Genomic DNA, 55036 nt, shown 5'->3' with positions numbered 1-55036 from the left:
ATGCACGACATGATCCAGGACATGGGTAGAGAAATTGAGCGGCAGAGATCACCAGAAGAGCCAGGGAAGTGCAAGAGATTATTGTTACCAAAAGATATCATTCAAGTTTTAAAAGACAACACGGTGAGTGAGCTCATGAATAGTTGAAATTTTTTTTGCCTATCTCATATTTACATCATAGTTAACTTTTTCTTGATAATTTGTAAATTTCTCTAAGTGAGTCAATTGATATTTCATACAAGTTGTATTGTGGTTGATTCGTGCCTTTTTGCATTAACAGGGGACTAGTAAAATTGAAATCATATGTCTGGATTTCTCCATATCTGACAAAGAAGAAACAGTGGAATGGAATGAAAACGCCTTCATGAAGATGAAAAACCTTAAAATACTTATTATTAGAAATTGCAAATTTTCCAAAGGTCCCAATTATTTTCCAGAAGGTTTAAGAGTACTGGAATGGCACAGATATCCTTCAAATTGTTTACCATCTAACTTTGATCCTATCAACCTTGTTATATGCAAGTTACCTGACAGCTCCATTACGTCATTTGAGTTCCATGGCTCATCCAAGGCAAGTTTAAAGAGTATATTTTCCTTATCCCGTGAATTCATAAATTCACTTTAAATTTATTCATATGGTTCTTCTTTCTTTCTTTTTTTTTTTGTCTTTGCAGAAGCTCGGGCATCTAACAGTTTTAAATTTTGACCGGTGCGAATTTTTAACAAAGATACCTGATGTATCTGATCTCCCAAATTTGAAGGAACTTTCATTTAATTGGTGTGAGAGTTTAGTTGCAGTTGATGACTCAATTGGTTTTCTGAATAAACTTAAAACATTGAGTGCTTATGGTTGCAGGAAGCTTACGAGTTTTCCGCCTCTCAACTTGACCTCTCTTGAAACACTTAACCTTGGTGGGTGTTCGAGTCTTGAGTATTTTCCAGAAATATTAGGAGAGATGAAAAACATAACGGTACTTGCTTTGCATGACCTTCCCATAAAAGAATTGCCATTTTCATTTCAAAATCTTATTGGACTCCTGTTTTTATGGCTGGATAGTTGTGGAATTGTTCAGTTACGATGTAGCTTAGCCACGATGCCCAAACTGTGTGAATTCTGTATAACGGATAGTTGCAACAGGTGGCAATGGGTAGAATCGGAAGAAGGTGAAGAAAAAGTAGTGGGCTCAATACTATCTTTTGAGGCCACGGACTGCAATCTATGTGATGATTTTTTTTTTATAGGTTCCAAGAGGTTTGCTCATGTAGGATATTTAAATCTACCGGGGAATAATTTCACAATCCTTCCTGAATTCTTCAAAGAACTGCAATTTTTAACAACTCTTGTGGTGCATGATTGCAAGCATCTTCAGGAAATTAGAGGGCTTCCACCAAACTTAAAGCATTTCGATGCAAGAAACTGTGCATCCTTGACTTCCTCGAGTAAAAGCATGCTTTTAAATCAGGTATTGTCTTTTTTATAATGTATATGATTTGATGATGTATAGTGCACTTATTGTTGTTAAACTTATGAATTCTGTATGAATTATATGACTAACAGGAACTGCATGAGGCTGGAGGAATCGAGTTTGTATTTCCAGGAACAAGTATACCAGAGTGGTTCGATCAGCAAAGCAGTGGACATTCAATTTCTTTCTGGTTTCGTAATAAATTTCCAGCCAAACTTCTTTGTCTTCATATTGCACCGTCTACTGGGTCTTTTATCCGGTATCCAGAGGTGTTCATCAATGGAAAATTTCAAGAATTTGAGTCCCATGAGACGGACGATACAGAAAGTATGTTGGGATTGGATCATACACATATCTTTGATCTCCAAGCGTATGCTTTCAAAAATAATAATCAGTTTGAAGAAGTGGCTTGGGAAAAGGAATGGAACCATGTGGAGGTTACATATCAAAGTGTGTTAGACGATGAAGAAGAAGAGAGTGAAGAAGGTGTGTTAGACGATGAAGAAGAAGAGAGTGAAGAAGGTGTGTTAGACGATGAAGAAGAAGAGAGAGAAGAAGGTGTGTTAGAGTTAGAGAGCTCAGTCATTAAAGCAATTGGAATCCATATAGTCAGAGAAGAAGGCAGTATGGAGGAAGATATTCGATTTGATGATCCTTATCTCAGCAGCTCTGCATCAGACTACAAACCATAGCTTTGGGGACACGCAAGTTTTCCATAGCTTTTTTCTTTTTTTTTTTATTTTATTATTTTGGTTTCCGTTGTCAAAAATTCACTTAACCCAACTTCTGTTCACCCTATCTTCATCATGTACTTTTGACGCATTTTTATATATTCATCTTTTACGACTTTATGAACTTTCTATATATAACCTTTCAAGTTTTATCTTTCTATATATTTTTATTTCAAAATTACATAAACCAACACATATCAAAATTGTATTTAGTTTTAATAAGTAAAAAATATATCTATATATATATATAAGCTTATGCATACATTATAATTAAAAGAAAGTAAAAAAATTATTTAATATACTTTTTGTTTAGTTTTAGATTTTCCCTTACAAGTTCTACTACTAAAATTGTGAGACGCGGCCAACTAAACCCCGAAAAGTAATAAAATGATAAAAAGTTATTTTTTTGGTTAGATAAAAATGTTCTTTGAAAATCCAAGTTGTTATTTATTTGAGTTCAAAATTCTAAATGTTGTGTGACTTAAATAAAAATATTAGCATATCTTGAGGGACTAAATGACAATAAGTATTAAGTTTAGGAATTAAACTGATACAGTAAGGAATTTCATTATTTACTTTTAGGGATTAAATTAACACTATCTCACACTTTTAGGAAAGAATTTGATTATTTATTTATTTTAAATATTTAAATTAATACAAATTTACATCTTTAACTTTTTTGCTTTTGCAAGTTTGGCTTTTTCCCTTTTAATTATTAGGATTACCAAGACTTAAATTATTTGATCAGGACAGAGAAAAACTTAAATTAGTTAAATTTTGAAAGTATACTTCTTAGGGTTTAGCTAGCATACTACTATATGATCTATGTCAAACAATTAAGTATATATATATTGGTTTTTGTAAGCAGAATGCCTACTTAGATTCTTATTGAGTTTGAGTTGGGCATATAAATAGATCTGTAATATATATATATATATATATATATATATATATATATATATATATATATATATATATATATATATATCCTGTGATTTTCTGAAATTGTGCAGGTCTTTCTTATTTTTTTAACATTTACAATAATCTTTTTTATAAGTGAATACCGTGTAATGTTTTTCAAACAATTAAGGAGGATATTTGATGATCATAATAACAAATCCAGCGGCTGATTAGAGGTAGACCATACATGCACATAAGTGAAATATCAGAAATTCATTCACTAAAATTTAATAAACACAATGTCATTGATAAGAAGAAGCTGTTAATTAGAAGGGATTATTTGATGATCATAATAACTTTGGAGAATTGGATTGTAGAGGTGAGACAATAAATGAGAAGCAAAGTCAGAAAACTCTTCTGTTGTCCTTCCTTTGTAAGCCATTTGCCGTAAAGTTCAAAATCCCCATACAAACTATTGCTAGTAGCTCCATTAGATCACGTCTATTGTGCTGGGAATGTGGCCATATTCATTTTTTTCCTACACAAGCAATGTAATCATTGTATGATAATCAGATACTCTGAATTTGGATTATTCAAATAATTTTTAGTTTCTAAGGTTTGAATTCAATATTTTTATTTATTTAATAAGATTTTAAGGACTAAAAACTACATTTTTCAATGTTAATGAAAAAAGTTGAAAAAATTTAATCAATCAAGCAAAAGTTTAGAGATTAAAAATCTTAATTAAAAAAGGTTGAAAAAACTTCACCCGTCAAACAAAAATTTAAAAATTAAAAATTGCATTAAAAAAAAAGTAGGAACTAAAAACTTAGTTAATGATTTGATTTTAATTCTTCTTAGAATTTTGATCTGTATAATTGGAGCGAAAGGAAAGGAGTGCTAGGACTGGAGTGTTTAATTGGGGTTGCATGATTAGTATTTTTTTCATGAAGAATGTATAAAGGAATTCAATTTGTTTATCATTGGTGACAAAAAATAACTTTGCTTGTGGCAAAATTGTGAGTTAGTAGTAAGAAAATAGTATTATAAATTTTGAATTATATTGTATGTTAGTAAAAATTATTTTGACATCATAATTGGAAATACTGTATCCAATAGGCTGTGAAATTGTTTATAGTGAAGATGATGATGTCTAGTCTAAGTCCGCGCTTAGTGTCAACTCCCGAATTTAGCGCGTGACTTCATCCTCCATTTACCCACTCAGACTGATATTTACAATTTTGCCCCCAGTCCATCTTCCTTCTCTCTGTTCCGTTTAGTTACAATCCCTTCCTTCCTTCTTTCATTCCTTTCCCTCATTTTCCTCTTTTCTCTCTCCTTTTTCCCCTTCACATGTCTTCTGCCGGCGGCGACAGGGGCGGCGGCGCTACCTCCGGCGACCCTCGCCAATACTTCTGCCACCAGTGCAACCGCACCGTCTCAATTTCCCCTTCCCCCTCCTCCGATCTCCTCTGCCCCACTTGCAACGGCGGCTTCCTCGAAGAACTCGAATTCCCAATCCCCAACCCTAACCCTAACCCTCCCAATCCCTTCTTCCCCGACTTCCCCCTCGCCGGCGCCGCCACCATTCCCCTCGTCCTCCCCGGCGCCGCCGCCTCCCCTCCCTTCGAGGATCTCTCCGCCCTCTTCGGAAACCGACCCGACGCCGCCGCCGATGCCTTCAACCCCCTCGTCTTCCTCCAGAACTACTTCCAAACCCTAAGAGCCGGCGGCAACCTCCAATTGGTGATAGAGTCCGGCGACCCTGGCGGAGCGTTCCGCTTCCCCGGCGTCACCCACGGCGACTACTTCTTTGGGCCGGGCCTCGAGGAGCTGATCCAGCATCTCGCTGAGAACGATCCCAACCGTTACGGCACCCCGCCGGCCTCCAAGTCGGTCGTCGAGGGCCTGCCGGACGTCTCCGTCACCGAGGAGCTGCTGGCGTCGGATTCCTCGCAGTGCGCCGTGTGCAAAGACACCTTCGAGCTCGGCGAGACCGCGAAGCAGATCCCCTGTAAGCATATATATCACGCGGATTGCATTTTGCCGTGGTTAGAATTGCACAATTCTTGCCCCGTTTGTCGGTATGAGTTGCCCACAGATGATCCTGATTACGAGCAGAGGGCTCGTCGTGGTGGTAGTGGTGGTGGTGGTGCTGCCGGCAGTGGGGCAGCTCCACAGGTGAATTGGAACATGGCATTGGGGTCCGGTGGTTCTGCGGATTCATCTGGTAGCGGTGGCGGTGATAATTCACAGAGGAGAAGGTTTAGGGTGTCTTTGCCATGGCCGTTTAGGCAATTTGCTGAGACAAGTAATGTTGGGAGTGGCAACAATGATAGCAACAATAACAACAACAGCAATAGCAATAGTGACAGTAGTGGAAATAATGGTGGGCAATCGAACTCTGGAAACCGGGGGAATCAGAATTTTGACTCGGAGACCAGACAGGAAGATCTCGATTGAGAGCCACTCGTGTTTTATATGTAAGTTTGGATGTTACCACTTGCTTTTGAGTGTTGAATTCTGGTTGCATTGGATGGCTGTGCTTTTGCAAATTATGGTTTAGGTTTTTCATTGTGCTGTTGTTTTTCTGATGGCATAATTAAGATGATGAAGTTACTGTGGCATTTCCTTTGAGCTTGCAGCTATGGAATATCTGTGAAGGAAAAATTCTCTCTTCATCTTTAATAATATCGTGGTTTCTAAACTTACAAATTCAGCTAAATTATTGTGCAGCCGCTACTTTATCTTCTTTATGTTCCTTGGGTGGTGTGCTGGTGTATGATTTGGGGGGAGAGGGGGTATGAAGTGCTTTGGTGTTGTTTGTTCTGTTTTGATGGGCACAATCACCTTATTGATCAATGTCCGCAATTATGGAAGTTAGCATGTGCCATCAAAGGATGTGAATTTGGTTTCTCTTTTTTCTGACTTGAAAAGCAAGTCTTGACCAAGATTTATGGCAGACTTAGTCCTTACCTCCAAGAAGATAAGTATAAAAAGTCATTGTCACAACAGTTTTTTTTTTAATCTCTTGTGTTGCTTAAATTTGAGAAGTTAGCTACTAGTACAGCAAACTTGAGCCACCATGATTAGAACTTTGCTTTCATAATATATAATATATTTATGTAATAGTAGAACATATACTTACAGTGGTTCGCTATGTTTCTGTGAACCATTTGTTGCTTGGAAAAAGATCTAACATATTGCTAATATGAAATTAAATGCATCCCATGAAGTGGGTATATTTATAAAAATGATTTAACTTATTGGTGGTCATTGACTCCATACTGAATTATTGTAATTTAGGAAGTGGTAGATTTTGTTAGAATACTATGAATTGTCTGTTTGGATTGCGTATAGAAGCGCTTATTGTTAAGCAGGCTGCTATAGGCCCATGACTAAGAAATCTACGAGCCTTTTTGGTTTTTGGGAAATGTTTTATGTTTCTATTTTTTGTTTCCACCAGCAATTACAAAAAGAAAAAAACAAAGGTCACTGCATTTTCCTCTTTTTTCTTTCTAAAATTGCAATGCATATAATCTTACACATATTCAAGTAAATATCCTTTTAATTTCGATGTCTATCTCCAAAACCCAAGTTTAAAGTTAGCCTCTTCCCTTGATTCTTCAGTCAAAGCTATATAATCTACAGAAAGCATGCCTGTAGGGATAATAATCTTTTGTATGTCTTTGATAAGCATAGCTAAGACTAGATTAAACAAGGACTCAAGATTGAGCCCTGATGTAAACCTACCCTTGTAGGAAAGTACTTAGTTTCACCTACATCATACTTGTCTTGACTCTTGAATAACTATAGGATGAATATAAGCTACTTGAACAATTTTCTTTTCCAAAGTCTTCCACAACACTTCTCTTGGCACTCAGTCATATACATTTTCCAGTAAATCTCTTTCTTTGGTTTGGTGCCTTTCCATTAACTGTTGTAGAAGACAAATTGCTTCTTTTATCCACCTTCTGGCACACATCTAATTGATTCTCTAGAATCCTAGTCCCTTCTCTTAAATCTATGTTCAATCACTTTTTCCCATAATTTCATGGTAGCTCACAAGTTTTATCTCATGTAGTTTATAATACACCACTACACTACTTAAAATTATGGCTTTCCATAAATTCAAATTCAAGGTTTAAGAGGGAACTGCTTTGTTTCTCGTGTTCTTGATCAGTACTCTTATGCTTTGTTTGGATGGGGAATGAAATAGAGAAGAAAGAAATAAGAGGAAAAAGAAATAGGAAGGATAGAAATAGAAAGGAATTTGAATTGGATTTGACCATGCCTTCTACTCTGGCAAGTAGCTATATTTGATTATGGATGTACAGGGTGCTTTAAAACTTCTCTTATTTACATGCTAAGGGCCATGGCTTCATATGCTTCTGTTTTTCTATTTTCAAATCTGAAGGACCATATAGATATCAATTATCAACAACAAAAAAGTAAGGTTCATATATTCATTGAATGATCATTATTGAAGTAATGTTATTTTTATTTTTCCTGGACTTTTCTCTTATTCTTGAAAGATTTCAACTCTCGAATTTGTTTTAGTTATTGATGGACTTTCTATGTTCATTGTTGAACCTCATAGAAGTCATGCTTGCTTTCTTTAGGGCCTTCTTGGTTCTTTGGAAATTGTTTGTATGAATTATCTTTCTACTATCTTCGGCTTTTGATGCTTTCTGTGTTTCTCATCTGCTGTCTCACAAACAAAAGTCACCAAATTTCTAATGTAACTGTGATGCTAGATGAAACATCGGCCATCTCTGCCACAAAATGTGGCATGCAATTTATCCATGTGAAAATTCTATCTTCACAAGTGAAATAAAACTTCTATCTTCTTGCCAGTAACATTCATTGTAAAATGTAAAACAAGTAAAATCTTGTGGTGTATTACAATTTGATTAGATATTTATCCCTGATTATTTGAAATTTCAAAGAGCAAGGCTTATTGTATTGTTTGTGGAATGTAATGCGTGTTCCACAGTTTCTGTACTTGATAGCATGTTCTTAAGTTGGAGTTTAAATTTAGAAATCTTTGTCCAAGTATGAGGCATTCTTTTTCTTTTTGTTCTTTTTTAAAAAGAAATATATTACCACTTCCAAATGTCCTGTAAGCTACTCTTCTATTTTCTTTTCTTGACCTTTTGCTGGAGCTACAATATAGTTAGCATCTGCTTTAATGATATTACTTATCAGATGCCATACACTTGAGCAGGTTTTCATTTGTCTTTTTAATTTTCTTGCAGGTATCAAGAGTTTTTCCAAAATTGCAGCATTTTGTTGAATAGAAATGATGCTAAATATCAATTAGTGGTTAGTGACAGTTGAAAATTTTATATTTGATTATAATGAACTTACACAACTGTCCATCACCATTTTTTAGAGTTCTTTATATAATTATATGTACATTATTGATTCAATATTTCCTAAATATCAATTATATGTTCTTTATATTCCCTTCGTCTCCTCTACACCGTCTTTTACTCCTTTGTGTTACCCTATATCCTTCTGCTGCATTGGTAGCAAAGCTACAATGCACTTGGTCTTAACCCCTAGTTGTAGAAACACTAATATACTTTTTGAACACTATCCTATAAGTTAAAATTTATTGAAAATTAAAATTTTACATATCTCGCATTTTGATTTAATCAACTCTTCATGATTTTGTACGTAAAGAGTGTATTAGAGGGTGTATTGTTAGTATTCCTTCTACAATCTGGAAAATTGGAACAGAAGACGCCTTGATCACCCCACCATTACTTTCGTAGATAGGACTCATTCCATTCTTTTCTTTTTCTCCTTAGAAATTCGTTAGTTTTCCTTGTTCCAAACTTCCAATGGAGGCGTGGGATGTAGTCCACAATCCTGTGCTGAATCAGTAGGTTCAAGACACGTTAGCTTCCTGTTTTGAAACGTTTACTCTTTAAATTGAGATGTGGCGAGTACCGTAATGCCATTTGTTAACTTCACAAAGCAGTTGCCAAAATGGTTAGTTTGGCGAGAAATGTCAACTTGTTCACCCCTAAAATGGTGGCATTAACTTTGCCATCACTATAGGGGCTTAGGTTCTGAATGAATATAGGTCATAGGTGGTGTCCAATCCTTTGTTGAAAAGTTTCAGTGTTTCCTGAAGTTGTGGCACGCACTTTGCCATCAATACGGGAGCCATAGATTAGAGGATACTCATCCTGTGGAGAGAAATCTTTGTGGAGTTATTTGGCCAATACCAATATATTGTAGACTGAGTTTATTCAAAGATGATGTCATGTCTTGGAAGTGATAGATATTTATGAAGGAGCTTATAACATACACTAGTTAATAAGTTCCTCGTCGAGTACCAGTTAAATATAAAACGTTGGATATATTTATAAATAAAAAAAATTCAATGATCGGATATATGACACCTGCTACTTGATAGAGATGGAAAGATGTTGATGTTCTGAATTTTGTGGATTAGTCCCCATATAAAATTCTTCAGGGGTTAGAAGGAACCTAATACTAACTAGGGGCTCTATATATTATAAATAAAATAAAAAATAAGAAAAAAAGTTTTAGAAGTTAAAAGAATGATAAGTACGAAAAGAAAGTAACTAATTAAAAAGTAATGGGACAGAAAAAGTATATCAGAATTGGAAGTTTAAAATATAATGTAAGATAAAATTGTCTTAAAAATATGGACATTAAAATGAGATATTTTCTTTATTATTAGTTATTAGTATATATAATATTTAAAGAAAAGAAATGTCTAATTCTCGGATCATGTTAAAAGTTTTTAACTAATCATTTAACTAAATACTTTAAACTTAAATATATGAATATTAATTAAGTATTAATAACAGTAAATTATAATTTAATAATAAATAAAGGTGTTAATAAGTTGACGTGTTATCTAATAATCTCTTTTTTTATATGTATCAAATTCATGGAAATCTACTGCCACGAACTCTTAACAAATTGTTTTCTTTATTACAAACTCTAACAAATTTGGACATAAAACAGTAAAGAGGGGATGTCCGTAAAGCAATTTTTTAATATGAAAACTACGATAGTTTTTCCATTACCATGAGAAGGCTAAATGTTTTTATTATTTTAATCTCTTGATGTAGACAAACCACTTCTTTTCCCTCATCCACACACAAAGGGTGAGTGTGGCTGGCAGCTTTTGGCTGAAAAAATAAATTGAAGAAAAGGACTGCATCATTTTATTTGACAAAATATCATATGTTGAAATGAAAGGATTGGGAGGAACAGCATTTTCATAGGGAAAATTGAAATTAATTATTTGTCATTTCGCGAATATAATTTTATTAGGTTGACTGTTTTTGAGTAAGCTTACAGTTTTGGAAGGAACAAATAATTACTTTTAAGGTGAATTTATTATGATTTTATCTATTTGAAATAAATATATTTGATTAGCTCCTAGAATCAATTTTGACCCTCAAAAATCATGGTAAAAAATTGAAACAACTATTTATTGTTTTGGCTTCAACTTAATTTTAGAATTGAAAATTAATTCAAAGGCACACTACACAACTTACAAAGTAGATCGATCTCTTTTCTGTACATAACAAATTCGTAGAGATCAATTTTTCACGATCTCTTATCAAAGTCTTTTTGGCATAGGATCTCTTAACAAAGTTGAACATAAAACAATAAACAGAGGATGTCCATAAAACAGATTTTTCCATTAATGTCATGATGTCGACATCGGTTTTTTGTCTCCGTATGACCGTTTTCACAACCACTTATTTTTCCTCGTCCACACACAGAGCTTGTGTCGAAAATAATAAAGTGAAGAAAAGGATTTTGGGTGGAACAATATTTTCATAGTATATTATTTTTTATTTTTAAGTGCAAGAAAAGGAAAAACTATATTTTGTAAACTAATAGTAATATATATAAACGTGCATTTTATTCACGATAAAAGAAAACGACATTTGAGATTTGACATTTAGTTAGTTGTATGCATTCCCCCTTCCAACTCTTTCATTCTCACTTGGAATAATTAAAAAATTTGGTTTTGACTGTTGTTGTAGATTTTTCTTAATATAATTTTCATTATATTATTAATTAAATAAAATATTTAATTTTTTAAAATAATACAAACTGATGCACAATTTTTTTTACAACAATAAAACACCATGATAAACTCCATAAACCAATCTCTAACGGATGCTTCCCTACACCATTCTGAAGATTAACTTTTTTTAGATGATTCTGAAGATTAACTATGAAGTAGTATAAAAAAAAAATACTTTTAATGATCAGTTTGCACATGTCATTTCGCTAATGTAGTTGCTATCACGTTGACTGTTTTGAGTAAGCTTCCAGATTATAATAAACTATTAATATTAATCATTTATACATTTTAGAACCCTAAGAAGGAATCTTGAGAATGTGAAAGAGTCCATTGACTTGCCTTCTCGCAGCACTATTTGACTTTATTAATTTGTTAGGCGTTAGTTTATGGCAGCTATAACTCTCTTTTACTTTTGAGTAATGAGAAATTGCCCTTTTAACTAATGAAAGAAGGTCACGAAACAATACGAATAGAAGTGTAATTTACACAAATTCACTTTGGTTGATCAGTTATCTTATCACCTCAATAATAATAATAAAAGTTAACTTATCACCTCAATAATTACATATTTCTTTTCAAAAGAATTATCTAAGAGGGTGGCATACACTTCGTCACTGGTTAGGTAGGTGAGTGAAAAAACGGAACGAAACAATATGCGTTTAAATAGTGATAAAAGTTATCATTTTTTTACAGCATAAAAGTTATGAATTAAAAAGAAAAAAAAATTGTATCATGATTTACTTTCATTTTTTCCTTTATAATTTTACCCAACAGAATAATAACACTTAATCATTAAAAAATTTGCCAAACTGTGACGCGTGTAATCTTAAATATAAAAGTTTTGCTCATTATTATACTAAAAATGGTTAATAAATTAATAAATAAATTTTATTTGCTTATCAAGGTAAAAAATAACTCATAATAATAATGTTATACATTGAAAAATAGTTTTAATTTTTAACAACTCTTTTTAAGATAATAGTCAACACTCAACACAACTTGACTTTTAAAAAAAAAAAAGCACTCAACACAACTATTAAAAAAAACATAAGAGGTGTATAAAAAATTAAAAATCACGCGACCATAAATGTGTTCAGACTTCATATCAACGAAATAAGGAACAATTAATGTCTCAGACATTTTTTTGACTAAAATGTTAGGGCAAGCGCACATGATTTGGTTCTAGCCATTCGATCTCATTAGAATTTCTTGATAGTTAGATAGAACTCATATAAGTATTTAAGACAATTTTTTTTTAATCTGTAGTGATTAAGACAATTAAATAAATTGCTAAAAAAGATGAATTAAATTGAATGAAAATATGTTAAAATCATGTTTACTTAGGCTAAACGACACTAACATTACATTATGTAAAACGAGACCAAATCCTTGGAGGAAAAACAAATGAATGAAAATTGGAAGAATGAGAGCTACCACCAAACAATAATCCATAAAAGAAGAAAGAAAAAAAATGGGATAAAAATGAAATGAAAACAGTTCAAAAGTGTTACAATCATAAGGGGGACCACATTCTTCAGTGCTTTTGGCTCTGTTATACTATGTGTCGGTGCACATATCTCTCACCGCGTTAACCAATTATATAAAATTAGGGACATAAATACAACTCGTGCCACTTTATTAGACTTTACAACGCCAGAAATAATATTCTTTTTAATAAATAAATACAGAAAATTACCAAATGAATAAATTATTGATAAACTCAATTTAAGAAATTGATAAAAAAAAAAAGGGTGGAGTTCATCATCGTGATTCCAAATCCAAAAGTTGTAGAAGGAGTGGAAGAGCTATGTTTCCCTCACCAATGTGTTTGCACAATCATTTGACTTTGTTTGCTTCTTCTTCTTCTTTTTCTTTTTAATATTAGTACTAAATTAATATAACGCCACGTTAAAATTGCTTGGAAACAAGTTAACCCACAAAAAGAAAGACATTGTCTATTTAAAACCATGAGTCGTGTTTTCATCAATTTGCTTACACTTTAATTTATCTTTATTATCCACATAAACTATTATTTCCACCGAGAAATAAACATTACTATAAATTTATGAAAAGTAGAAAATACAAAGAGTTGAATATCATAGAATAATTTTTTAAAACAAGCGTTAAAAAATAAATTAAATTTGAGTTTAATAAGCATTTACTTTAGTGTAAAAAAAATTATCACTGCCAATCAATGAAAAAAATATCTAAAAGAAAGTATACTTACATTACATATAAATTAAAATTTATTATGAAATTCAAAAAATTTATTATTTTCAAATTTTCTTTTTAACTTTTTTAAACATCATTTATTTATTTCTTATTTTGTTCACAGTTAACATGGACTAAAATTTGGTTAAAAATCTCTCACCTACTTGAGGAATTACAGGGTTCACATTAACACTCACTTCAACCAAAAAGGAAAAAAAAAAAAAAAGAAGAAGGAAGTAACAAGAAATAGGAAAATTCCCATATTTTGCATTGCAGAAGCAGGAGTGGTGTGTGTGGAATAAAGTCAAATTCTTGTAGAAAGAAAGAAACCCCATTTTTTTTCATTTTTAATTTTTCTTTCTGCCAAACCAAAATAAAAATCACAATCATAACCAACGTTCCTTGTATAGTTTTCTTCTTCTATCCATCTTCAACTTTCCTTTCTTTCCTTTCCTCTTCTTTTTCTCCCTCCAAGAACACATTTTTCTTTGACCCTTTTGTTCCCTCTCCACCCACTTCCCCTTTAAGACAATTTCATGCTTCTCTGTCTCGGATCCTAGATCTTGCTGTCGGTGGGTTGATCGGAGTAGATGTCGCCGTCAAACGGGTTGCATAACGGCGGCGGAGGCGGCAGCGGTGGTGGCGGAGGTAATGGGGTGAGTTATATAGAGCACCAGGTTTCAAAACTTGACACTCTTGCTGGTGTGGCAATCAAGTATGGTGTTGAGGTAAATTACTATTTGTTCTTTTATTATGTTTTCGTTTTTTTGGATGTTCATTTTATTATTTTTTTGGTTTCTGACCGTGAATTGGTTCAGGAATGGTGAAGTTGGTTGCTTTTTTTTTTATTTTTCTGTTTTGGGTTTTGTAGGTTTTTCATTTGTTCTTTTAGGGGACTAACTTGGTGTTTACTTTGTAAGGGTTTTAGATGTTTATGAACAAGAATACAAGATGCAGATTTCGTGTCATGTTGTAGTTTTCTAAATTCTCTATTTTTTTTTTGGAGTGGTGGAGGTTGTGTGTGTGTTTTGTTTTTCTTTTTGTTTCTGTTTTGTTTTTTATCCTTTAATAGGGGTATGCTGATCTGACACAACCGTTTGAGTTAAGTGCGTCTGTTTTTCCTCTAATGATTAATAATGCCAACGGGGGGTGAGTCTCTGAAAGGGGTTCAATTTTTAGTTTGGATGGTTCTTGGTTATTTGGAAGTATTTAATCCGTGATTTCTTCTTTGTGTTCCATTCTCCACTTTTAGGATGTTTTTGGTGATCAGTTGAAAGATTGTGAATAGGGAATGAGAATAGGAATGGATGGTTTTCAGTTTTGGCAGTTGTTTTTTGGGAGAAAATTTGGGAAGAAAGAATTCATCCCCTTTCGTCTGACTTTGGCCTCAAAGATGAGAGGAGCTGGTGTTTTGAAACTCATGCATGAAATCACTTCGGAAATTGTCATTTGTTCTTTGCATTGGTCAAATATTTACTTATATATGCTTTACCTATCACTTTATGGACACAATGTATTGTCTTGTAGAAATGCCTTTATAAGAGACAGATATGATTGTATAACATGTAAAATCACTTATGCTAATGGCAGTGTACATTTTTTGAGATACATACACCTCACCCTTGATTGTTTAAGAGTAGCAATAACTTGTGTAGGACCAACATGTTATAATACGTTGTAGCTGACGTGAAGTGCATGCATGCATTATTGCTGCTTTATGGTCTTTGATAACATGATACTGAAATCTTTCGTTAAAATTTCCTTTATGATTCAGGTAGCTGACATAAAAAGGATGAATGGGTTGGCCACAGATCTTCAAATGTTCGCACTGAAGACATTGAAAATTCCATTACCAGGACGTCATCCACCATCTCCTGCTCCTGGTCCACATGATGAACCTGCAAAGTCAGGGTACTACTATCTTTTACTCATTTCAGTTTTCTTCCCCTTGCCGTGCTGCAATAATTAAATTCTTTTTTCTGGAAAGCTTTCCAATGTCCTCTATGATATATCTTACAATTACAAGATATCTTCTTGCATTAATTTGTTAATGTAGTTTGTAGTGTATTATCCACCTATGATAACCTACTCCTTTCGGATGTTGACTACAGTTCTAGCTTCTAATTTGAAATTACAAGTGCTTAGTTATCAGCTATTTATGCTAAATATTTTCAATACAATGAATGTAATAGCTCAATAATAAAGTTTAAGATTGATGCTTAGAATTTTTTCAGATAGCATAGCTTCACCAACCAGTTACTTCGATTTAAGATTCTGTGCTGGATTATGAAAACTCATTTTTAACTGAAACTCATTGCAGAGAAGCTAGTATTGAGAGGAAACCCCTACGCATAGGTCAATCTGCCATGAAGGAACCTCTCCAGTCCTTAGGACTGAAACCACCTCAACCGAATATTTCTCCAGCTATGAGCATTTTACAGAAATTCTATGGCCTCAAATCTTCAAATTCAAGAGATACATTGAATGGAACAGAAATGGCAGTTTATTTGTCCTCAAATTCTGATCATTCTAGTGGGGAATGGCTTCCCAAAGCCTCACCCATTTTAGACCTACCATCAGCATCAAATGATTACCCCAGGTCAACAAATTTAGTGTATGATCTACTGACCGGGGATGATGAATATGTGCCTCTTGCGGAAATTGGGGACACAGGAGTTGAGAAGTCTGATGAGAAATCTGTCCGAAGACGTCAGAAAGCTGAAGTTGATAACGGAACCAGTACCCCAGAAAAGATTATGAAAGAAGGAAATGGTAATGGATCAAATGGTCTTTCTTCAAATGGAAAAACATTAGCCATGAGGCCGAAATCGGCTAGTCGAGCAGCGCTGTTCCCTGAGTCAGAATCAGGATGGTTAGATTCAATTCCAGTGGGGTTGGGAGAATCTATATTTACTGATGGCTTTTCCGGAGTGCGCAAATCGTCAAGTGCATCAAGCCTCAGAGAGCAGGAAAAAAACAATTCAGCAGCAGCCTGGCCGCCTGCAATATGGAGCTTGAAACCTGACTTGCAAGCAGCCATTTCGAAACCTATCTTTGATGGTCTACCTATCCCAATATCTGGCCGCAGAAGCAAAGCTGCCCTTGATTAGTGTAAAATTGTTCCCCATTTGAGCAAAATACTTTTTGACTTTACACAAATATAAATTGCAACAAGATGCAATTATTTGGGTTAGTAAGCCTTGCAAAGAAGGAAAAGAAAAAAGAAGAGAGAAAAATACAAAATTAGGATATTTGTTCCAGGCCTAGCAAGGGGTAGATGACCTCCTAAGAGGAAAAGCTTCAGCAGTTGCAACTGAGGAAAAGGTGCATGAAAATGGTAAGCAGCTGGTTTTTCAATTGTACCAATAATGTAATGGTGTTCGACCCCACCTGGATGATAAAGAGTTATTTACATATTGATTATTTCCTTTGTTAAATGAACGAGTGAAGTGAAAGTCATTCTGTTCAGTGGTTAATCATGTGATTATTATTATTATTGAATACATTGTGTAAGTATTTATCATTTTTTTTTCTTCTTGAGACCCATTATACTGCAATTCCATTTAATTTGTGTAAACCATGTTTACATGGGTACTCTTCTAGCTTCGTGGCTTGTACTATTCAATTGGATTAGTTCTTTTACCCTCATTGATACATGTGGGTGTATTCTGTCATCCCTCCATGTAACAAATAAATCAAAGCTATCAAGCACTCCCATCTTATTTTGATTTTGTGGTTTTGCTAATACGTCCTATTTCTAATAATTGTGTTGATTTTTGCAAGTCTTGTATTCGAAATATATATTGAATATATAAGAGCTCAATGAAGTGGTCCATCCAATCATGCCTACATTGTACAAGATCTTTTATCGTGTCCATACGCAAAGTAAGGTGAGGTGCTTTTTGATATAAATGTGCTTTCAAAAACGAGTAAAGCAAGGACCATTTTATGGAGACTGGTATGAAAAATTGTCTTGTGGTGGAGAAGCAATGCTAAACAATGATTTTAAAGTAAATTACTTCCAATGCAGGGATTATCTCACATGCATGTTCCCCCTTTCTATTACACCTGATAATGACAAAGGCACATGGCTGAAACATATTATCGACGAGCTCAAAAATATAATCATTGTTGAAATTCAAGATCTGTGTGACTCTTATTATTAGGTAGCGATTCGCTGTCTGAAATCTAAGACGCGTACATGTTTTAATAAAAGAATAACAGTATTTGCTTTCAATAATTTTAGGAAGATTCTTTTGGTGTCAAACAAGCTATCAGATTCTAGTTATTGTGCTCTGCAACGCACGTCACTTGTGTTTTTAATAGATTGATATTTTCTGTTTTGGTATAGACCAATTATTAAGATTTAAAAGTAAGGTGAAAAACATTCGCCCCCAAAAGCAATATTTTTTTATTAATTCTCTTGTTCCCTTCATACAACGAGCCGAGTGATATCAAATAACCCAAAATTTATTTGAAGGAAATATCGGGCTATTTGCACAGTTCTATTCTGGCTATCTTGTATAATTTGGGCCAGACAAGTGGTGCCAAGCCGATAGGTTAAGTTGGGCAGTTGACTAAAAGTCATAAAAACTGTAACATTTCAAAAATCCACAAAATTACCTCAACTAATTCTAGATCAAAAATAATCCACAATCTGTAATATTGCTAACAAGATTTTCAGCGCTCAAGTTCACTAGAATGCTATCATTTCCCGCAGAGAAAACAGTCTTTGTTTTTTTGGAGTTACCACCTGTTTTTAGGGGGTTTCACTTTATAAATACGAACTATCCAATTCTGTGTAGTGAACGCCTCTTCCAAGTACTCAAGCTTTATGTCCTTATTTCCAATTTCAACACCTCTAGCACGATCATACCTGCCATTGCAAGATACACATTATAAATAAATAAATAAATAATATACATTACTCGAAACAGAACATGTTAACAAGCATACACAATATTCCCAAATTATTATCTTGCCTGTTTGAAATCCTCATCCTGACTTGTCACTGGACGTGGTTAATGAAAGAAAAATGTACAATACTTCAAACATATTAACAGGCATACACGCAATATTCACACATTATCTTGGCAATTTGAAATCCTCATTCAGGTTTGTCATTGGACAAACACTAGGGATATAGCCACTGATATACGAAATCATATTCAATGCCTTTGAAACATCTGGTTGTGAAACTTTAACAGGTTTTGATATAAGGCTGAAATTTGAATTCCAGAAGTAGAGATTAAACATATCTCAATTTTTTCTTCTCCCAAAAGAACTGCCCATAACACTGAGTATTACGCGGGATAACATAAATTTATCCATAACATAGGCTACCTATCTTATCCTTATATGAAAAAAAAATTATATCAAATACAAAATAATCAGAAACTTATCCAAGTCCAAAAAAACGAAAAAACATATTTGATATCAACAGAAAGTGTGATTTCAATATAGCTAATCAAGAGGCATAAATTCTTCATATTCCCTTTGTAAATAACACTAATGCAAAGACCCCTATTTTGTTTTTTGGAATTTTATTGTTAAACTGTAGCAACAATAAGAACTATGAAACTTACCCAGGTGGTTTGCCATATTCTGTTGTCAGCTCCCCAAACCGATAATAGGACAGCTTGTACCTAAATCATAAATGAAGAAAAATATAATTAAATTCATTATGTATCCATTTATCCATGCCTTTACATATAATATAAATATCGGCAAATATGGTATCCTGAGGTCCAGAACAGTTTCCTTTTTCTATTCCATTTTTCAGTGCTTGAAAAAAAATAGCACCTGATTCACACTGGGGAAACACTAGAGTAGCATTTGGCTCATTTTTAGGATCTTAAAAAAAATTACTATAAAGTAAAAACTAAAAGCTTTAAAATTAAAATTAAAACAGATTGGCAATTATATAATTATTTTAGCTTCAAAGTTACTTTTTAAATTGAAAACAGTGTGACAGTGTGTTCTTGGGATTTGACAGTCACTATTTCTATATTGTGATACCAAAACCAACAGACTTGTGTGCATACAGATTTGCTAGAACTTCCAAGATAATTCAAATGCCAAGCCCAACTAGTTGTGTTAAAAAACTTACATAAGACAGTTCAACATCTTTGGAGCTGCTCCTTTATCTACACGATACTCTCCATTGACAAGGTAATCAGGCTCCTTTATCACAGGAAAAACTCCACCACCAATTCTCACCATCCAGAGAAATCTACACAAAAATTGGGAATATCTTACAAAAGCACTGGAAGCATTGTAGCAGAGAAATACTTGTAAAAATCAAAATAATGAACAAAAAAAAATCAGAGGAAAAACTGAAATGTTTATATGCAGGACATGATCAATGAACATTAAATGTATACTTGTGTCTTTATAAACGAATAAAATTTTGCAGCAGAAAAATCTAACAACATATTATCCAAATCAATCCAAAAAGTCAGTCATTAGAAACCTAGAAATATTTTTTCATGCCAAAACAGTAAATCTACATACAAAGCCATGAGAAATAAATATATGAACCAAGTTTTCATAGTTCATGTTTTCATCGAAATGGCCTGTCAATCTGCACCAACTCGCTGATGGAATGTCTAAATTTTTTTATTTTTTCAAAAATATGAAGGCTAGTAATAGTATACACACTATACACTACAGGTAAGAAACAAAATAAAGAATGAGGGGGCACACTTGAAAATAATACACCAACTACTGAAGATGAGAATGATTGGCCTCAAAAATAGAGAAAGAGTGATGCTACCTACAAAATATAAGTGGCTTGAGCTTTGGGTGACAACACTTAAAACATCTATATGCTCAACAATTCTAATGAAACCATATTTACAAGTTTTGTGCAAAGCTCCGAATGCAAGGATTGTCTATTTAACATTTTTCAAAAAGAAATGTGCACATGCATTGGGCAAATGTGGATGTGTAAAAGTAAAACATTACTTCATATGGCCTTACTTGTTAATATCATCAGAAGAATAACCAGTAACACCACCAAACACGACTAATACATAGTCAACATCAAGTGATCTCATTATCTCATAAGCCTCATCCTCATAGGATGACATTGCTCGCCCAACAGTGGCTATGTGTGTGTTATTCCAGGTGTTATTGTCAACAATAACTGTTCTGTTTCCCATGGCAGTGATTTGATAACCATAATCCCACCATGACATCACCTTCGCATCTGGTGGAGTGTTCTGGCGAAGCCAAAAGTAAGCTTCACGATAATCATCAAAGATGACCCTGTTGCCATGGGCACCCCTCGCAGCCAAGACAATTGAGGGAGATGAGTAAGCCTCTGATGTGACCCAAGTGCAGTGAATGACATATCTACTGAGCAAATAGAAAGCACCAAGGAGTAACACAATAGCACCATTCTTTTGGAAAGGCTGGGAGTTGTCAACTACACCCTGCATCAGATCAGTAATCATACACCTATTATTAAATTGTCACATCAACATTCACCACAATAACATTTAAGACACAAAAACACCATTCTAATACAATATTTAAGATTCTAGCTGGAAAAAAGATGAACTGATGAAGTTAAAAACTATGACATATAAATGTTGTGAAAGAACACAGCAATTATCATACCTGCTGTTAGGTGCACATTACACATTTGAGTAATTATTTTGTTTAAAAATACCAAGCAACAACTGATTCATCTTTCTTATAATTAATGAAATGGATCAAGTTGACAAAACTGAAGGATAGGCACACCATTTACTAGATTAGCATGTGATTAAAAAAAAGGAGAGAAAAATTGAACACAATAGAACGCAAATCATCTGAAGAAGCCTTTTGCTCAACAAGCTACTTAAAAGAATCTAACCTTGGAAGAGCTTTTTGCAGAGTTAGTTCCTTTAGTAGATCCACTTTGAACAGCTGGGCTTTTGGCCCTCACTACCCGAGCCAAATTCTTCACAGTGGCAGAAACCGCTATAGCACTAATGAGGCACACAGCAGGGGTAGCCACAAGAATCAACCGAACCATAACCCCAGCAAAATACATGCTTGTAAGACCATACATTACTAAAAAGATTGTGGCATCAGACAAACGCTTGAAGCAAAAATAGAGGCCAGCAGGGAAAAGGAACAGCAAGATGTGGAAATCAAACATGAAGGACGACCAAGCAGTTGGCTGATGCTCAGAGACAGATGCAATAATTGGAATGTGATCCTTAGCATATGTTGGATCAAGCAAGGAGTAAAACCTCCCAGTCCATGGAGATATATAACCAGACGCTGTGCCCACTCCCAAAGCAACAGCACCAACAGCAACCGCACTAGTCACAGTGATCCTCAGAAATGCCTGAAACAACTTGGTGTCACTAAGCAAATGCCTCACCCAATCCAAGAAGAAAAACACCTGTGGAAACAACCCAAGTTAGACCCTAATCAGAAAAACACCTCCCATAAAAGGACAAAATTTAACTGCAGTTCCTCGTGTTTTCACTCTTGTTGTCCAATCAGAATTGAAGTTTCACCTTAGTAATATTATTGACCTTCAATGCAAATATTTATTATGTGAATTACCAAAGTGAAATACTAGTTTTGATTGAAGAAAAAAAGTTTTAAATTACAGACGAGATTCCCTCGTAATCATATTGCAGGCAAATGTAACCATAATTGTGATTGTGATTCTGTCGTAATCCTCGATATTGCATACAAATGTGGTTGCAGAGATCCCCAAAACCTTGATATTGTTTACCAAAATAGGAGACAGACTGTCAACTGTGGCACACTAATCCCAAATACCCTGAAGTTGCATCTGAACTCAAATGTGTCAACAATTGTGGTCGTGGAGATCCCAAAAGCCTTGACATTGTAGCTGCAATGGACAGTTAATTGCAGCACACAATTGCCAAAAAAGTTGCAGCCAAAACCGCAGCAGCAAGCTGTCAATTACAGTGCAGAAACCCCCAAAAGCCTTGATGTCGCAACCGAAATCAGTTACAAACAGTTTTCTAAAACTTCATCAAAACTACATAAAAAACTGCAACTAACTTTTGCCCCAGATAAAATCCAACACACATTTGTCCGAAATTTCATGCAACATCGAGAATCACGATGAAACTGTGACTGCAACTACAAGTGCAATTTAAAACCTTGGCAGTGCATAAATCCCAAAAACCTTGATGTTGGGACAAATAGTAGGCTGCAGCTGCAGACTGTGAATTGCAGCACAGAAATCCCAAAACCCTTGACGCTGCGACCAAATTTGCGGCCACAAACCATTCCTTAAAACCTCGTCAAAACTACCTAAAGAACTGCATCTAAGTTTCATCCTCACTAAAATCCTACACACATAAAATGAAACCAAAATCAACCTGAAGCAAGAAAAAAACGCCCATAGCCGCCATGTGCTCCCCGGACTGTACATGCTGGAACCCCACAAACCTAATCTGCATGGCGAGCAGCATCCCCAACACATACATGCAGTTATACGCCACATACAGCCTCAGCGAGTACCTTCCCGTCACAAGCAGCACCAGCACATAAAGCGGCACCAAGTTGATTATAAACACATAACCCCCCCACGCCGACACCATGTAGAAGTACCCGAACGCCGAGCCCAGGGCCCACGCCAATGACCCAGTGTTCACCGCCTTCACAAAGAGGTAAAAAGTCAGCAGCAGCGCGAAGATCGCGACGCCCTCGTTGTCGTAGGATCCGGCGACGGAGCGGGAGATGTAGCCGGGGCAGATCGCGATGAGCGCGGCGGCGACGATGCCGGCGCCGGAGTCCCAGACCTCTTTCGCGAAGAAGTAAGCGACGAGGGTGGTGTTGGAGGCGAAGAAGGGCGCGGTGAGGACGCAGACCTCGCGGATGTGGACGAAGAGGCGGAGGAAGCGGAGGAGGGAGTGGATGGCGGCGGCGGTGAGCATGAGGCCGGGGTAGAGGGTGCCGCCGATAATGCGGCCGAGCGGGTACCATGACTCCGAGTCGAACCAGTTCCAGAACTCGGCGAAGCCGTTGCGTGTGAGGAAGAGCGTGGTGCGGTAGTTGAAGTAGGGGTCGAACTCGTGGATCATGGACTCGTAGCGGAGAACGCTGAAGAGGCGCGTGATGAAGGCGAGGACGTAGATGAGGGAGAGCGTGGCGACGCGGATCAGAAGCTCTTGTTGCTTCGTTTTGAGCTTTAGGGTTTTGGGGAGAGTGAAGGAGCTCATGGAGGTTTTGAGATCTTGCGCCATTGGAGAGGATTTGGTGGTGGTGACGACCATTGTTGGGATTAGGGTTTCATGGAGAAATTGGGAATGGGAGTGAGTGAGTGAGTGCAGTGGAGTGGATCTGAATCTGAATTTGGTGGAGATGGAAGGGAAGAGAGTCAAGAGTCAACGGTTTGCTAATTCCAGGATAGGGATTTGGATAGTGGAGATTCCAAACACTGGAGATATACTGTAGGACCCAACCTGGTACAACAACACTGAGGTATCAATCTCAACTACTCAACACATTTCACGTGCTTTTTTTGTTTTTCAGAACCAACGGTAGAGTTTTTTTTTTTTTTTCTCTTTTTCTTTTTTTTGGTGTCAAATGTTGTTTGTTTACTTGGGAGTTTTGAATAGAATGTGTGGGTTTAAGTAACACTTGAAAAATATTGCTGTATTTTGAATTGAAGTGGATTAATTAATTGACTTGGTTAATTGATTTGATCAATTAATTTAATTGGGCTAATTAACTGACTTGGCATTGTCATTTTTTTAGCAAACAAATTATTGGATGAAATTATGGGTTTTTAAATCAATTCTAAATTGTAACAAAAAAAATAACAAATCTATATTACACAAATCGATCTCTCCCCTCTCTCCCCACACAAAACAAAAAACAAAAAAACACTAGAATTTTTTAAAAAATTCAGAAATTTTAACTTTAAAAGAGAATTAAATACATTTTGAAACATTAATTTATCTATAAGAATCAATTCCAAATGTGACTTTAAAACAATATTTCAAAATTTTATTTATTTGTACATTACCTCAGGTACTACATGTACATTAATATGGACGATTAAAAACAATTCAGATGATCTGAAATGAATTTATCCTAAACTTTGGAGGAAATGGCTCTTTTCAAAGTAATTTCTTGGTCATCTTAACAAGAGTTAATATGCAACATCAAGGTGACTGCTCGTGATGTTTACATGTTCGTGTATACCTATTTCTTCGCACGTGTCTCCATAAAAATTATCTCCATCACAATTAAGACTACCACAGACATTCTCAAACATTTAAAGTTTACGTTAATTTGAAGTTGCTGGAAATTCATTGGCAAAGGGTATATCGTGTTCACAAATCAACGCCAGAAAATCCGGAGTTCAAAGACTATCAAACTTTCCGCAAATATAAAGCATCTTGAATTTTATTTTAATGCACCTCTCGTAACTCCAAAAAGAAAATGGAAAAATAGCCCATCATTACCAATGGGAATCAAGAAATTTTGAGCATGTAAACAATCGAAACCAAAATGATTTGAAGTTAAATGAACCCAAACTATTGAACCAAGCCCCTCTGCTTGAAAACATCTAGCATGGCAGCTCCAATTTTGGCAGGGGACTCCACAACTGTGACCCCAGCTTCCCTGAGGGTTTTAATTTTGTCTTGTGCAGTGCCCTTGCCACCCGACACAATAGCTGCACAAGCAAGAAGGATTAATATCACATAAAAATGAAAATCTAACTAAATTAGAAACTGATATTGCTTTATTGTTGTGTCACTAAAATTACAATTGAGGGTAAATGATATTTTACACAAGAGGAACACAAAGATAATTAATTACTCAAGTAATCCATCCTAGATGATTAATCCTACTGCCAAATTTTTCCCCAAATCTAATTGAGGGTGGATGAGTGCCTGAATGGATTTAGTCTAATCATGACACACGTTAAGCTTAAAATATTTTGCAAAAGCCCAAGATGCATTCAATCATATCAAACACAGTTCGATGAATAAGTGGTACAACCCAATTCATGATGAATTAAGCAACAACGCTGGAATGATATTTTCTATCAAAAGCCATCAGTTCCAGAAATTTGGAAATAATCTTACCTCCAGCATGACCCATACGACGACCAGGGGGAGCAGTTAAACCAGCAATAAAAGCAACAACAGGCTTCTCAGTTCCACTCTCCTGTATAGTCATTCATAAAATCAATTTAAGAACTTGTGCAAATAACATTTTAAAAAGACAAAAAAGATAACTGAGCATGTGTTTGTTCTTTCTCTATAAAATGAGATATTTGGCATAAATATCAACAAGTAACATCTAATAAAGATTTAACTTGTCCACCAAAATAAGGAGATTCACATCCACCAAGACAAGAATTTGACCAATTAAAAAGAACATTCAAAATTTTCTCTATAAAGAAATGCCAAATGCAATTTATATGCTTTAATAACCTCTGCCTATAGTCTAGCTTTAGCCATCCAAGTACACAATTAAAGATGTCTAAAGCACAACCTCCATCATTTTGAATTTAACATAGACCACATCATATGATCATATAAATGAATTTATACCTAACGGCATGCCATAGAGTTGAAGAATACACCACAGTTGAGATAATGGTACAAAATGCTACTAATGTGTAGAGTGACAGAAACAAAACAACAAAAAACCATGCCTAAATAAGTTAGACTAAAAGAAGAGATATTTACAATTGATGACTAATCCATCAATGCATTATATCGAGAATAGACATACGAAAATAATATCATAAATGATTTAATTAAAAAAGATAATAGAATTTGGAACATAATAATTACTCAGCAGGTTATGCACTAAGCAGTTTGCAAATCTCATAGGACCTTTATGACTTTACCCATGTTTATAACAGGAGGACAGGAATGATTGATGTTGAGTAGAATAAAGATGGGCCTTGAGGGAAGTTGCATCAGGTGTCTACAAAAGAAGGCAATGAGACATAGAGGGTAAGGAGGAAAATGCACTCAATGGAGAGAATGGAACCGAGGTGGAATTGCTTACAGGAAGGAGAAAGAGAGGCTTAACAGAAGCAGTAGCTGGAAAATGGGGAGCAGGATTCTAGTAGGCAGGGAGGTAGAGAAAGAGAATAAGGAGGGAGAATTTCAGGGTGAATTGGGTGAGGCTGGATACTGCTTCTTGAAGTATTATTTTACCTTATTTCCTATACCATTTTTTTCTACTTTTTCTATTTTTATGAGAGCTTCCTCCGTTATAAGGAGCTAGACCCATTAATTAATACGTTGAGTTTGAATCCAAGCTCTATCAAAATCCCTTCCCCAGAATTATTACTGTAGAAGTTAAGAAGCATATCTTAGACTGATTTACTGGTGTCCCTTCCCCACAAGACAGACAAAGTCATTTTCATTTTTAGGATACTAATAACTAAGTAAAAGACAAAAGATTATGCACAGGTAATAATTAAAAAAGGAACCTTAATTAGTGCAGCAGCATCCTCTTCGGCAGTTCCTCCTATCTCTCCTATAAGAATGATACCTGGCTTACACAAACAAACAATAATAATAAATGACCTTTTGTCCTTGTCCCAATAATCCTACAAAATCACTTGTCAGGAAAAGAAACTATGCACAGAGGACATAACCCAGGTTCAGTGGATAAACAGAACACACAGAAATATACAAGACAAAAATAAAATCTGACAAAATACCTTCTGTTTGAGGATCAGTTAGGAACTTCTGAAGGCAGTCAACGAAGTTTGTTCCATTAAAGGGATCTCCTCCTATACCCACACAAGTGGATTGTCCAAGGCCAACAGCAGTCGTTTGGAAAACCTGAATAGTTAAAAACAAATACATGGTTTATCCATGGGTAACCATTATTATTGTATCATCAAAACTATTCAAAAGAACTTCAAATTTCAAATGGTAATAATTCCCAAGTATAAGCATGTTACTAGATAATAGATGTGTAATCATGTCAATAACTAATTCTGGAGAAAATAAGCAGGTTGATTATTATGCAAACACTGCTGTGGGAAAAACCAAGACATGATAATATCACAAGTGGCACAAAAGATTCACAGCAATGCTAAGTCAGGAGTGGGAAAGTAGTAAATGAAATTTCCACTTAAGAGAAATGGCATAACATAGACAAATAATTCTAGTACAACAGGTCAATATTTTGGACATTTCAACAACATATCATTACTCATCAGCAGGGGGGCCTCAATTTGAAGTTTCGGATATTATCACAAATACACATGACTCAATCTCATACACTACTGCAACAAAACAAATAGTCTTCCCCAAATCAAAACAAGCACTCACCGCTTCATATGTCAAGGTACCAGAACGAGAGACGATTCCTATGCGACCAGGCTTATGAATATAACCTGGCATGATTCCAATTTTGCATTCCCCCGGCTTGATAATGCCAGGGCAGTTTGGTCCTATCAAACGAGTCTTGGACTGCCTGTTAAGTGCTGCTTTAACCCTAACCTGACATAGAAAAGTTATCAACTTCAGCCACTACATTCAAATCAGCAGCACAGACTCCAAAGTAAACTACACACCAGACATTCCCAAGCTCAAACAAAAGGTTCCACTACACAAGACATTTGACATTAGCACATTGTTGGATCTGGCTTATCTAAAGTAAGCAACTCACTTTAAAGGGTAAAGTAATCTCGGCCCTATCAGGATAAACTTCTCCATAAGCAGCTTTTTTAAAGTAAGTGCTTACTTTAGAGAAGAAAAAATTTAAAAATGCTTCTTCTATAAGCTAAAATTAGCTTACACATAAGTCAAAATCAGCTTTTGAAGAAGCTAAAATGAAAGAACTTCTACAAATTGACATATGATGCATAAGCTAATTTTAACTTATGGGAGAAGTTTATTTAATCTTTCATTCTTATTTGCTTCTTCTTCTGTAAGTGTTTATAGAGAAGTTTATCCAAAGCAGGCAATCATTGATTTAAAATTCAACTGTCACTATTAGGCACACAAGTATTTCAAATTAAAAATGCGATAGAATATTAAGTATGATATGACTTACTTTATCCTTTCCTCCATTTAGAGGAGCTAAATTAAACAATATCAAAGGCATCCATTAGCCATCCTATAATCTAAGCATTACATAGATGATCAGACAGACTTCATAGCAAAACCAAAACGCAATTAAAACCACAAAAACGAAAAACCTTAAACAGCATTGCCCATTCCACACATTTCAAATTACGAATTCAGAATTCCATAACGACTTGCCATGTCGTGCTGGGGAATGCCCTCTGTGATGCAGACGACGAGATCCAGTTCAGCCTCCATGGCCTCCATGATGGCGGCCGCGGCGAACGGCGGAGGAACGTAGATGACGGAAGCGTTGGCCTTAGTCTCCGCCTTCGCCTCGGCAACGGTGTTGAAGACGGGAAGGCCCAAGTGTTCGGTTCCACCTTTCTTAGGAGTCACACCACCAACCTGTTACGTTAGAAGTTAGGGTTAGCAAAAGCGAAAGCGTGCATGCGATGATGGCGTAAACGAGAAAGGAATAAAAAAGACGAGTGGATCGTAAGAGAGCGGGAATAAGGAGCGAACCATGTTGGTGCCGTATTCGATGGCTTGTTCGGTGTGGAAGGTGCCGTTTTTGCCGGTGATGCCTTGGCAGATCACGCGCGTGCTCTTGTCGACGAAGACCGCCGGCGAGGCCGCCGAGAAGTGGCGGAGGCCATGGTGGCGGCGCGAGGCGATCGAGGACAGCAATTTGGTCAGAGCTTGTCTTGCCATCTCTCTAAGTCAGAGTCGTGGATGCGATTTCCGCGCTGCTATACTATGCCTGTCTATGTCTATTGCTGCTTCCCAAATCAAAACCCAAAGTCCCAAATACCTCCCTCCTTCTTGGACTTTTTACTTTTCAAAAAACAATAACAATATTTAAAATACATAATAATAATTGGTCACCTATTTTATTCAATTTTTAATTTTAAAAATTCTATAATTTTAATCCATTGCTCAGTGTTATCAACATTTTATCTCTCTTATTTAGGCTCAATCAAAACTTAACTAGTTAACATATTCATTTAAAATAACTTTGGCACAAGGAATTTTTGTGTTTTATGAGATTGGACAAAATTGGCTATCTGAGAATTGGATCAAAAATGGTAGATTTTTTAAAATGAGGAAATTAAATATTTTTTTTAAAATAATAAAAAAAAACAAAATTACAAATTTAATAAAATAGAAAGATGAAAATTATATATTTAAGCCATTCCATTTATATTATACAAAAAATATACAATTTAATATTTGAATTTTAATTCATTCACATATATACAATAATTTTTTAAACGATTTTGGTTGGACAACCATGTTGTTAATATGAATGGAATTGAATTTAGATTCTTCAAGTTCAAGTTAGAGTATTGTAATATATATATATATATATATATATATATATATATATATATATATATATATATATATATATATATATATAATTAGAAAACAAGACTCCGCTATATATAAGTCATCAAATAGGTTTTTCTTTAAAAAAAATAGTAGTCACCAAAAGCTAATGTATACTTTACACTTATATTATGATGAGAGAAAAAAAAATATTTGGTTATATGATGAAAGTTGACCCAAATTTACCAGTGGACTAAAGACAGTATGACCCCAGTGATTTAAGTATGGTAAACATCAGATTGGCTGATCTCTATTCTTAATAACAACTCCCTTTATATTTACAACTGTGGATTGGAAAAAAAAAAACAAAAAACAAAACAAAAAGATATTGCGCTGTCTATATCTTGCTAGAAAAAGGAAAGTGGGGAAAACCCAATTTCTTGTCCTTGCACTACATTCTTTATTTTCGTCCACATCAAACCAAAATCCAATGGAAAAACTCGAATAGCAAACAATATAATTGACATTCAAGATAGATAAATTCTTGACTTAAAAAATGAAAGAAAGAAATCTTTACACATTACTTCTGTTAGCAGAAAATTGAATAAGAAATTTCAACTTTTCTGATAAATACCAATGAATTCCAATCGATCAGTAATTCCTTACAGGGTCAATACCATCATCAGCCTAAATGAAGATCGTATTTTGAATTTTACGGCTCTCCAGAAAACAGTAGGGAAGGAACTAAGTTAGCTGCAACATCAGTTATCCTAGCGTGGCATGGTAATGAGCTCAAATGTCATGGTGTTTCCATTATATCATTTTCACAAAATTTCCATGATCCATCGTCTTGCCTCTTCATAACATACTTAACTTTGTAAGTGCTGCAATCAATCAATGAAAAAAAAATGTTAACAAACACAATATTAGCAAAGAAACCAGGATGCAGTGCTTGATTATAGTTAAGAAAGAAAAGAAAAATCATAAATGGATAGCCAGTGTCTTGACTACTATCCAGTTGTATATGCAAGTACATCTTACAGATAATAGTTTGGGTTCTTCTGCTGTGAACCGTCAACAAGTTCAGATGCTTCCTCTAAGAGAGCTTCAATTTCTGCCATGTCATCTCCATTTCCATCTGATAGAATGTCAGCTCGAATAATAGATAACTTGAGCAAAAGAAATCTCCAGTAACAAGATCTTTCTTTTGCAGCATTGGCCAAACCTTTCCACTGTACAGGATAACAGCACCAATTAATTCTTTTAATTAGTTGCGTGACTTTGTGTTCATTATCATTCCATTCAATCATTATATCCATAAACTAACAAATTTTTAGTATTTCACAGCATGAGCTCATTAGACTCCGCACTTGTCAAAAGCAAAGTATAAGGGTAGAGAATAACTTGATGATTTTACAGAGTAGTTCATTGAATGGCAAGATGAATTATTGAACAATACCAACTTGAAATGACATTTTATTACATAAAAAAAGGTTAAAATAAGCCACAGCATGAACTACCTGAGCAAGCATAGATTCGTCAAGAACTTGAGCTAGACAATTAACTTCATGGCTAGGGCCCAAAGCTTCAGCTTTTATTGTTTGCCATTGCCTGACCATGGTTTCTGCTTCTTCCACAGGCATCAGCCTTCTGGAAACATTAATAGGGTAGGATGATGAGGTAAGAGTAGTGTGTAAATCACTATGATTTCCAGTACCTGACTGGTGCAACAAGAGTATCTTAAACATTGAAAGGATCCTCTTCACTTTGTTGGCCATGGTACTTTGCCTAATATAAGCTGGGACTACAGGGTAATCAGCTGAATCTGCAGTCCAAGCAATGTTATCATTAGCTTTAGTAGAAGCCCAATGAGAACCAGTAAGAGTCTTGCTAAGACCAATTCCCGACAACTTAATGCTAGCAAATGCAATACAACCCAATACGGTTAAGTATGTTATTCTTTCAAATATGTGTCCTTGAGGGAAGTAACTATGCCAAATTCCTGAATTGCGATGACTACCAAGGTTCCTTTTCACCTGAACAGGAGACTCAACAGGATTGCTTCCTGTTTCATTTCTTCCAGATAGCAATGAACTCCTCAAATCAGTAGGTGTCAGCTGCTTGACAGCAAACCCTAGATTAGGAGAAGAGCTCATGTATGAGCGAGATTCCTCAACATCTCTACGTTCTAAGGAACCAGATGAGGATAGAGGTCTATGACATATAGTGGGCAACATTTGTTGAGCTCCTTTAGAATTCTTGCTTCCAGAAAATTTCTGCTGAGCATTAAAGAAATTGGCCTACAGAAATGGGCATCCATAAGCAATTTATGTTCAAATTCAAAATGATAAATTAATTATTGCCTACAATAACTGATCTTACTAGAGCTGGAGAACAATCTTTAGTATCTGGATATAATGCAAGCACAGAATCTTTCAGCCACATTTCCTGCTCAAGATCAGCAAGTAGTCTGATATAAGAAATAAAAACTCACAATTTTATCACAAAAACTTAAGATGAAAGATATAACATAATTCTTGAAGCATTCAAGATCAGCTGTAATCTCAAGTAAAAATATAAGTGTGTGCCATTTGAATATAAGTGTGTAAAAAAAAAACAATTGTATGTCAAAAGGAAATTATTTTTCTATGAAACAAAACAATAATTTTAAAAAAAAATGAATATAAGTGTGTGCCATTTGAATTTGAGGCTAAGCATAAATTATTCCAAAATACACTAATCTTTGAAATCCAAGTCATAGTTAATTGCTTATACTTAACATGTCAAATACATGTCCCAAACAGCAACAAAGGTAAGAATGATCATGATAACAAGAGAAATACCAGTGACGGGTTTACAGCAGAAGCATCCATTATTGCCTTCCCCAAGACTGAGATATTTTTGGAATTTGAGCTTAGCTCCAGTTGCTTAAGCTTTTCAACCACCTCAGCCTCCGTGCCCTAGAATTTAAGACAAATGTAATGTCGAATTATGCTGCAGATACTCGGGAGAATTGAAAAGGGTGTGAAAAATTTTTGCTGCTGGAACCAAGATTCAAAATGTACCTGTCCAAGTAGGAATAAGCAAAAAGCTTCCTCAAATTTCAAATCAATACCCTCTGAAGCTATCAAACATTCACATATGCCTTTTGCTTTGTTAATCTGCATAAAATTAGTACAAACAACTAGTATCAAGATGAAGTTCAGAAAGCCACTGTTTGGGAATGTATGGCAAGAAAACAGTATTTATGAAATATGTACTATAACAGGAGTATAAAAATATGTCTGCAAGACAGTACCCAAAAAAAAAATGCCTACAATCAGAGAAGGCTATTACCAACTCTTTTTGCTTGCTGGAAAACCCAATCGCAATATGAGCTTTAAAAACTCTATAGAAGCAATTAGAATCAATTACTGCCCTTAGATTCTGTGATTCAATGGTCTTCTTATTCTTTCGCATCACAGCTAAGTTATCCCAAGGAAGAAGATCAACTATCTCTTTAGCCAGCAAACTGTCAAATGCTTGGCTTAGAAAGGAAGGCCAGTCCTGTACTTGGCATGAAGCTTCAACATCAAGACCCTGCCTGAGCAATTCCCGCAAAGCTGAAATTGCACCTCGTCTTCGATCAACATTTTCAGGAGCATGTGGCATGCTCAGCAGTTCCAAGGTGCAAGCAGGAGCAAGCTCTTCAAGAGATTCTTCAATCTAGAAACCATGACAAGCATCCTCAGGGTTGTGTTCCATGCCTAATATACAGACGTAATGTGATAATTCAAACAGGAAAGAAGTTGATGTTTCATGTTTGGTTTTGATTATTTTTTAAAAGATAGTCACTTTTTTTTTTCTTTCAAAATCTCTCTTAGGAAGCAAAGCAGCCAAATACGGGACTTATTTTTACCAAAATAAGTTAAACCACCATTACTAAAGAACAGTAAATAGCCCAGTAAAAGAGTAGGAAAAGGGAGCAACACAAATGAGGAAGAATGACATTGAAATAGAATTGATAGAACAATAAAGTTGCTAAAAATAAATAAGTATGCAAAGATACTAATAAGTATACTGTATTCCCTGATTATGCCTAGATTACGAAGTTGACCTGAAGTATCTATTTTCAAAGCTTCATGAATTATTGTAGGCAATAACGACCTAATGTTACAATGTAAATAATCATTTTCACTAAATATGTGTACTGAATAATTCTCAGATGAACTCATTTCCAGAAACAAAAATTTAGAGTGCAACAATATTTCATTTGTTGACCTTAATGGTCTTTTTTCTTTTCTGTTGAATGGAGGGCTCAAGTTTATAACCCAATATCTCAATCATAAAATATGTATTTAGCAAATCAGCTATTAACTTGAGATCTTTAGTGAAAACACACTTCAAAAAAGTTTCTTACCTGAGATAGCAGTGTCATTTTTGCTAGAGACGGTTTACTTCTTAGAAGGCACTGGGCACGAGCAAGAGCTTCAAAACCTTGAGATACTTTTTTCTTCTCAAAGCCAATCTTTGCAACTGCACACTTCAAGAAAGCACCAATGGTAAGGAAAGGGTAAATAACAAGACTGCTAATTCAGGGAGTAATTTTCCAACATATCTGTCCACAGGTCTTACCTCAGCTAATGCCATGGAAAGAATCAGGTCATCAGTATATGGCTTGGCATTTTGATGCCGAATACTTGTCTGTCCAATCTCCAGCACAAGCTTTGATTCTCCAACCTGAACAAAAGGAATAGAAAAGCAACAGTCAAAATATTTCAGCAAAAGATAGAAAAATGTAAACAAGTGAACCATTAGAAAAAATATCAAAGAAGGACTAAACACACGTCAAGTGTACCTCTTGAAGAAGGCAAAGAGCACCTGGCAACCAAGACCAAGGAATTTGAAGGGAAGATTTAGGGGGTATCTTTTCCCTCAGATTACCAGCATATTCTGGCTCGAAAAGAAGCTTATCCCTAACATCCATCAGCAGATCCTGCAAAGCAATATTAGATAAGAGCAGCAACCAACAACAACTCCCATTACTTTATCTGGGTGCATCTCAAAAGCCAAATTTAGGAAAACTTTGTAATCAACAAATCACAAAGCATAACTGGTCCATACCTGACGAGCTGCAACGACATCAATTGTGTAACCTTCATCAATTTCCGCATTTTTCAAACCCATAACAGCCTTAACTATTTCATCTTTCTCAGCTCGATCAGGAACACCAATGAGCTGCAAAATGACATAACTGAGAGGTCATTGGTCAAGTATAAATCTTAAGACAAATATGAAAATTAGCCTTTGGCAAGGATTATCTAACACAAGAAACAAAACTGAATATTTAACACTCTAACTGTAAGCATAAAATTGTAAAAACTCATCATGGCTGCTGAACATTCCCAACCACCTACTCCTCCACCACATGGAAAACAAAAAATGCAGTTACTCAATCACTTCCAATATACCATAATTGCAGATAAGCATTGTTCAGCATACAAGTCTAAAATTACAATGGGATTAAAGCGTCAAACCAGTACTTGAATTAGGAGATTCCTGTTTCTTTTTCTCTATTCAACAGTAGTATCTGTAAGGTTCCTGTATCAATAATCTAGTTGGCATACTATATTCGAAATAATAATATTAAAAAACAACAACAGTGAAACAACCATTCTATCCATAGAAAATTTGCAAATACCAATAACCAAGTGAGGGAAATTCCCCATTATTTACCGATCATCATCCACCACTGACAATCTGAAGACATTTTTAGTTTCAGAAAACATTTTTTATTCATAATTTTCACTTTCATAAATAATTACAAAAATGTCATGCTGTCGCTACTTTACTTCACATTTTCAAATATATGCATTAAGAAACTGCATTCATGATTTCCTGTATCGTTGAGAAGAATAAATGATTATTAAAATATAATAACAACAATTTCTAAATTGAAAGGCATCTCATGACTCTTCTTTGACCTTACCTATTTTCGTCAACCCAAAAGAAATTATATATATATATATAACAACGCACGCAAGCACACACAAAACGACAAACGCAGCAAGCTCTATCACCTGGTAGCACGAAACCGGAATTTCAATTTCAGCGCTGGATTTCATCTGCGTGTTTTCAACAATGCGAGTATCAGCCAACTTCAACTTCCTCCTCTCGAGCAACACATCACTCCTCCCCGCGTGCGACGAAACGCAAAACGACGTCGTATTCACCTCGCCGTGATAACCGGCGAGCGAAACCTTCTGGTCACAGTAACCGATGCGAGCAATGCCGTAGATAGAAGGAGCGATCGCAGCCGCGTAAGTAAACGCCATGAGCTCCGACTCATTCCCCCAACATAAAACCCTAAACGATGAAAATCAGCTTCGGCGACGCGCGTTTTCTCGGAATTGGAATTCGGAGAAACACATTGCGCGTGGGAGAAGGTGGTACGATGTGTAATTGGTGGTTTGGAAACGGAAAACGTGAGAAGGAAGTAGTGATGGAGGAGTGGCAAGTGTGGAAAACGTTGCAGGGAAAGATGAAGTGTAACGGAAAGTTAGAGGAGAGGGGATTTTCTTTTGGTTCGTGGAGTTAAGAGAAAATGGAAGTTAGGAACATTTTCAGGGATATTTATTTCCCCTTTTGAATCTTCTTTCCTTTAATACTATTAGATGGAAATGGAAACTTCTCATGTTAACTCAAACATAAGCCACTAACTCAACTCTGATATGATAATGTCTTCTCCCATCATTAACTATACTATTGTTAGTTAATTCTTTTTCTTTGAATTTTTCTGTTAATTATATTTGTATTAATTAAAAACCATACTTGTTTTTTAATTGATGTATTAATTTTACAAATTAACAGTTAGCATTATTATTTTTTAAAAATATATACATTTTAACATATTGTTTTTATAATTAGTTGAATTTTATTAAGACACATAAAATTATGTATGAAGTTAGCAGTATAATTCACGTAATCTTGAGACTTTAATGCATTTCAATATTAGTTAATTAAAAATGTGTTAAAACATTATTGTTAAACATTTTTCATTCATGTAATGTAATAGTCTTTTAAAAAGATATATATGCCTTTTCGCTTTAGTCCTTTCCTTGATGATGATGTTGTTAAAGTGGATTACTGTGTGACATTATGTGAATCACATGAACATTTAACGAAATAATACTACGACAAGGATAAAACCGACATTTTCTTTTACCAAAGTAAAACCAACAAAATATTTTATATAGAGGGAGGATTAAAAAAAATATTTTAGAAAGAGCAAAATCTTTATGGAAGCAAAAGTAAAATAAAATAAAATTATGCAATTCCATTATTGACCCCTTAAATTTTACCAACCGCGATTTACAGAGAACAGAGTCACTGCCCCCACCAAACAAAAAAGGCACCTTGTTCCCGCGTGCGAGCAAAACACAGAGCACTGAAGAAACTTGACTTCACTTTGACCCCTTAATGGCGCGAGGAGGGAAGGCGAAGAAGAAGGAAGAAGGGGAAGAAGAGGCCAATCTCACAAACCCAGAAACGATAGAGCGGAAGAGGTTGAAATCCTTGGCCATTTCCCACAACATTCTCTCTGAGACACCTGCACGGAGCTCCGTTCAGCTGAACCCTTCCTCCGTCGTGGCCAAGCACCACGGCAAAGACATCATCAAGAAGTCTCAGAGGAAGAGCAGCAGGTACCTCTTCTCCTTCCCCGGCTTAATTGCTCCCATCGCCGGTGGCAAGATCGGTGACCTCAAGGACTTGGGCACCAAAAACCCCGTTCTCTACCTCGATTTCCCCCAGGTCGCTTTTCTCTCTGCTTTTTGGGATTTCGAATGCAAGTTGAGATTTTTGGATGTGGGTTTGGCTTGGTTTTTAGTTTCTGGATTTGGGTTGTGAGAGCGGCATATTTGGTTTCTCTTTTTTTCTTTTTTAAATGATAATTTAGGCCTTGTTTAGTTTGAAAAAAATGTTTTGTATATTCATTTTTGTTTTAAGTTTTTTTTGTAGTTATTTTTGTTTTAAGTTTGATTAGGAAAGAGTGGAAGCGGAAAATGGAAGATAAAACAATAAAAAGTTGTTATACTATGTAGAGGAATGCTAGTAAGTAGTAACTCACCCTCTAACACTTTTTTATAACACATCTTTTATTATTAGTTGATTTTTTTTTAATACCAGAGAGCGTGTTCAAAAGAACGTGCTGGAGGATGTCTTCTAAACAGCATGCCGGAGAGTTGCTTTGCTAACATTTCTCTTGCTATACACTTGAAGTGAAAATTAGGTGATTTTTTTGTAATTAGAAGTGAAAACACAAAATGAAAATAGAGAATGTTTTCAAACTAACCAGGATTGGAAGTGTAACTCACTATCTCTGCTTGCAGTTTTGTCTTTGATTTTAATTTATTTGCATGTTTTAGTTTTTAAATTATTTAAACTTGCTTCGCCTGTCATAAGCATAGTTAATTTGTTTTTAGCCTTCTGTTTGGAATACTATCTGTTATTGCTGGTTTTTAGTACAAGTGTTTGTATTGGTTTTCTCTTGGTTTCATTTGGCTTCTTTTTGGAAATGTTAAGGAAGGGAGTTTATACTGAATCCGTGTACATTAGGTGTATATGCTAAAGTGGCTGTTCAGTCATGAGTGGATTTGGTGTATGCTGTTGTGCGGTTGACTAAACTTGTGTAATGGTAGCTCATAAGCAGAAGTTAAGAACAACTTGTAAAGTAAACTATAGTAAAGTTGTAATGGTTTGCCAATATTTTTCATACTATCAGTAAATTTATCAACTGGAACTGTAACAAGATAATTCCAGGACTAATAACAGACCAAGGTAATCAGTCAAAAAATGCTCAATAATTTAAGGAAAATAAGTAATAAGTCGAGTAGGAAGGAATTAAGAGAAAAGCTAGAGTCAAGAGTGTAGACTTTGGATACAAATTGCCCCACCCCCTCCTTCCTCTCTTAATTCTCTCCAAGATTCACTTCATGAATTCCCTTCACTTTGGAGTAGCCATCTTGATTTATAAGTTCTTACCCGACCCTAGTTCCTTGCCTTTCATATTGGATGTGTAACAGATCTGACTGACTCGGCTGAAGTGGCTCGACTTGTTGTAGTTCACAAGTCTGATTCGGCATAATTATAAATGACTACTTGTTGGTCAAAATCTTGTTGGAGGAGAGTGGAAATCAAGAGAGGAAATGTTTTCTTAAATATATCTATTGTTTTTCTTTTAAAATTTTGCAACAGTTTTAAAACCTTTGATGTGGTATGTTGTGTATTGGTAACTGACAAGATGTATTTTCACTTTCACTTTTCAGGGTCAAATGAAGTTATTCGGGACCATTGTATATCCAAAGAACAGATACTTGACTCTACAGTTCCCTAAAGGTGGAAAGAGTGTAATGTGTGAGGATTATTTTGATAACATGGTTGGTTTTTTTACCCTTCCTGGTTACTTTTGTTTGCCTTTCAGACATGAAATAGAGTTAATTAATGTTTAATTATAAGGGGACTAATAAATGCTTAGTGTGCCTTCTTTCTTGTTATGTTCTCCATATCAGAAGACAAGGGCTCTAAGTGAATTGTAATATGTAGGATGGATAGAATGATGCATTGGTTTTTCCAGAATATGGTGAAAAGTAGTCAACAGAACTAAACTTGAGTTAGTGCCATTATGATTCCCATTTCATACACAATGCAATATTAATTCTTATGTTTATGATATTAAAGTTAATGTTCATTACTGATTCATTTCTCCTTTGAAACATACATGTGTCTAGTGTCTACCCTTTCCTCTTTTGACTTCTTGTTGGCCTAGAAATAAATGTTCTGCATTTCTTTTTTCTTCATTTACTATTTTGTATCTTCTGGAATTGGACCTTTTGGGTATGAATGCCTAAGTTCCTTATCATCAATATCTTGATTTTACTAGATAGTATTTTCGGATGCATGGTGGATCGGGAGGAAAGAAGAAAACCCAGAAGAAGCCAAGCTGGAATTTCCTAAGGAATTGTATGAGGTTAGGAGCTTTTACAACAAAATAGTTGCATGATCATAAGAAGCAACTTGTTCTTATTGTTTGGCCTATGAAGTTCATTTTTGTTATCTACTCATGGAATGTCCTTCTATTTCAGGGACACCAATCTGAATATGACTTTAAAGGGGGTGCAGGTGCTGGTGCAGCTTCTGTAGTTAACCAAGGTGTTCCCAGAACCAAGATTCAACGTGTAGAGCAAGAGTCACCGAAGACACCCACTGAAGATGATTTGTCAGACAGTGAAATCAATTTAGAAGATACAAAGGAATTGGTTCCGGTCCGGCATTCAACAAGAACTGCAAAAAAATCATATAAGTATAGGCCTCTTTTTTATTAATTTACTAGATGTGTGCTGTTTTCAAGCCATAAAGTTACAAAAAAAATTGTTGTGTTATGATGTTATCTGTAACAAAGCATATTGCTAAAAATTTAATTCTGATGTTTTTGTTTTGGTTTAACCATTTATTTTTCAGTTATTTAACATAAAGTGGAATGTCTGACTTAAGTAAAAATTTTAGCACTTGTGACTGAAAAGTCCTATTCATTTAGTTTTTTTGTTGGAGCAGATTTGCTGAAATTTCTTCCGGTGATGATTCTGGTGAAAACAGCCCTGACCTTTCTGATCATGAAGAGAAAGTGGCGGAAGTTGATACTGCTGTAAATGATCATAATAGCTCAAATATCCTTATAGTCAGTTTGGTATCCCTTTAAAATTGTGGGTGAAAAATGCTAGATGTGTTTTTTCAAACAGTTCTTTTATATAAACCTCATCTCTGAATTTTGCACCTCATTTCTAAGGTTACACCAAACTGACTCATATACTTTATTAGTTGCTTGAATGGCTGTGTTCAACTTTAATTTTCCTTTTGATCTCCTGTCAACCTGGAATTGATAACTTCCTTGATCTTATATATTTTATATTATCAGCAAATTTATATTTTATCTTCCTTAATTCACAGATACAGAAAAAAACTGTAGTTTTTGACCTCGATGATGAGGATGATGCACCAGTAGATCAACCTGCCAAGAAAAATAATGAGTCTGCTTCTCGATCAAAATGTAAGGAAGTGTCTCAATCTGCTTCAGCGAGTGCATCTACTGAAGTTAAGTCCAGTAATCGTGGTTCACTTGTTCAGGCTACTATATCCACATTATTCAAGAAAGTGGAAGAAAAGGTAAGCTTTTGAAACTGTTAGCAAGAGACCCAGCACTTGCTAGCTCTAAAGAAAAATGTTAAATTGTTTGTTCATCTCTGATATATTTTGTAAGTGTATAATATCTGTATGCATGTATTATGCGCCCCAATTAATAAAGTCCATAGTAGAAGGTCTGAAAGGTCCCACCAGTTCACTGTTTGTCATAGTTTTATAGATAATGCTTTTAAGAATCTATTATAAAATTTGAAGCTTGAATTCAGAGCTTGGGTTGAGCCACAGGCATTTCACAACTTATGCTGCTTTGGGAAATGCCTGTGATTATGCAAAATAATAACTTTCACACTGTACACTGTGCTATTATTTGTTTTAATCTCTTTGATTAAACCTTAGTTGAGTGGTTCATGATAATTTATAACTATATAAGTATTGCTGCATGATTTGGAGGACCCTAGTTTCACAGTGGTTTTACCTTCTTACAAGAATGGATCTGAATCATATATGTATTGTCTGACATTGCTAAACATCGGTCAAATGGATTATCTTATAAAAAATTTATATTTTTCAGAAAACTCCAAGAAGTTCGAGGAAATCTCCATCTTCAAAACGTTGTACTCTTTCTAGTTTCTTTTACATTATTACAAGCAAGATTATGAAGATTGAATAACAAAAGTTATTGATGTTTTTCAGCTTCTGGCCAGAAGTCACAGCCTGCTGGTTCAAAAAGAAAGACTGATCTGGTTGAATTTTCTTTTTTTATTTTTTATTTCCTGAATCTGTTTTTCCTTCAAGTGGGAATGAGAACATTCCTTAGTTGGCTCATGTTGGAGTAGGATGCATGCTGAGTTATTTGCTATTGTTGTAGGATGAAGGATCCAAAAAAAGGGCAAGAAAGACCAAGGACAAAGATCCTGGTGAGTATTCTCCCTTCTTCCTCTGTATCTTCTAATGGCTATGTGGTGCTATCATTATTGAAAGGTAGTAATTCAAATTTCAAAGTGAATGAGTATGCATCTCTTGATTGCTGGTCCCTTGTTGTAGAGATGTTTGTAGTTATAGACTAGTTGGTAGCAAGAAGAAGGACCCAACTGAATATAAGCTAGTTGCATGTTATTGAAAACTGTATTGTGCTAGAAATAATATAAAGCTTTCATTGGTTGAGTGTCACCTTTGGATTTCATTTAGGACATTGTTGTTCACAAAGGTTTTTTGTGGTGTTATGCCAGAGGTCTTTTTAAGGGGTAGTCTTTGACAAGTCTTCAGAGTGATTGGTGTGTTTTAATACATGTTTCAAGTTCTTAGTCTCACTTTATTCTTTTTCAACGAATTCTTTGTTTATCAAAAATAAAAAAATTATCAGCAATATAATGATCTGGTAAGGATTAGTTCTAGATTATTATAGTATATGGCTGCTTTGATGGGGATGTCTGCCAGCAATGCATATCATCAAAATTCAAATCAATGGAAGAAACTAAAAGATTATTGCATGATTTCATATTTTTATAGTATCTGTCTAAATATTTCAAATAATTTATATCCAGCTACATTTTCTTTTTTAGATGACTACCAATCTGCATTTAAAACTTGTCTTAAAATAAGCTGTTGGATATAAAACTTTGGCAAACTTACATGGTTGTGAATTTTTTAGGTAAAAAAATCAAGGCGAAAAGCAAGAAAGACAATGTAAGTATATTCTCATTCTTGAAACTCCATGCCTTTTAGTTCTTGAATCTTCTTTCAGTGTTTTGTTATTATTTTTCATGCTTAATCATAACGCTACCAAACCAGGAACTCAGGGGAAAGCAATTTGCAACTGTTTTATATATTGGCTTCTCTCATTATTTCAGGGCATCATCTTTGCTTTCAACAATTGCTAACTCTAATTTGTTATCTCACTTTTGATTTCTATGCTATTAAACCTAAATGAACTCCTTTTGAAATGTTTTCACTATGTTTTCATAAATTTATATATGATTTGGTCATTTATGTAATTTGATCTTATTTAGTACTAATGTATCATCACTCTTTATTATTGTTGTTTGCTATTGTGCTTTATTATGAAGTTGAAATGTTGAATTATTATTGTGTTAAAAATATTTTGTTAAGCGTATATGCCATTAGTAGGGTTTTTAATATTATTTTTTATATATGTAAACTCTTGTGAGTTCACAAGTCAACTCTGTCAGTTGAGTTTACAGAAGTTCCCAGAGTTTATATGAACTCTCAAGTTTGACAACTTGATTGTGATGGAAGTGTTATATTCCCACTTTAGATTGCCATTGATTTAAGCTATGAGCCTATAACGTACCCATATAATTCCATTTACATTTTCATCTGACATTTGCTCTATAAATTGAATTAACATCAATCTCTCCAATATGATTACTAGGTGCTCTGAACTATATTAGGAAATAAGAAACTTTGCATCAGTCTTGTAGTTTTCCTTGAGCCAGTAGTTTGACATTCATTCACATAATCAATGTAGGTTGAAGATGATGATGATGATGATGATGGTGATGACATTGAAGAATTTTCAAATGCTTCGGAGGTATTATTTCTAACCTTACACATGCCTACACTCAAATGGATGTATGTACCTACTCAATCTTATAGTTTTTACTGTTTATAGTTTATAAAAGGCATGGAGTTAACTTTCTATATACAGATTGTGTTTATAATAATTGTTTTCTTTAGGATACTAATGAAAGTGATGAAGACTGGACTGCTTGAGTGTGTGATCTAAGTTGTGGTTGCTAGGCTCAAGAAATGACAAGACAAGGTCATGCAAGTGGTGTGATGATATCATGACCTGGTTTTGCATGCCATGTGGTTATGATGGAAATATCAGAACGTGATGACTTGGTTTTGCATACCATGTGGTTTATGATGGAAATATGAGAATAGATTAATACCATGTGGTTATGATGGAGAAAGAATGAAATTTGTTCAATGTTTACCAATCCAATCTTCATCTCCCAGCTGGGAGTCATTAAATGTATACTCTTTTTTTTTTTTTAATTTCGATTATCTTTTAAAGAGTTCCACAAGGTTGAATGAACGTTAAAGAAGCAAAGCTTTTAAGGATACGGAAGAAAAACCTTGACTAGCGATTTCATTGAATTTGAAAAGGACCATGCTCGTACTAAAATAAAACAAGTGAATGAACTAGGTTTATTTCCTTTTCTTGAATTGAGAGTAAGGAATAATTTTAAAATTGATGATTGACAACTGTTTGTACACAACTTTCTCACTTCACATTTCACAACAAATCCTTGTTCCTTTTTCTCGGGGGGTTTTTTTTTTTATCAAGAATCAATTTCGAATATTTCTAACCTCTTGTGAAAAATTAGATTTTAGTCAAATTTGTTAAAATATGCCACCTACCTAACCAGCAATGGAAGGGTACATCGTAGAGGGACTAAAAAAAAAGAGGGTCGGGGTTGTATTTGAAATCAAAACTAGGGTTACAGATAACTTGGTATATTTTGTAAATTATTAGGATCGTTCACTGAATGAATTTCTTTATTTTAGAGGAAACTGAATGAATTTCAAGTATAATATTAAACTTCTTTACCACGATTTGGTTTTTTCAACTCGCATTTTATTTGTTTAATTTACAGGCAAATTCATTCTAGAGAATATTTGGGGGATAATTTATTATATCTTATTTCTCTTTTCTTATTATATAAATAGGAATATAAATTGTGAGTGGTTTTAGATGATAACTATATATATATATATATATATATATATATATTATTTTTAATTTCAATTTGCAAGTAGTAAAAAAATCAAATATGTTGTATTAAAAGAATTATTTCTGGTCGTATTTACGCATTGATATGCCTATGAAAAAAGTGCGAGTTTCACCCAATCATTGAAAAGTTATTTTTTTGAAATTGTCCACAAAGGGTTAATAATTTGAAAATAAAATAAAGTTGGACTCCTTTATTCAATTGTCATTTTCAAATCTTCATATAATAATTCAATAACATGATTGCTTCCTCACTAAGGAAAACGAATAAACAATGTCTGACTTTATAATCCAACCAATTCAGCAATTCTTAGCAGTGTTTATATGGCAACCCAATATATTATCCATTTATTCTCAATGAGGAAAGGTATTCAGAAGTCACGATTATCTGCTTAGTTCATCTTCAAAAAAGGTGGTTCCACTTTGGCTCATGGTCACATCTTTTATATAATCAGATTGCCCTATCATGACTAGTCAAATAAAAACAAAACCGGATAAGGTTTATGAGTCAAAATGTCAAATGAAACTCATGCCAGGTTTGAATACAAGCCCAAGCCAAAAATAAATTTATGCACAAGCTCAAATAGTTGGAACTTAACATTTCATGAGTCTTCCTATTCTTTTATTATCTATGGAAAAAGGATTACTGGTATGTTTGGATTAGATTCATGGTGAAGAATAAATTACTATTTTTTCATGGTACTACCATAATTTTGAGGAGTAGAATTGATACTTGGTGTTATCCAAACACAATATACATCAGTTTGGTCACATTCTGATTATCCTCAAATATCAACAGGAGTCTGTAAAATTGAAAAGTATAAATGTTAAAATATCTTTTTTTTTAATCATTTACTTGTCAACTTGTAATTAGTTCAAATAGTGCAAGTCTAACTTTCTTTAAATAAGATTTAAATTTGAGTTTATATATGAAAATCTGAATGATTTCAACAAATCATGCTATGGATGTTTCCAACTAGAAGATTGTTCCAACAAAGATACTTGGAGACTGTAGTGCTATACCAAAGCCAACTAATGACTGCAACCATTTCACATTAATGAACTTTTGGGCTTCTTATTAATTACTCAAAATTTATTAGTTGAAAGAAAGAACTCGTAACGTGGAAAGACCACTTTCGGCCTTTTAAGTTAAATTAGCTGACATTTGATTCCACCAAGATAACTCTTAGGAGCAGATAAAAGTTGTCCAGATTCCACAATTGTAGTTTAAGTTCGCGATTTCGGCTGCAAACATTAAAAAATCGAAATCTTTGTAACCACAATTGTAGCCACATTTGTCAGCAATTTTTCGCAATATTAAAGATGGTGATGAAATTGCGACTGTAACTGCAATTTAAAACTTTGGTGATACATAAAAAATTATGGCATGCTTAGAGGAAGCACATTTGAAATGAACATGATTTAGGAAACCCAGATAAAACACAATGCAATCTAAACATAAAACATTTACTTCCTTTCTGATATATAATACAAAATAGTTTTTCCTTCTATGTTGTCTAGTTCTACTATGGCAGCAAAAGCTTAAAACCACAGATTTAAGTGATGTTTCACAGATTTACAAGGCAGTAACTTTTCACAAGATCCAATTCAAACCTGACCTTAATTCCCTAATAAAGTATCGACCCTCGCATTTGCTGCTCTTGACAAGAACTTCATACAAATTGGTGGCTTAACTCCAGCAAGAGCAAGTATTGAAGCAGGAAGAGTCCATATTCCATCGCCACATATCAAACCAGAAGCTACAGCTGGTGCAAAAGCATCTGCCTTAGCCTTGTTAATCCTCTCCCACACATACAATATCAGACTTCCAACACACATATCAATGGCAAAGTATGGCCCTATATAGAAAGGTATTGCCATGGCCATTGGAAGTGGTATGAACCTCCCTCTCTTGCCAAGGAAATCTTTAATCAAGTTTATTGCGACGGCAGCAGCAAAGAATATGTAACAAAGCAAGAGGCAGTTTTTTGGTAGATGGCCAAAACCTTGTACCCCCAATATAGCCATGTTACGGTATATAATTGCATATGGGGCAGGATATTCACTTGTACTTCTCCCAAGGTCAGGAAAAGCTTTGTAGAAAATCCAAAATACACAAGGAGAAATTATGCAACCCATTGTTGTGCCAATTATTTGGCTCACAAACATGGAGCGTGGCGAAGCCAATGTAAGGTAGCCAGTCTTAAAATCTTGCATCAGGTCTGAGGCCGTGGAAACAATGTTCATCATCACCCCACAGGCTGCTAGGCCAGCGAGAACTCCACCGTTTGATGAACCGGCCCATGCTCCAATTGTAAAGATGGCTAGCTTTCCATAGGTGGAAGCAAGGGACCAATCTGTTAGTCCACAACCATAAGCATTGCAAAATGCTAAGGTGGGAGCAATTAGGTAGATGACAATTATGTAATACCATTTTAGTTCGGGGAAGATGTGTGGCAGAGTGGCAGTAGAGATGGCAGCAATAGCAACATAACCAGAAATTGCAAACCATGTGGGAATTTGATCTTTAAGGAAGAGTTGGGTGCGGCGCTGGTCATCATAAGATAGATGAGAATTTGAGGGGGAGTCTTGATCTGCAACAGGAAGGACATTCTCCCTTTGTTTTTCCCGGATTTGATGATACAATCCCCAAAGGGTATGAGTAAGCACCTTTATGAAGTTATATAAACCATCTCCTAGTATCAAGGCAATGGCTATAAATACCTGAATTCAAGGTATAAGGTAAATCCAATTAATTGATAGACCTTACAAAGGATGTAATATTGTGGTACTAGAGGCACTTTATATCAAGGAACTTACCCTATAACCTTGTATGCCATGAAGGTTGCCCTCACCAAGGCCCTTATCATACCAATCACCCTCTTTGGTTTTTATGAGAGGCCACATTATTCCCCAAGAAATAATTCCTCCAAGAAGCACTGATATATTTATGATATATGGGCATATCATTCCAACTCCAACATAGATTGCAGCAAAATCAAAAAAGAACCTGCAAATAAGTTTAGATTGGATTACCACATTTCGGATTAGAACATGACCAATTTGAAGTATTTTGCTGTTAGATTTATGCAACTTTACATCTCTAGATAAAGAAACTTCATTTAAAATGAAGATGTGACAACATACTTGTTTTCATATGCTTTAAGCCCCAATGAAGGGAAGGCTTGAAATCCACACTGGTCAGTAGCAGTGTAGAACCATTGAAAGAAGCCCCAAAAAAAACTCAAACTGAAGAATTTTCCCAACATTTTCACTTGCTTCCTGGGAGAGTACAGAAGAAACAGTAAATTAGTTATAGGATGTCTAAGATCTCATGCAGTCACTTCTAGTAACATGGAGCCAAAGATAGTGCCTACTTTGCTAGTTTAGCTCCTTGAGGAGTGTGGAAGCTGTTGATGAGATGTGCAGTTGCAGTACCACTTGGATATGTCAATTTGAAGTCAATGACCATAATCTAACACAAATAATAGAAGCATAACTTAATTAAGACTGTGGCAAGTGAAATACTGATAATAATTGCTAAAGGGATACAATGATAAGCATTAAAAAAAGAAAACTATGCAGGTTTTCTAAATTAGGGGTCAAAACAAGTACACACGAGAAAAAAATAAGAATGTAAACTGAAATTACAAAAGCTCTCATTTATCTTCTCCAAAAGCTGACTTTAACTTATGGGAGAAGCTAATTAATTCATTTACCTTGTTATTTTCTTCTCCTATAAGTGCTTATTGAGAAATTTATTTAAATAGAATATTAATAAATTTGTTTTCAAATTTATTAGGAGTAAAATGAAACATCAATGGACAATGCAATCAATATTTCAAGAATGAGGCAGTGTCATACCTTTCGTAGAGGTACAACTGAGAATAGGCCGAGAAAGCTAACCACAAAGAGAAAACCTATTATCCACCCTAATTTTGGGTCCTTAAAATGACTGGGGTCTGAGGATTGCTTGGCTATTTCTTCACTCATTCCAAAGAGATAACTTCCAAACCCTCCTGTTCATACAAGTCAATCAAAGAATGAAAATTCTCATTTGATGGGGCCATCAACAAACAGACTAAGATTCCTTTAACTTGGAAACATCAAAATCCCATTGTAGAGTTTCTGTTTTTTCTAAAGTCCAATTTTCTTAACACGTAACCTTTCAACCAGATTAAACAGTTTGCAATACTTTTTATTTCAAAATATGATGCAAAGAGGAGTGCTAGCAAAACACACTCTAAAACAATTTTTCTAACCCATAATTTATTATTGATTAAAATCTATTGAAAGCTATAAAATCAAGAAAATAACTTGTTAGATGAGAAGTGAAACATTTGAAATTTCTAATAAATTTCGGCCAATAATAATGAAGAATATGTCAAAAAAAAGTGTGTTGTTAGAATTATCCATGATACAATATGTTTAATGATACAAAATTTATAATTTTTAATAAAATAATGATGAAAGATGAGATAAAGTAACTTAAAACTTCTGCTGATGTTCAGTTGAAGTTGGTAGAAAACATCAACTAATTATTCAATCGCATCAACTTGGTTTAATAATAAGTGTAGCCCAAAATTTTCCGAAGTTGTTGTCATAATTTGAAATTTGAAAACAAAGAAAAAGTCGAATCTTTCAAGGCATGGACAAATTTGATGACTTTGCAGCTCATCTCCAGTGGCTTTTCCAAAGTCAGTACTGTAGATTCTAGAAGATAGGTATCGTCTGATGTGAAAAGAAGTAACGTTTGATAGCAAAAACAAAAGATTGTGATAACACCACCACACAAAAAAGAAGAAAAAAACATATGATATCGTCCGGCCATAAATTTCTTCCAATTTATTCAATCAGAGGGATTGAGAGAGTTGGCTCAACTCTAAAATAAGGAAATTTCAATGAAGAAAAAAAAAAAGAACAAAGTTGATTTCATGCTGATTCAATTAACCCCTCCAGTGGCTTATCAATTATAATCTTTATTATGATATTACTACTTTCTCCTTTGAAAATTTCTCTGTAAATGATTTGATAGTGAGAAAATGATTTCATTTTTTCTCTGAGGAATTAGATCTGTCAACACTAGAAATTAAACTAGGCCTAGCTCAAATTCAAATCCCCCACAAACTATCACACTGTAGAATCTGTAACGGAACCAAAAATCCAACCTTTTCAAAAAATTATTGTTAAATTCAAAACCAACAATATCAACCTCATGAAACAAAAAAAAAAAAAAAAAAAGTCACAAATCACAAAAACTAACCAATTCAAAACACTACAGGTATCACAGCAACATTAACAAATTCACAAAGGCATAGAATAGAGTGAAAGAAAGAAGGTACCGCTAAAGGCTATGCCAGAGGATGCAACAACACAGGTTTGGATGACAGTGTTCTCTTGCCTTGTGAAGGGTTGCCTCAACATGTTAGATTTCTCCAAGAACTTGGTCCATGTCTTCACAAAGAAGAACCCCAGAAGGCCAGCAGAGACATTGAGTGAAGGAATAATACCAGTGGTGAGGTTGAGCTTCATCACAATGAAGCTGAAGAGTATGCTGAGTGCAAAGCTGACCACAAAGGCTCTCACTGTCAATTGGTTCCTCCATGATGGCACCAGAAGGTGCTGGAACACCCTCTCCACAGAAACCTCTTCCTCCTTGACCTTGGTGCTACCCTTTTGACTCAGCTTGTGTTCATGATCGTATGCATCATCAATGGATTCAAAACCATTGTCCACCACTACTCTATCCCCACTTCCATTTTGAGCCATGATGCCTCACCTCCTCTTGGAAAGTGAAGTGGTTGAGATCTTCCTCAAATTTTGATGTGAGTTGGAATCTCCAAGGAAGGTGAAACTTCCTAGATACTACTCTCTTGTCTTAGGTTAAAGTTGCTGTTTTTTTTCACCTTTTATTCCAAGGTTGGAGTTGGAATCTGCATGGTGTGGTTCACTTAGTAGTATTTATGGATGGAGCCATGGACATCAATATCACCAGCTGGTGGATGAGAGAGAGAGAGAGACAGAGAGAATGTGAATGTGATAGCAAGTTGAAGTCCAATGTAAAGTTACAACTTTGCTAAAAATAAGTGTGACATGGTGGAATAGAATAGACCAGCACACGACAATGATGGGTGATGGGGGGCCCTTGGATTTGGATGCAAATTGGGGTGGATATGTCCAACTGTAGAAGACTATAGAATTATACTACTACTTTTTTATTTTTTTGGTTTCTACAACTAAGAATTTCATAATTCTCTTATATAGCATATAGCAACTTCATTTTTTTTCAACACTTCATTAATACTTATTATTTTTATTTATTTTTTAATCACATTATTTTACCTTTTATATTTATATTTTTTTCTCTCTTTTATTTTTGTATTTCTAGATGCCAAATAAGTTTTAAAGTGTCTAAAATTCATTGTTATTCTTTAAAAAAAACATTTTATTTTCTTATTACTTATTGATTGGTGAATGAATTAAAAGTGTTTAGTCAAAGATATAATATAATAAATTTAAAATTAATTTAATATTTTTTAATTTTGAATAATTGACTAACATTTTATCATTTAATGATATTTTTAAGTTTTCAATTATTAAAAGGAAATTTGATATTTAATCAATTATAAATTAATAAAATATGTAATATTTTTTATTGATGACTAATTTAAAAATATTTTAAGATTCGGGAATATTTTTAATATTAAAAGACAATTTAAAAGTCAAGCTCTTAATTAATTTTTTCCATTGATCATAGGTATGGTGATATTTTTTTTGGATTTGACAGGAGTACAGACAACTATAAATATAATTACATACTTAAGCTACAAACTCAATTATGTTCGATATATTACATTCTAAATTTAACACGATAAGTAATTGCCCACAATCTTTATTTTACCGGCAATTTTGTTTGATATATTATCAAATACTGCATATTAACATTTTTTCTAAACATTCAAATCTAGATTCATCATATGAAAATTAGTCTTTTCTATTAAACTAAATCCAATTCCAAAACTTAATTTGATAAATTGTACTGATGAATGGAATGTGTTTGGGATGTGGGTACCGAAACCCAACTTACTTCTTCAGAAGCAAGGAAAGGAATAATTTTGGATTCAATGTACATCCAGGGCCTTGCCACTTGTTTTCCAAAAATACACAAAATCTTGGTGTTTGGGAGTATGCGTGTTCAAATATTTATCACTTTATCATTAATTATTTTTTATTATTATTTTACTGGTCTTTATGAATATATAATTACTTTTTTATTTATACTTCACCTTTTTTTTAAAAAAAAATCTCTCACCGTCTTACAATAAATGTCATCTTAAATTATTTTATACATATCAAGAAAATATAATAAATAAATAAATAAAACATTAATTTTATAAAACTAATCTTATTATTAATAATATTATATTAAAATGTTAAATGAACACTTATTGAAAATATCAGTGAAATATAATTAAAAAATAGTGAGACATTTTTTTCCCTTCGGATATGATATTTATTTTCGTAGGCAAAGAGGGGAGTGTTTGTTAAATATTAATTTGATGAAAAACTATTTAAATTATAAAAAATGATTTGTTAAGAGGAATGCTAGCTAGCTAGTTATCTGTATCTCTGACACTCCTTCTCATTGAAAATCTTAGGAAAAAAAAGTGTGAGAAGAAGTGTGGCTAACATTTTTTTTTAAAATAAGTTACGTTAAAGTTTTAAATTCGTATCATGAATGAATTAAATTAATATAAATATCAAGCTTTCTATTTTTGTTAAAAAGTCAAAGTTTAAGTTTGAAAAACTCGTTTATAAGCATTAAACTAAACTTGAATAACACTGTTAATATATGTATACGTTTGTTCACACAATCTTTATTATCATTAAATGGGGTTTTTAATTAGCGATGGTATAAAGTAACGAATAAAATCCTCAGCAAAAAAAAGTATTGAATAAAAAATCATAATCGCTCATTTAATGTGAAAACTATATGAGGTTTTTTTATTATTATTGGTACATACTCTATGAGACTATGAGTATTTTCTATATATGGTAGTAACTTGTTTAAATATGGCAGGTTACAAGGACAGCAAAATTCCTTTTTCAAAAGGATATCTAAAGATATAGTATAAGTTACAATTCATATTGAATATTTTTGCATAAGGTTTTTTTTATATTAGTAGAAATCGAAAATAGATATTAGAAGTTTACAATAACTTTTTGACAAATTAAACGGTTGTGGGATGTCTCTAGTTTAAAATTTGATGGTTGATATCATGTATCTCTTTTAATTTTATGTCACCTTTTATTCCATGTAAATTTTATCTTTTTTTTCACATTGATTTTAATTGATCTTTGAGGGGGGTTTTGCCCCTTCCATTAAAAAAAAAAAATCACAATATATAGTTCGTCCAAGTCACTTAATCAATTGAATTACATCCTTGATCAATTAAATTACATCCCTCCAATAATATTGTATGAGTTAATTAACATGCCGAATGATATATGACATATTATTATTTGATAAAATGAATTATACATTAATATGATAAAAAAAATTTACATTATCATCTAATCACAATTCAATATACATAATAAATTTATTATTTTTTTTAAGATAATTACTTTAAAAGTGATACTTAGTATATCACTATTAAACTCAGTTAAGAAAATATATGATAAAACACCTCAAACGTTATTATACATCTAACTAAAGAAAGAAAAAAATATAAATATAATAAGATTTATGATTTAATTTTAAAAATATTAATAAAATATTTAAAATGAAAAATAATTCATATATAGAAAATAATAGTGACTTTTATGGTCAACTTGGGTAAGGCAGTGCAGAATTCCTAGCTTGGCGTTTCCATTGGTATTAATTCCCATGCCGTAGATAAATGCCATGATTGCTGCTACTACTATTTTTCTTCTTTTCCTTTGCCACTCATGCCATGACTATGGATATACGTTTTCTGTCAAATGGTGTGTCTATCTAAATTCATTCGCACGCCATAAAAGGTAATGAAATTTGTCTCTATCTTATGTAGACTTGTTGACACACCGTGATGGACGATTCTACGAAACCTGCATGTGTTTGATTTTTAGTTTGATTTTCTATAATAATAAAAAAAGAACAAATATAAATTAAAACAACTTTATGTAAACTTTATATATATTTGATTTTATGCTGAAAAAATTAAATGATAATAGTCCAAAATTAATTTTAAAAGTTAAAATAATATTAAGTAGTTTTTGCATTAGATTAAAAAATTATATTAAGTTATACTGTAAATTTGTTTTTAAAATAAAAAATCAATTTAAACCCAATTCACCTCACTTTCAACTTAATTTGAACTAAAATTATTTTTGCAAACACAAAAATATTAGACTGGGAAAACAACATGATGTTTTGGTTTTCCTTATATTGTCTGAAGGATATATTTTGTATTTTTGCAATAAAAAATAATAATGAAGTGTGATGGAGTTGGTTCCAAAGCTATGAACTTTGCGAGTTTCATGTGAAATACAGCTGGCTATTGATGGTGAATGGTACTGATCTTTGTATTTGATTGTTATTGTTATGTTATAAATAAATTTATTTCCTTCTAGGTATAAGTCTATATCTGATGTGTTATATTATTTTGCATAATTAGACCCCGGAAACAATGTCTGAAACCTTTTCTTTCATTTGCTAGTTTTTGTTGGTAGTTCACACATCGTTGACAATGATGATAATAAGAATACAGAACATAGTTTCTGCAAAAAAAATCGTGTTCCTATACAAGATCATTTTTAGATCACATCGGAATGCTGTCATGCTGATCTTCTAATTAATAGAAATGAAATCAAGGAATCTATAAACAAATAATTTCTTTATGGAATAAACAAATAAGTTGAGAACCAATAATGCATATTAGAAAATATAAGATGTGATGGGTAAGATTTGATCTTAAGCAACTAATAATTAAATAAGGAATCGTTACTGTTCTAACATGATATTGACTTGTTTTGTTTTTCTATCTCACTATTTTCGTAGTGTTTGTAAGAGCTGTAAACATGGATTACACTTTTGTCTCTAATAATCTGGTGTTTATATGGTCAAGCATGTCTTGCATCTTAACACGTCATGATTTGAAATTAATTTATTTCTTTAACTTAATTTTGTTTTGTTGCATGTGGTCACATTGAAAAAAATATTAATTAACAAAAAATTTATAATCAATTTCCTTCATGTATCAAATTTTCTTTGATCCGATAAATTAAAATATACACTTTTATCTCTCAATTGGGAAAAAAGAATGTCATTTTCATCCTGAATTCCTGACTGT

The 55036-nt window shown here is 34.1% G+C and overlaps 7 protein-coding genes across 13 annotated transcripts; 3 read left to right on the top strand and 4 right to left on the bottom strand.

Moving 5' to 3' along the window:
• The first annotated feature begins 4364 nt into the window (after window positions 1–4364).
• LOC100818686 (E3 ubiquitin-protein ligase RING1-like) lies at window positions 4365–8529 on the top strand. 2 transcript variants are annotated; one of them, XM_014769108.3, is made up of 2 exons: window positions 4365–5580; window positions 5834–8382. In XM_014769108.3, the coding sequence occupies exon 1, from the start codon at window positions 4451–4453 to the stop codon at window positions 5558–5560; it is 1110 nt and encodes a 369-aa protein (XP_014624594.1). In that variant the 5' UTR covers window positions 4365–4450; the 3' UTR covers window positions 5561–5580; window positions 5834–8382. The 2 variants fall into 2 exon arrangements, with proteins under 2 accessions (XP_014624594.1, XP_003549174.1); XM_003549126.5 differs by having other exon boundaries at window positions 4366–5580; window positions 8356–8529.
• A 5111-nt stretch (window positions 8530–13640) lies between these two features.
• Window positions 13641–17074, top strand: LOC100816543 (uncharacterized). 3 transcript variants are annotated; one of them, XM_003548249.5, is made up of 3 exons: window positions 13641–14128; window positions 15175–15311; window positions 15721–17074. In XM_003548249.5, the coding sequence occupies exons 1-3, from the start codon at window positions 13991–13993 to the stop codon at window positions 16508–16510; spliced, it is 1065 nt and encodes a 354-aa protein (XP_003548297.1). In that variant the 5' UTR covers window positions 13641–13990; the 3' UTR covers window positions 16511–17074. The 3 variants fall into 3 exon arrangements, with proteins under 3 accessions (XP_003548297.1, XP_040866588.1, XP_025981992.1); XM_041010654.1 differs by having other exon boundaries at window positions 13673–14128; window positions 15175–15305; XM_026126207.2 differs by lacking the exon at window positions 13641–14128 and adding an exon at window positions 14193–14864.
• A 927-nt stretch (window positions 17075–18001) lies between these two features.
• Window positions 18002–24016, bottom strand: LOC100816018 (dolichyl-diphosphooligosaccharide--protein glycosyltransferase subunit STT3B). Its single transcript, XM_003548248.5, has 6 exons — window positions 22760–24016; window positions 21262–21798; window positions 20382–20836; window positions 19510–19632; window positions 18986–19045; window positions 18002–18276 (listed from the first exon to the last, which is right to left on the bottom strand). The coding sequence occupies exons 1-6, from the start codon at window positions 23654–23656 to the stop codon at window positions 18147–18149; spliced, it is 2202 nt and encodes a 733-aa protein (XP_003548296.1). The 5' UTR covers window positions 23657–24016; the 3' UTR covers window positions 18002–18146.
• Window positions 24017–24766: 750 nt separating this feature from the next.
• LOC100815484 (succinate--CoA ligase [ADP-forming] subunit alpha, mitochondrial) lies at window positions 24767–29259 on the bottom strand. The gene is made up of 7 exons (XM_003548247.5): window positions 28964–29259; window positions 28637–28846; window positions 27701–27871; window positions 27082–27205; window positions 26848–26909; window positions 25481–25562; window positions 24767–25065 (listed from the first exon to the last, which is right to left on the bottom strand). Exons 1-7 carry the CDS (start codon window positions 29150–29152, stop codon window positions 24926–24928), a joined length of 978 nt encoding a protein of 325 aa, XP_003548295.1. The 5' UTR covers window positions 29153–29259; the 3' UTR covers window positions 24767–24925.
• A 1031-nt stretch (window positions 29260–30290) lies between these two features.
• Window positions 30291–36448, bottom strand: LOC100818147 (plastid division protein CDP1, chloroplastic). 3 transcript variants are annotated; one of them, XM_003549125.5, is made up of 12 exons: window positions 35830–36445; window positions 34874–34987; window positions 34608–34745; window positions 34385–34489; window positions 34170–34292; window positions 33107–33475; window positions 32836–32931; window positions 32614–32730; window positions 32153–32218; window positions 31291–32070; window positions 30812–31002; window positions 30291–30654 (listed from the first exon to the last, which is right to left on the bottom strand). In XM_003549125.5, exons 1-12 carry the CDS (start codon window positions 36082–36084, stop codon window positions 30570–30572), a joined length of 2439 nt encoding a protein of 812 aa, XP_003549173.1. In that variant the 5' UTR covers window positions 36085–36445; the 3' UTR covers window positions 30291–30569. The 3 variants fall into 3 exon arrangements, with proteins under 3 accessions (XP_003549173.1, XP_040866586.1, XP_040866587.1); XM_041010652.1 differs by lacking the exons at window positions 30291–30654; window positions 30812–31002 and having other exon boundaries at window positions 31291–31420; window positions 31488–32070; window positions 35830–36448; XM_041010653.1 differs by lacking the exons at window positions 30291–30654; window positions 30812–31002 and having other exon boundaries at window positions 31291–31417; window positions 31488–32070; window positions 35830–36448.
• A 684-nt stretch (window positions 36449–37132) lies between these two features.
• LOC100817620 (DNA-binding protein RHL1) lies at window positions 37133–43966 on the top strand. Of its 2 annotated transcripts, none has more exons than XM_006599624.4 (12): window positions 37133–37561; window positions 39076–39186; window positions 39690–39776; window positions 39892–40109; window positions 40361–40451; window positions 40754–40969; window positions 41517–41556; window positions 41639–41688; window positions 41814–41862; window positions 42597–42631; window positions 43434–43496; window positions 43643–43966. In XM_006599624.4, exons 1-12 carry the CDS (start codon window positions 37229–37231, stop codon window positions 43676–43678), a joined length of 1329 nt encoding a protein of 442 aa, XP_006599687.1. In that variant the 5' UTR covers window positions 37133–37228; the 3' UTR covers window positions 43679–43966. The 2 variants fall into 2 exon arrangements, with proteins under 2 accessions (XP_006599687.1, XP_014624727.1); XM_014769241.3 differs by having other exon boundaries at window positions 37139–37561; window positions 40361–40473; window positions 40758–40969.
• Window positions 43967–46155: 2189 nt separating this feature from the next.
• LOC100814953 (probable metal-nicotianamine transporter YSL7) lies at window positions 46156–50790 on the bottom strand. Its single transcript, XM_003548246.5, has 6 exons — window positions 50045–50790; window positions 48567–48721; window positions 48080–48177; window positions 47850–47984; window positions 47523–47712; window positions 46156–47426 (listed from the first exon to the last, which is right to left on the bottom strand). Exons 1-6 carry the CDS (start codon window positions 50469–50471, stop codon window positions 46323–46325), a joined length of 2109 nt encoding a protein of 702 aa, XP_003548294.1. The 5' UTR covers window positions 50472–50790; the 3' UTR covers window positions 46156–46322.
• Window positions 50791–55036: the final 4246 nt, after the last annotated feature.

Source organism: Glycine max, chromosome 16, assembly GCF_000004515.6.
Source record: "Glycine max cultivar Williams 82 chromosome 16, Glycine_max_v4.0, whole genome shotgun sequence".
NCBI classification, from domain to species: Eukaryota; Viridiplantae; Streptophyta; class Magnoliopsida; order Fabales; family Fabaceae; genus Glycine; species Glycine max.
This window is presented reverse-complemented; position numbering and strand designations above follow the sequence as displayed.

What these genes read in the sequence shown, in the direction of transcription:
- LOC100815484 (XM_003548247.5), bottom strand. Translation starts at nt 29,152, where the DNA reads ATGGCAAGACAAGCTCTGACCAAATTGCTGTCCTCGATCGCCTCGCGC. An exon ending in TCGAATACGGCACCAACATG is followed by an intron (nt 28,847 to 28,963) that starts GTTCGCTCCTTA and finishes CTAACGTAACAG; the next exon opens with GTTGGTGGTGTGACTCCTAA. An exon ending in ATGCTGCTGCACTAATTAAG is followed by an intron (nt 25,563 to 26,847) that starts GTTCCTTTTTTA and finishes ATGACTATACAG; the next exon opens with GAGAGTGGAACTGAGAAGCC.
- LOC100814953 (XM_003548246.5), bottom strand. Translation starts at nt 50,471, where the DNA reads ATGGCTCAAAATGGAAGTGGGGATAGAGTAGTGGTGGACAATGGTTTT. An exon ending in CTCTGGCATAGCCTTTAGCG is followed by an intron (nt 48,722 to 50,044) that starts GTACCTTCTTTC and finishes TTGTATGAACAG; the next exon opens with GAGGGTTTGGAAGTTATCTC. An exon ending in CAGTTGTACCTCTACGAAAG is followed by an intron (nt 48,178 to 48,566) that starts GTATGACACTGC and finishes TATTTGTGTTAG; the next exon opens with ATTATGGTCATTGACTTCAA.
- LOC100818686 (XM_003549126.5), top strand. Translation starts at nt 4,451, where the DNA reads ATGTCTTCTGCCGGCGGCGACAGGGGCGGCGGCGCTACCTCCGGCGAC.
- LOC100816543 (XM_003548249.5), top strand. Translation starts at nt 13,991, where the DNA reads ATGTCGCCGTCAAACGGGTTGCATAACGGCGGCGGAGGCGGCAGCGGT. An exon ending in CAATCAAGTATGGTGTTGAG is followed by an intron (nt 14,129 to 15,174) that starts GTAAATTACTAT and finishes TTTATGATTCAG; the next exon opens with GTAGCTGACATAAAAAGGAT. An exon ending in GATGAACCTGCAAAGTCAGG is followed by an intron (nt 15,312 to 15,720) that starts GTACTACTATCT and finishes AACTCATTGCAG; the next exon opens with AGAAGCTAGTATTGAGAGGA.
- LOC100818147 (XM_003549125.5), bottom strand. Translation starts at nt 36,084, where the DNA reads ATGGCGTTTACTTACGCGGCTGCGATCGCTCCTTCTATCTACGGCATT. An exon ending in AAATGACACTGCTATCTCAG is followed by an intron (nt 33,476 to 34,169) that starts GTAAGAAACTTT and finishes CATGGTTTCTAG; the next exon opens with ATTGAAGAATCTCTTGAAGA. An exon ending in AAGAACCCAAACTATTATCT is followed by an intron (nt 30,655 to 30,811) that starts GTAAGATGTACT and finishes GATTGATTGCAG; the next exon opens with CACTTACAAAGTTAAGTATG.
- LOC100816018 (XM_003548248.5), bottom strand. Translation starts at nt 23,656, where the DNA reads ATGGTCGTCACCACCACCAAATCCTCTCCAATGGCGCAAGATCTCAAA. An exon ending in GCGTTTTTTTCTTGCTTCAG is followed by an intron (nt 21,799 to 22,759) that starts GTTGATTTTGGT and finishes TTGTTTCCACAG; the next exon opens with GTGTTTTTCTTCTTGGATTG. An exon ending in CTGCAAAAAGCTCTTCCAAG is followed by an intron (nt 20,837 to 21,261) that starts GTTAGATTCTTT and finishes GATCTGATGCAG; the next exon opens with GGTGTAGTTGACAACTCCCA.
- LOC100817620 (XM_014769241.3), top strand. Translation starts at nt 37,229, where the DNA reads ATGGCGCGAGGAGGGAAGGCGAAGAAGAAGGAAGAAGGGGAAGAAGAG. An exon ending in TCTACCTCGATTTCCCCCAG is followed by an intron (nt 37,562 to 39,075) that starts GTCGCTTTTCTC and finishes TTCACTTTTCAG; the next exon opens with GGTCAAATGAAGTTATTCGG. An exon ending in GACCAAGGACAAAGATCCTG is followed by an intron (nt 41,863 to 42,596) that starts GTGAGTATTCTC and finishes TGAATTTTTTAG; the next exon opens with GTAAAAAAATCAAGGCGAAA.